Below are 72,089 nucleotides of genomic sequence, written 5' to 3' on the forward strand. Positions count from 1 at the left end.
TTGCATGTCCACACGTACTCCGTGTGTGTGTGGCCACATCTCCTGTGGTGAAGTATGGTCTAAAAAAAAACCACGACCCGCATGGAGTAGGGGAGGAATTCATCCAGCAGTGGATTGACCAAGGTCCACAGACGAGAGGGGGGACATTATGGTGGCGTTTGGCACGCCACCATAATAAGATTTCGTGCTGAAATTAACGCATTTCTCTCGCTTAAACACAACATAGACCACACACGCTGCTGTAAATGTTTACTCTGTGCCTTGGTAACATTTGTCCACGGACGTGTACGTTAAAAAAGGTCTTTTTAAGACAATAAAAAATGAAAATATGGGAAAAACGTTGCTGCATTTTTCTGTTTGTAGGTAATGGGGAAGGAGGAGGGGGGGGGGTAAATATGACCCAATATCAACTAAACTTTAGTGTAAATTTATGTTACCATGACAGATTTACCTCAGGGAATAAAAAAAACCCAATTAACGCGGATCAAACACTCAACGCTGAAACAAAAAACTGCGTTAAAACGACCGCGGGTCGGCGTCCCGGCTCTGCCCGCCGATGCGCGCCCTCCCCGGGCGGAGCTTCTATCCGAGCCCCGTGGTCTCTCGCGCGGCCTAGGTCCGCGGCCGCTTCCACCGTCGATTTAAATCACTCCGCACCCCGCCGACAGACCCCGTGTCAATGTGCTCGCTTCTTCTTCCTCGTGGGTTTGGTGTGGCGAAGTTTTATAAACCACCGCTGATGTGAGCCGTGGTCAAGTGATGGAATTCGCGGCTGGGCAAGTGCGCTCAGTCGCGCATCCTCAATGGCCGTCGATGTTGTTGTTTGTTGTTGTTTGTACGCCACGTTAACAAGACAAAGATCCTCTTCCCTCCCCTCCCCAACCACTCCGCGTGTAGTCTGCACAGACCGGCAGGTTTCAGCGAGCGGCACCTGTGAAGGCCGGGGGGGTGGGTGGACAAACACCACGCCCGGCCGCCTTTGTCTCTCCCCTTTCCCCCCCTTTCCCACCAGTGGCGATGTTCCTACAACACGAGCCCCCCCCCCCCCCCCCCCCACGTAGCCATGGAGTCAACTTTGGGGGGGGACCAAATCTTCTTGGGGGTCCCCCCCCCCAGAAAAAAAAAATCTAAATTTTAAAACGAATTTCCTGACATTTCTTGCCTGAAATATAAAAAAAATTCACTAACACATGGGATGGACTTTTTATTATTATTTTTTACAATAATGTCTAATAGTGTATTGTATTACATCGCTGTTTTTTTTTCTTTTTTACCTTTTCTTGTTTCATTGTATGTAATGGCAGAGATTATGGATTAATAAAGTACAACCATAACCACAATCTATTTTATAGATTTTATAGAAAGAAAAAAAAAGAGCAATGTAATACAATACACTATTAGACATTATTGTAAAAAAAAAGTCTATCCTGTTAGTTAATTTTAAAAATATTTTAAGCAGTAAATGTCTGGAAATTAGTTTTCAAATTTCGATTTTTTTTTCTGGGGGGGGGGGGACGGACCCCCAGACCCCCTGGAAGATTTGGTCTCCCCCCAAAGTTGATTCCATGGCTACGGCCTTGATCTGAGCCCTGGGAGGAGAGGGTTTGGTGGCGGGGGAGAGGTCTCTTCTCCCGCTAGACCGACACGGACCCTTGAGCGAGTGTCCCAGTTGCAAGTCTGTGGCCACGTGGAGCCCTCCTCGTGCGCGCTGCACAACTTGATGGGTGCTGCTCGCTGACAATTGTCGGCTTGTGTCGCGATAGTCGGCTTGTGTCGCCTCCCAAGGTGTGTGTGTGTTTTTTTAAAGCCACGTATTCTTTTCAGTATAAGTGCACGCATATTGTTGGCACATTAAGAAAGAAATATACGTTTTAAAATTGTAGATATTTATTCGATTGTTTGTAAAATCATATTCGGACGTCTGCGGTTTTTTCTTCTTCGACTTCTTCTTCCTCCAAATCACGTTTGCTGAACAAAAGGCCCAAAAGGCGAAAGGGAGTCAGTAACAAGTAGCACGTTTAACGTTGTGAGGTTACTACCCGAAGGGTTTGACATACTTGGGAGGGCGGAAAGGGCGATTGGAGGGAAATTGCAGAGTCCAGTCGTGCGAGGGAAGGAGCCAGAATGAGACGATTTGTGATCTGCAATGTTGATGAGTGGGTGAGTGTGTGGGTGAGTGTGTGGGTGGGTGAGTGAGTGTGTGTGAGTGAGTGTGTGGGTGAGTGAGTGGGTGAGTGTGTGGGTGAGTGAGTGTGTGGGTTAGTGAATGGGTGAGTGTGAGGGTGAGTGAGTGGGTGAGTATGTGGGTGAGTGAGTGTGTGGGTGAGTGAGTGTGTGGGTTAGTGAATGGGTGAGTGTGTAGGTGAGTGGGTGAGTGTGTAGGTGAGTGAGTGGGTGAGTGTGTGGGTGAGTGTGTAGGTGAGTGGGTGAGTGTGTGGGTGAGTGTGTGGGTGAGTGAGTGTGTGGGTTAGTTAATGGGTGAGTGTGTAGGTGAGTGAGTGGGTGGGTGAGTGTGTAGGTGAGTGGGTGAGTGTGTGGGTGAGTGTGTAGGTCAGTGTGTAGGTGAGTGAGTGTGTGGGTCAGTGTGTGGGTGAGTGTGTAGGTGAGTGTGTAGGTGAGTGAGTGGGTGAGTGTGTGGGTGAGTGTGTAGGTGAGTGGGTGAGTGTGTGGGTCAGTGTGTGGGTGAGTGTGTAGGTGAGTGGGTGAGTGTGTAGGTGAGTGTGTAAGTGTGTGGGTCAGTGTGTGGGTGAGTGTGTAGGTGAGTGGGTGAGTATGTGAGTGAGTGTGTAGGTGAGTGTGTAGGTGAGTGAGTGTGTGGGTCAGTGTGTGGGTGAGTGTGAAGGTGAGTGGGTGACTAGTGGGTGAATGAGTGTGTGTGTAATTGTGTTATGACCTGCAGCGTGGTGGTTGAACACAACACCTGTAAGGTTGAGACGAAACATTCTTGGTAGACCTCAACCTCAACCAATATGGGTGGAGGCATCAATGGGTGAAGTTCACGGGGGACAGGTTTCAGGTTAGCATCGATAAAGGAGCGATACAGAGGCGACTGACCGCCAGTGTGCGAGTGACTGGAGCAATTAGTGCTGGGTCATCAATCGACCTCTGGCCTTACTATTGCGCCTATTGGCAATTAACGTTTAGTATTCCTACAAACCATATACACACGGCATGGGCACACGTGTGTGTGTGTGTGTTGCGTGTGATGAGTGGTGTGCAGCGAGTGCATGGGGAGCGGTGGCGCAGTGGTTAGCGCACTGCGCTACGACACCCAGCGGGCCGACTTTGTTTCGTGCTCAGGACCAATAACAGTGGTGATGTCTGGGTCGACTCAGCCTTAAATGAGTCCCAGCTGCGGTATGTAAACAGCACTGGGGAGTTTCGATTTAAAGCTTTCGTGACTGCAGGGATTCATCTTCTTGGTTCTTTCGGTAAAGTCACGTAGAAGGGAAGTAATACAAAAATAAAAATAATAAAGAATTATGTTTTATTTGTATTATTTAAATAAAACATAATAAATAATTATTATGTTTTATTTGTATTATTTAAATAAAACATAATAAAGAATTATTATTATGTTTTATTTTTATTATTTAAATGAAACATAATAAAGAATTATGTTTTATTTGTATTATTTTATTACTTCCCTTCTACGTGACTTTACCGAAAGAACCAAGAAGATGAAGCACTGGGGAGACAAAGGCGGCCCTTCGTGGCGTTGGCCACCCAGCACTTGCCCCAAAGGTCTGTTAGAGCTATGCGGGGAATCTTTGTTCTTGTAGTGAATGTACATCTGATGTACGCCAATGATGTGCAGTTGTGTGTGTATACTGTACTCTATATGATCAGATACAAAGGCCCCCCGTGTAACCTTTAACAGATTGTTGAAGGCAGCGATGGTTGTGGCCTATTTCCACTCCCGGTTTGCATTTACCTCCCTGGGGTTTAACTGAAGGCTGAGTGGACCTAGTGGAGTCCCAGGACCAGTTCAGATATTCGTCGCTGTTAAGTTTTCCGGGAGCGGGAATCTTAACTTGGGTCGCCGGGCTCGCAGTGCACATACAAACACATATACACACAAAGACAAAGATCCCCCGTATAGCCTGTAACAGACTGTTGGGGCAAGTGCTGTTAGCGAGCAGCACCTATGAAGGCCGGTACGGCACACGAGGGAGTGGGTGGCCAGCACCACGCCCCACCGCCTTTGTCTCCCCAGTGGCGATGTTTACACGGCGCACCAAGTACTCATTTGAGGCTGAGTCGACCTAGGGGAGGCCCATCACCGGTTAGGATAATTGTCACCGGTGTTGGCCGTGAGCGGGAATCGAACTCGGGTCGCCGGGTTTGCAGCGTGGCGCGCTAACCGCTCCACCACCACTCCCCATTTCCATTGCACTACATATACACACACAAAGACAAACACACATACACACACACAAAGACAAACACATACACACAACAAACTTTTGACACATTGACACACACACATGTTCACACGTAAATCATTGTAAGATAAACTCAGCACATCGCTTACACACACAGATATAGCGTTTGTGTGTTGGCTTGTTTTGAGTGCAGATGTTAAACAATATTAGTTTGTGAAATGTTCGGTGCATAGTGAAATTCGTGGCGTTATGAGTATAAATAGTGTCGTGTTAATTACAACGTAATTATTAAACATAAGCAAACACACAAATCTTAAATCAACACTGGCTCAAAAAAGAAACCCATACATTTCCAGATCAAACACAGCACACCGCTTATCATGAACCGGTATTAATATCAATGATAATAACGATACAGTCATACATGAGACAGTCTTGCCCGTTTTTCTATGTTTTAAAAAGCACGTACAACATATATAACGAATCGTATTCAATCAATTCTTCAGTAAAACCTTTACAAAATATTACACAAGTGTTCCTCTCGTGTGTGGAGGTGCGGTTTCACTTTTGTTACGTCCGAGACGTCATCATGTTGCGAGACTGTGTGAGTGTTGTGTTTTTATCAGTCCCGATACACAATCGATAATAATCACATAACGATTGTGCCTCGTTGCTCAAATACCTTCCGATTACCAACTCTGATCCAGCGGTGGAAGTTCCACATTCGCACGGCGAGTGCTTGGATAGGACAACCTCGAGTTGACATCCCACAAAGTGGTACTTATTTTATCGACCCCATTCGGAGTGGTGGTGGTGATGCTGACGATGAGTCGACCGGGATTTGAACTCGAAACCAACGTGACACGCGCCTCTCAGTTGTTCACGACAGTCTATAGATACCTCGCTATCGGATTTAGGCGTCACACCGCACGGGAGGCGAATTACTCGGTCCACCGACGATTGCCGGGGGGTGGGTGGGGGAGGGGGCTCACCCCACGTTCGATCCGTGAGATTTTCCACTGGTGACACATTTCAACTCTCTGGAAAACGTCGAGAAGATCCCGAGGAACTGACCTCACAAATGCCCCCCTCCCCCCACCCAGCTCGTCTGTCCCGGATAGTTCACGACGGTCGGACGCGCGTGCCATTTAAATCACAAATCGGATCTTGCAACGCACGCGCATTAACCAAAAGCTTCTGGCGAGGAATGGGACGACGCCTCCGATCCGAGAAGAAATCCGCCAACGGGGAGGAGATGGATCGACGAAAATGAGCAACTTGAGAGACGGCGGCGGTGGCTTTGGGGAGGCCTCGAGCCAGCAGTGGATAGACCATGGCTGGCGATGAATCGACGCTTCATAATGGGGGATGTCGCGTGCGCATAATTCACGTGAATAACGCTCGTATAATAATTTACTTTAAATAATATCACAGTGTTAATTATCACCAAAGGTGGAGCGGTGGGGCAGTGGTTTGCGTGCCGTGCAAATGAACCCTGTGAGCCGAGTTCGACTCCCGGTCACGGCTAACATCAGTGGCGAGTGATACCCAAACAGCTCCTGGGCCCTCCCCGCACTTCAACAATCCGCACTGACCAGCGTGGTGAAGTATGGTAAAAAAATAGGTAAACAACTGAAACGTTAAATTTTGATTTAAAGCTTTCGTGACTGCAGGGATTCATCTTCTTGGTTCTTTCGGCAAAGTCACGTAGAAGGGAAGTAATAAAATAATAAAAATAAAACAATTAAAAAATTCCCTTCTACGTGACTTTACCGAAAGAACCAAGAAAATTGAAACTTTGTGAGTTGGGTGGGTGGGGGTGTCATCCATCCAGCAGTGGATTGGCAAAGGGCTGTACATGAATTATCATCCCAATCAGAATCCTTTTGAAAATGAGTTCCAATTAATCACCGCCTCGTGAACTGTGCTGAAATTTAACAGATGCTGGCAAGAAGCGCCTTGCATCACCATCAGTCTCAACGTATCAACACGTGCTGTACTGTATTATTATTCTATAACCATGGCCGACATACATTTCTGGGGCAAGTGCTATCTGAATCTGTCTTGTGCATCCCACGTGGTCGATCCCGCCTAAAATTGACATCAAAAACGTCAGCGCTAGGAAGACAAAAGCGGTCAGGCATGTGTTATTGCTGGTGTTCATCATGGTACCCCTTCACGTGAAACGTGTGTGTCATGCCGACCGTAATAGGTGCTCGCTAACAGCTCTTGCTTCTCCTGCAGTCTGTGTGCTTCTTAAACGGCGATGTTATCTGTGTACGTGTGTTTATGTATGTCTGCTTCTACTTGCATGTGCGCGTACACAATGTGTTTGTGTGTGTGTATATACGTCTGTGTACACGCATGCGTATCTTTGTCTTTGTGTATTTGTTGCGTACGTACGTACAGAATATATATTGCGTGTGCGTGAATGTGTATGTTTGTCCGTGTGTATGTATGCGCGTGCTTGTTTTCATGTGCACGGTTGTTATGTACAGGATGCAGTGAGCGGTGGCGCAGCAGTTAGCGCACTGCTCTATCAACACGCGGTGGCCTGCGTTCAAGTTCAATGCTCGGCAACAGATAAACGTCAGTGGCGTTCTGGGCCTTCCCTTTCACCAACCCGCAAAGACCAGTGTGGTGAAGTATGGTTAACACCCCCCCTCCCGATTTAAAGCTTTCGTGACTGCAGGGATTCATCTTCTTGGTTCTTTCGGTAAAGTCACGTAGAAGGGAAGTGATAAAAAAACATAATAAAACAATTAAATGTTTTATTTTGATTCTATTATGTTTTATTTTTATTATTTTATTACCTCCCTTCTACGTGACTTTACCGAAAGAACCAAGAAGATGAACCCCCCTCCCCTCCCACTACCCACCACTGACACAGATTAACATAGGCAGTGTTAAGATGTCAGGAATTTTCACAGTGCTAACAACAGTGGTTGGTGTCATGGCGAGCCAACTATGCTTTGCAATCCAGAGGTTTGATTCGACCTCCTGGCGCGGCAGTTGAAACAACAATATCCCCCCCTCCCGTCCCCACCTCTGTCTACCCAGGATGCGTATGGTGGGGTACCCCCACGTCTTCCAAGATGTCTGGCCAATGTGGAAGAGTAGACCAATTACATTGCAGATGGGGCGTCTCTAGAGCTGCCTCGAGTCGAGGCCCTTTTGCACAGCAAATGGTGGGCAGTTGCAGGGCTGCTCCTTTATCTGTTCACGTAAGTGGTTGAGACCGCACGAGGGCAGGCAATGTTGCTTGTGTCAGCAGCAGCAGCAGCAGATTGAAACTCATATTTAATTCAGAGCAAGCATCCTGCCGCACGTGAGCAGGGAGCGAGAATAGCACAGAGGATAAAGCAGCAGTGGGAGGAGGAGGAGAGGGAAACCGAGTGTGAGATATGAGAGGCGATGCTAAGCAGTGGGCACACCACACACACACGGCTCGCAGCGTCAAACTAAACTGCGAGTCCTATTTTTATTTGACCAGGTAAGGACCCCCCCCCCCCCCCCATCGAGCTGCATAGCTCTTTGTCAGAAGCGACCTGGCCACAAATGATAGCTCAACGAAGTGGCTTATCATCACGTGGACATTCATAGCAGCCAAACGCTCTAAACGCACGTTTATGCATATCCACAGTAGGAGATATACAAAGATCCCCCGTGTAGCCTGAACAGACTTTTGGGGAAAGTGCCGCTAGCGAACACCTATGAAGGCTATATATTCTTAGGTTTTTTTCGGTAAAGTCACGTAGGTAAAAAAATTCAAATTAATCAAAGTTAAATAAAAATAAAATAAAAATCACGACGTTTCGGAGGCAACACACGCCTCCGTCTTCAGGTGGAACAGTCACAGCACGATAGCTGTATCAAGTCACCTACGTGACTTTACCGAAAAAAACTAAGAATATGAATCCTTGCAGTCACGAAAGCTTCAAATCTAGAACCTATGAAGGCTGGTAGGGCACACGAGGGGGTGGGTGGCCAGCACCACGCCCGGCAGGCAGCCTTTGTCTCCTTTGTGGTGATGCTTACACACACACACCACACCAGATACTAATTTGACTCTGAGTCGACCTAGGGGAGGCCCAGGACCAGTTCAGATAATCACCACCGATGTTGGCCGTGAGCGGGAATCTAACTCGGATCACCAGCGTGCTAACCGCTACACCGCCGCTCCCCACGTTATTAGATAAAGTATACATCTGCGAACATACGTAACGGATTGCTGGTCAATTCATAACAAGCATAATAAACAGCGGCAAAAACAGCTGGACTTTAACAAAGTGGCTCTAACAAAAGATCCTAGCCTTTGAGGAGTACAGGGTGCGTTCAGAGGAAGCTGGGCATTTCATTGGGTAAGCGACTTGGAGGTTCGTAACACAGAGCGGTGGCAGGAGAGTGCTGTAGATGTCACCAGGAGGTGTTCGTGATGGGTGGGGATACGTGGTGCAAGGTGGTGGAGGGCAGGTCACCCAGACAGGTGGATTGGCAACCAGGGGCCGGCGATCCGAGTTGAAGACCTAAAGTCACGTGGAGGTGGTGGTGGTTGTGGTGGTGGTGAGGTCGTATGAAACATCTCGGCGGTCGGATGTCTACTTTGCAACAGCTGTTATGTTCTGGCAGAAGGAAGGAAGCGATGGCGCAGTGTGGCAGCGTCAGCAGCACTGGCAGTGAAGACCTCTTCGTTTATTTGCGTTGTTTCCCCATCACTGCGAGTCAAGGACGATCTCAGCCATTTTGAGCGATTTTTGCCTCTTTCCTGACAAAGGCCGGTCATCCGAAACGTTGAAACCTTCGTTTCATCTCAGCGACAGTAAAGACAAAACAAAAACCGCAAATGCTTCCATCTGCTGCGTTTTTTCGGGCTGCACCGCGCGTTGTTCGGCACGATGTCCAACGTTCCGCGCCACGCGCCGGGAGATTTAGATCTTCCGCTCCTGAAGAAGCCTCCGGCCATGTGGAAGGAAACGTCGGGCGTGGTGCCGAGCAAGAAGCGCTACAACTCGAACGCCACATCGGACAGCCTCACGGCACAATCGCGTGGCGAGCCGCTGCAGTAGGTAAAACAAAGACCTGCGATGATTTTAAAATGAACGTCTTAATCACGAGCCACCCTGCCTCGTCCTTCCACGCGAAAATGAGAAATCTCAGCAGACACAAATAATAACGCTCACACGCGCGGCGACGTACAATTTTAAAAAGTTCTAACAATTTCCCTCCCCCGTCAAGGTTATATGCACACACACGCATAATGTTAATCACCGTCTCTGTGTAGTGTGCGCACGTTTCATTCGTGTGCCCGTTGTCTTTCAGCGTTCGCCCCGTTCACGTAATATTTCTGCAGGGCGACACGATCCACACCCGGCCGCCCGCCAACACGCGTGCAGCGGGCAGGCAGCTCTAGAGAGACCGACTTCCATTGGGCTTCATGACTGCGAGTTCATTGCCATGCGTACGTACATTGTCAGTGTCCTCGGCTTGCGTGCGATCACGACATCACTTCGAATGTTCACTCCCGAGTAGTTCCGTTTACGGGTCGCTCGCCTCTCGTCTTTGCGGACAAGTCAACGTGGACGCTTGGAGTGGCAGCGGCGGCGGTGGTGGTGGTTGCTTCACGATGTTCATGCCATCGACCGAGATTCGCGTCGTTTAAAATGTATACTCTGGGGTCGTGGGCACACACCGCCCCCACTCTTCTGCAGCTACGCCACAGAGTTATTTTAGCGTCCGCTGTGAAGCTGACGGGCGTGCTTTGCTCAGTGGTGACGATGGTGGTGATGGTGATGGTGGTGGTCATGGGACATCACATGCGAGAAAATGCACGCCGAGGAAATGCGGAGAGTGAATCGATCCGTAGATCGAGACATTGTGGTGGCTTCGGGAAGCCTTTACCCAGCAGTGGATTGCCCACGGCTGATGTTCATGATGACATCGGTGTTACTGCTGCTGATAAATAAATGATGATGTAATGCCGTTGGTCCTGCTGATGAACATATGATCATGATGTAGTGGTTAGATACAGAGATTATGATTTGATAATTATAATTATTATTATGGCAATGCTGCTGCTGATGATGATGATGGAAAGTGCATATTGCTACAGCTACTGCAGCTACTAATCATGCCAACAATGGCCACAACCAACTCAACACATCACTCCCCGACCGTCACCACCATCATCATCACCGTGCATCGTACACCACTCCCCATGAATCACCACCACCACCACCACCACCGCACTTTGCATCCTCCTCCGCTGCTCTCGCCCAGTGCCAGGGATTCATTTCAGCCGGCGTCCACCCGGCTTTGCAACCCGACTCCCGCTCTAGGGCAAGCACCGCATCCTTCTCTCCCACGGTGGCCACGGCTACTCCAAGGACGCGTCAACCGCTCCGATCGACGCAGCGACCCGGCAAGCATTCCCCGCACCCGGCAACTCCAAATCCATCGTACTTCTCGCTCCGGGCGGGTGGGGGAAATGAAATCCGCACCCCGCGTCGCCGCGACCACCGTCACCGTCACTGTATGGACATGTATGGCCAGTTGAAGCTGCTTCCCGACAGCAGCATGTCGCGAATGAGCGTCTCGATGGGCGTCTTGCCGACGAGCCGTACGAAGAAGAGCTGCTCGATGACTGCGGAGGAGACGGTGCGCAGCGAGGGCAGGCGCAGCAGCAGCTTGCCGAAGCGCGTGGGCTGGCTGGGGTACTGCGTGCGCACGTACTCCTCGAGCGCGCACTGAGACTTCTCCTGCAGAGACTCGACGTGCGCCGGGTCCGAGAGGCCGCACGCGTCTGACGGGACCGGGGGGGGGGGGGGGGGGACGGACGGACAGAGAGAGATTGAATTCTAGATTTGAAGCTTTCGTGACTGCAAGGATTCATATTCTTAGGTTTGTTTTCGGTAAAGTCACGTGGGTAAAAAATTTAAATTGATAAAAGTAAAATAAAAATTATTTTTATTTTACTTTTATGAATTTTAATTTTAAATTAATAAAAGTAAAATAAAAATAAAATGTATTTTTATTTTACTTTTATGAATTTTTATTTTAAATTAATAAAAGTAAAATAAAAATAAAAATTATTTTTATTTTACTTTTATGAATTTTAATTTTTTACCTACGTGACTTTACCGAAAAAACCTAAGAATATAGAGATTTTATCGTAACTGTTCTAACACGTAGGCTTTCGCGGCCCATGTCATCCATTTGACAGCGTTTTTTTGGGGGGGTTAGAGCGTGTAAATGTATCACCTTACTAATTGTCTTTGTCGGGTGGTGGCGGGTTTAAAGACACACGCAGAACGGCCCGCGGAAGGAGACATTAGAGAGCTCCCGCCGAGATCCCCTCAAGTGACCTCAGCTCCACGCGCAGCAAGGAGCAACGCGGGAGCTGGTCACCATCGATTTTTACCCAGACGCCAGACACACAGAGAACTGTGCGGAGGCCGATAGACTACGCCGAGACCTAGAGACCCACAGACCAACTTAGAGACCCATAGCCTCAGACAGAGTTGTGATCAGAGATCGCAACCGGGTACCCGATACCCGTACCCTACCCGATACCCAGCTACCCGTACCCGGCCGGGTACAGGTACGGGTACCCGTTTGCGACCCTGGTGCGGCCGGGTACGGGTAGACCGTGAGTCACTGGTGAGTAACTGTTTGTCACTCATTTCCCAACGTCTTGTCTCTACTCACAATTCAAGTTCCTAGAATCAACCCACCCGCACCTGCAACATGGCCTCATCCCAGAGGTTGCAATCAGGTACCCGATACCCGGCCGGGTACGGGTACGGCCGGGTATGGGTACGGGTACCCGTTTGCGACCCTGGTGCGGCCGGGTACGGGTAGACCGTGAGTCACTGGTGAGTAACTGTTTGTCACTCATTTCCCAACGTCTTGTCTCTTCTAACAATTCAAGTTCCTAGAATCAACCCACCCGCGCCTGCAACATGGCTTCATCCCAGAGGTCGCAATCAGGTACCCAATACCCGTACCCTACCTGTACCCGGCCGGGTACGGATAGGGTACGGGTACGGACGGGTACGGGTACGGGTACCCGTTTGCGACCCTGGTGCGGCCGGGTACGGGTAAGCAATCAAAACCCGTTTGCGACCTCTGGTTGTGATTAATACCGGGTTCTCCAGCGTAGCCACCTTTGTCTCTCCAGTGCTGACGTTTACACGTCGAACAAGATGCATTTTTAAGGCTGAGTCAACCTACAGATGGCCCGGGACCAGTTCTGAAATCGCTTGCCCACTGGTGGTAGCCGTTGCCGGGAATCAAACTCAATTATAACGCGGTGCGCTAACCGCTGCGCCACCGCTCCTCACATACGTACACGCATTCTCCCTCTCACAAACACACGTGCAGTCTCTCTCTCTCTAACGTTCTCGCTCTCACACATGCACTGTCTCCCACAGCCAAAGACAAAGATCCCCCCGTATAGCCTTAACAGGCTGTTGGGGCAAGTGCTGTTAGCGAACACCTATGAAGGCCGGCACGGCGCACGAGGGGGGTGGGTGACCAGCACCCGCTACTCATTTTGAGGCTGAGTCGACCTAGCCGAGGCCCATGACCGGTTCAGATAATCGCCACTGGTGTTGGCCGTGAGCGTGTCGCTGGGGTACGCGGCCCAGGGCACTAACCACCGCCCCCCCCTACACTCTGTCCCACGCACACACGCACGCAGATGCATCTTTCTCTCTCTCTCACACACACACAGAGGATCCATTCTCTCGCACACAAACACAATAAAGCACCCTTTGCACGTTCAAGCCGGTCAATAGAATCTCCCCCCCCCCACCACCAACACAACCACCACCGCCGTTTAGTCGTCGCTGTTCCACAGCTCCGATCCATCGATCGTTTAAGCGACCGCCCACACTCGTTGTGTGTTCACTGTGTTCATTCATCCGACTGCCTGTCCGCGCCACTCCCAATCCACAAGCACGTCAGCACTTGGCTCACGCCGCTTGTAAACTCACACCACCACCACAAATACACTCATACCAACACCACCAATACACTCACACCAACACCACCACAAATACACTCACACCAACACCACCACCAACACCAATACACTAACAACACCACCACCACCACAAATACACTCACACCAACACCACCACCAACACCAATACACTAACAACACCACCACCACCAATACACTCACACCACCACCACCACAAATACACTCACACCAACACCACCACCAACACCAATACACTAACAACACCACCACCACCAATACACTCACACCACCACCACCACAAATACACTCACACCACCACCACCACCAATACACTCACACCACCACCACAAATACACTCACACCACCACCACCACAAATACACTCACACCAACACCACCACAAATACACTCACACCACCACCACAAATACACTCACACCAACACCACCACCACAAATACACTCACACCAACACCACCACCACAAATACACTCACACCACCACCACCAATACACTCACACCAACACCTCCACCAATACACTCACACCAACACCGCCACCAATACACTCATACCAACACCACCACCAATACACTCACACCAACACCACCACCCATACACTCACACCACCACCACCAATACACTCACACCACCACCAATACACTCACACCACCACCACAAATACACTCACACCAACACCACCACAAATACACTCACACCAACACCACCAATACACTCACACCACCACCACAAATACACTCACACCAACACCACCACCAATACACTCACACCAACACCACCACCAATACACTCACACCACCACCACCACAGGGACAAGTGTTGTTAGCAAGCACCTACGAAGGCTGACACGGTACATGTGGTGGGTAGTCAGCACTACACCCGGCCGCCTTTGTCTCCCCTGTGCTGAAGCACCACAACAGGTACTCGTTTAGGGCCAAGACTGAAACAGACATCACTCGTCACCGAGTTCACAGCTGAGTGTGCTCACCATTGCGGCAACCACTTCCCACGCAGAGACATAAACAAAGCCAAAGCACCACAGAAATATATAATCTTATAGACCATCGAGACAAGTGCTGTCAGCGAGCGCCTATTAAGTACGACCTGTACAATAAACAAACTAAATAAAAGATAAAATAAATCCTAAAAATTATTGAAATAATAATAGAAAAATAAAAATTATTTTACGCTGCCAAGCTTGTTGGTGCTCATTCGGACGCTGTCTTTCCGACAGCCCTGTTCTCCACCAGAGGACGGCTGCTTGCGTTGTGGCCGAAACGTCGTGAGAATTGTATTTTATTATGTTTTATTTTGATTATTTCCCTACTACGTGACTTTACCGAAAGAACCAAGAAGAGGCGTATCGAGCAGCCCCCCCGGCGCGAGCTCACCGGACGTGAAGAGCACGATGGCTTTGAGGCAGCTGTACTCGGCCGAGTCGACGTGCAGCGCCTTGAGCTTCTCCACCTGCTCCTGGAAGATGCGGATGTGGTCCATGAAGGCCACCACGCGCTCGGCGGACATGGGCGACGCGTGGAGCCCAGCGGCGGCGAGCAGCGGCGCCACGTGTAGCGGCATGGCGCACTGCGCCGCGTTCAGCACGAACAGCTCGCTCCACACGAGCCGTAGCAGCGCCACCTGGTCCCCTACCTGACGGCCGGGGTCACGCGCGGGGGGAGAGGGGGGGCAGTGGGGTCAGGGCCAGGCGAAGTGGGGAGCGGGTGGCAGGGACGCAGATGACCTGGACACCATCTCATTAATTTGGAGTCTATAGAACTGGTTCCCAGCCTGATGGAGAACTCTAATTCTCAACCTGTGGCACGGTGGGCCGTTGGGGTCCCGCGAGGCCGTGGGAAGTGCTCCGTGGAAACGCGGCAGATACGAATGTTGTTCAAAGATTACCGTAATTTTTGTTACTGCCCATCACACAGCTATTTGGGTTCGTCGATAATATTCGTGAAAAAGCATTATTTTTGCGCCTGGTGCAGAGTTGTTTTGATTGTGAATCAAAGATGTTACAGGTGCGTGGTGATCCGCTAACAATTGTTGGGGGTTGACATTGGCCCGCGAGTGCAGAAAGGTCGGGAACCACTGCCCTAGAGACCATGAGTTATCTCGGTACGCCATTACAATCTGGAGAATTCAATGTGGTATCGAGGCACTTTGTGGAGAGGCTGGAGACCCCTCCCCCCTGGCAATCGATGCGGAGACCCCCGTGAACAACCTCCCGAAAACTCCGTCGGGCGTGACCCGATCCGCACAAACTCTAAACTAAACTATAAACTATTTACATTTTTGACTGAAAGCTTTCGTGACTGCAGGAATTCATATTCTTTGGGTCTTTCGGTAAAGCCATGTAGATAGAAAAAAAAAATTATCACGATGTTTCGAGGCAGCTTTCTTGCTATATTTTGTCACCTGATGACGATTGTTTGTGTTGCGATCGAAATGTCGTGATAATTTTATTATAATTTTTTCTATCTACGTGGCTTTACCAAAAGACCCAAAGAATATGAACTATTTTTTATTTGTACCAGGTAAGGGCCCACTGAGCTATGTAGCTCTTTTTCAGAAGTGACCTGGCCACAAATGATAGCTCAACAAAGTGACTCATCACGTCGAAATGTCCATCAGCAGCTGATTACTTTAAACGCATGTCTCTAAACGTGGAGGGAAAACCGGAGGACTTGAATAAAAATCCACGCGACCACGGCGAGACAAGAGAAGCACGCAAACTCCAAATATACAGGATGCGTCGGGGGGGGGGTCGGGATCGAAGCCACGACCTCCTGTACACCAGGCGAGGCAGTTAACATCTCTAGATTTGAAGCTTTCGTGACTGCAATGATTCATACTCTTAGTTCTTTCGGTAAAGTCACGTAGGTAAAAAATTACATTTAAATTAATTTAAAAAAAAATTAGTCTTTTATTTTTTATTAATTTTAATTTCATTTTTTACCTACGTGACTTTACCGAAAGAACTAAGAGTATACTAATAGGGGTTTTCCCCTTTTTTTCTGGCAACAAAACTGACACCTTTTGCAAGGAATCATGCTTACATTAACCACAATAGTTGCAGTCAAATGCAAACAAAAAACAATACTCTGATAATTTATGCATTGTCCTTGAAACTGATTGGTCCACACCAGAGACAGCTTTCTTTGGAGCCTAGTCTCATATGGCGTTCGACCAGATGACGCCAAAAGGCGCACAGTTTAAAGACAACGCACTACCAGAGTAATGAGAGCTCGGGGTGAGCAGCATTGTCAAAGACAATGCATAAATTATCAGATTATTGTTTTTTGTTTGCATTTGACTGCAAGTATTGTGGTTAATGTAAGCGTGATTCCTTGCAAAAAGTATCAGTTTTGTTGCCAGAAAAAAGGGGAAAACCCCTATTAGTATATTTTGGTACTGGCAAAGGAGATCCCATGATGATGAACTAAGAGTATAGTTAACGTGTCGCCCCCACGATGGCGATATCGAAGCCCCCGCCCCCGCTGACCTGTAGTTCGGGGAAGAAGGGAATGTTCCGGGCCCACTCGACGGCGCTGAAGAGGAGCCGTGCGGCGAGCTCGCAGATGTTCTCGATGCCCATCAGGTTGTTGGGCTGCATGCACTGGCTGCCGTAGCGCGACGTGGGGTAGGGCTCGGCGCGCAGCAGCAGCGACACGTAGCCCGACAGGTACGAGGCGGCGTGGCCCCCGCCGCCGTTCAGCAGGGGGTCCCCGCCGTTGGGCTGCAGCGCGTACGCACCGCCCGGAGCCGCCGGGTGCTGCATCGACGAAGGCATGCGTCCCCGTTGCACCGCTGCGTTGGGAGATTTTTGGGGGGGTGAGAAGAGAGGGGGTCAGAGGTGGAAACGCGTGTAAGAGCAGTGTCCTTCACTCAGAGGAAGAGAGTCACTTTCGCCGAAGAGACATCGTCAGCGTGATGGCCATCACGCCGTTTGAAAGCATTGAGGTTTGACAGCCACGATGATGGGGGGGTGGGTGGGTGGGGGGCGGGTTGTTTTCACGTTCGCGTATTGTCAGGGGCTGCACGTCAGGGGGCCGTAGTGAAGGCCGCCAGTGGCCGGCGGGCCTTGCGGCGAGGGACACCGGTGTGCTGTAGTTACCCCGGTGTGCAGTAGTTACCCCGGGTGCAGTAGTTACCCCGGTGTGCAGAAGTTACCCCGGTGTGCTGTAGTTACCCCGGTTCACGTCGGGGATGCGTTCGTGAAAGGCACAAAGACGAACGTCGAAACGACGTAGACACCGAAGCGATTTGCCGGCGAGGCGGCAGAGGTCGCAAACGGGTTTTGATTCCTTACCCGTACGTGTACCCGGCCGCACCAGGGTCGCAAACGGGTACCCGTACCCGTATCCGGCCGGGTACGGGTACGGGTATCTGGTACCTGATTGCGACCTCTGGGATGAAGCCATGTTGCAGGCGTAGGTGGGTTGATTCTAGGAACTTGAATTGTGAGAAGAAACAAGACGTTGGGAAATGAGTGACAAACGGTGACTCACCAGTGACTCACGGTCTACCCGTACCCGTACCCGGCCGTACCAGGGTCGCAAACGGGTACCCGTACCCGGCCGGGTACGGGTAGCCGGGTATCGGGTAGGGTACGGGTATCGGGTACCCGGTTGCGACCTCTGCTAGGCGGTGTTTGGGGACGAAGGCTGAGAGGTGATGGATAACGAGAGACGAACGGACGACGCCGTCGATGATGTCAAGCGTTGGGGCCTTGAGGCGACGCCTCAATTAAGTGGCGACGTGTTTGCGAAACGACGTGAATTGGGGAGGGAGATGTCAATCGGGGTATTACTGAACCACAGACAAAGTCACTCATCGTGACAAATGTACCGTGCCACCCCTGTCTGGGTTTGACAGTCCAGAAATGGGCACCTGAGTCCTGGTGGCAGGAATTTTTACCGAGATCTTCTCGACAGACCTGTTCTTCACCTGAGGACGGCTGCTTGCGTTGTGGCCGAAACGTCGTGAGAATTGTTTTATTATGTTTTATTTGTATTATTTTATTATTTCCATTTTACGTGACTTTACCGAAAGAACCAAGAAGACGAGATCTGTGGTTGAACTTTATTACGTGTCGGTAAAGCTGCAGTTTATATTTGGATATAGACTGAGAAACATCGCCGGCTAAAAAAAGTCTGGGTTTTGGCTGTGCAAAAATGTGAAACGGGGGGGGGGGGGGGGGCATTCTCATGTAAATGTCTTCACTAATTGCGGTAAAAGACTGAATGTCGAGTTTGCAAGCCAGAATATCCCAGGTGTCCAATGACGGCAAATACATAACGACCACGTACACAGTTTAACATCTATAACTTAATATGTGCACGCATTTATATAGCTGTCAACCCATACAATTTACCCGTTTTCTTTTACAGGGAAATTGAGTTTTCAGGTCCATACGGCGTACAGCCGTTTTCAATACGGGCAATTTTTTTTCCTATTTGTTTGCGTTTCTCCCTTGTGGTGGGACTTTGTCGGATGAACGTTGATATTTCTAAGGGGCACGGGTTGATCAATAAAGGTCTGAATTGGTCCGTGATAAGATACGCACTGATAAGGGGTTGACGGGTATGAATACATAACGACCTGGTACACAGTTCAACATCTATAACTTAATATGTGCACGCATTTATAAGACGAACATGGCAACCAGTGGACCGACACACATTGTCAAATTACCCCGTTCATTGTCCTATCAGTGTTGTGTTCCTTCTCAGTAACTTCATCTAGGCGTGCGTTGCGTTGATCGATTTTAATTATCGACTGTTATCTTCCCGTCGCCGTGTTTTTATTAATTCAGCTTCGTGTTCTTGATTTTTCGGTAAAGTCATGTAGAATGGAAATAATAAAATAATAAAAATAAAACATAATAATACAATTCTCACGACGTTTCGGCCACAACGCAAGCAGCCATCCTCAGGTGGAGAACAGGTCTGTCGGGAAGACTTCTTCACCTGAGGATGGCTGCTTGCGTTGTGGCCGAAACGTCGTGAGAATTATTTTATTATGTTATATTTTTATTATTTTATTATTTCCATTCTACGTGACTTTACCGAAAGAACCAAGCAGATGAATCCCTGCAGTCACGAAAGCTTCAAATCGAAATTCAGCTTCGTGTTGTTGCACTTTAGCAATCATGCACCGTCGTACACTCAGCTTAAGTTACATTGCGTTCTGTTGCGCCACAAACGAATAACATTATACGACGGTACAATCAGTTTGGTCACAGGCACCCCCCACCCCTCCCGAGCATGGAACCTCCCCGTTTACCCCGGGGGGGGTCCAAGCCGGCCTTGGTTGTGCCCGGGTCGCCGAGGCGAGAGAAGGGAGCCCCGAATGGGCTGGTGGGAGAGGGATGGGTCTGGTCTCCCAGCTGTCTCATAATTAAGATTTTTAATAGCTCGCTAACGAGCAACTATGTTTGCAACAACAACAAACCACGCGCAACAGAGTGGCTTTGTTTTAAGAACGGGAAGTCGCGCAACGTTGGAGTGTTCACTCACAAGCTGTGTAGTGCCTCTGTGTGTGTATCAAGGTGCCCATCAATGAGTGGAAGGAAACATTTTACAGATGTTGATGAGCAGTTTTGATTAGTTTAAAACGTAGGCTTTCGCGACCAATATTATTCATAATCAACGTTGTTGGGTTTAGATCGCGTTATTTATAAATGTGTCGTAACCCTCCACCACCCGACACGGCCAATCAGCAAAAAAGTGTCACGTTGACAAAAGACAAATAGTTCACTGCTTTAGCCCACCGGTGTGTTGAAGCGTGAAACCACAACATTTATTAATTGGCTTTGCAGGGTTTGTCACGATATATCGACGCGACCATATCTCGTGCGAAATAAGATCATCGGTATTCCTTCACATTGACCGTTTCGCAAGTTGTCATGATTTCGTGATAACGTAACATATTTCTTCAGTGTTTTATTTCCTGACAATAAAACAGCTTTCACTGAAACAAACTCTATAATTCTAGTTGTAAATCAATCACTAGTTTCCATTCAATGTATCCTTTGGCAAAATGGTTTGGCAGAAGTAATTGACGGGCATTGTGGTTACGTTTGATCCTCGCTCCGCGTAATCCCGACTGGATGATTTCCAGGTTAATTTTTTTGTTGAACTAAAAAAAAACTTAAACCATGACTTCTAGATTTGAAGCTTTCGTGACTGCAAGGATTCATATTCTTAGGTTTTTTTTCAGTAAAGTCACGTAGGTAAAAAATGTAAATTAATAAAAGTAAAATAAAATAAAAATCGCGACGTTTCGGAGGCAACACAAGCTTCCGTCTTCAGGTGGAACAGTCACAGCACGATAGCTGTATCAAGTGAATACAGCTATTGATACAGCTATCGTGCTGTGACTGTTCCACCTGAAGACGGAAGCTTGTGTTGCCTCCGAAACGTCGTGATTTTTATTTTATATTTATTTTTTATTTTACTTTTTATTAATTTAATTTTTTTTACCTACGTGACTTTACCGAAGAAAACCTAAGAATATGAATCATTGCAGTCACGAAAGCTTCAAATCTAGAAGTCATGGTTTAAGTTTTTTTTAGTTCAACAAAAAAAAACCTAAGAATATTTAAACCATGACGCCAGCACACATTAATGGCAAACTCTTGCGCCATCGCGTCACGGGATCTTTAACATCCACTTGTGAAGCAGCAGCAGCGGCAGCAGCAGCAGCAGCAGCAGGCGCGTGTCCACGATGTTAATGCCCACGAGTGGCGAGTGCGACCGACCAAGAGGCATCTCAGCTGCCGACGTCCAGAGCCTGAAGATTTCCAGCAGCCCCCTGGCAGTTGACGTATCGGCCCGGAAAGGAAACCGCATTGAAGCATTGAAAGACCCCCCCCCCCCCGCCCCATTCACCATTACTCATGATGACCTAACGGCGAAAATGAGTGTGAGCACGCCCGACCTTGTCACATCTCATGGGGCTAAGCAGGCCTGGAGCCTGGTTGGTAGTCAGACGGATGACCTCCAGTGTGTTGTATGTGTGGGGTGAGATGTTAACTACCTCGCCTGGTACGTAGAAGGTCGTGGTTTCGATCCTGACCCTGACGCCTGCTGTATATTTGGAGTGTGCGTGTCTCTCTCCCTCTCTCTCTCTCTCCACGTGGTCGCGTGGATGTTTCTCAGGGTTTCCCCCTCCACATTTAGAATCAACATTCATTTCGAGTATTTGGCTGATGTGAATTTCCACGTGATTTGTTGAACTATCATTTGTGGCCAGGTCGCTTCTAAGAAAAAAAAAAACGATTATAGCTTACCTGCTAAAATAAAAAGTTTAGTTTAGAGAAGTGGTCACGAAATGTCAGTGATCCTGAATGCGACCTCGTCACATCTCATGGGGCTAAGCAGGTGGTCTGGAGCGTCGTCGTATGGATGACCACCAGCGTGTTTGTAGGTGTCTTGAGGTGTGGTCTGTTGACATCAGTGCCGAGTGTCAGCCCCTCGTGTAGAGAGAACAGCGCGGTGGTGGGGTCGTCTCCGGGTCCGCTCTGGTCCCCTCTGCCATGTGAAGCCAACAAAACTCTCAATAATGGTTCTCAATAATGGTATTGACCCAACTGGCAGGACCCTATTGTATCTGATCAAATGGAGTACAGTATACACACACAACTGCACATCATTGGCGTACATCAGATGTACATTCACTACAAGAACAAAGATTCCCGCATAGCTCTAACAGACGTTTGGGGCAAGTGCTGGGTGGCCAACGCCACGAAGGGCCGCCTTTGTCTCCCCAGGGATTCATCTTCTTGGTTCTTTCGGTAAAGTCACGTAGAAGGGAAATAATAAAATAATTAAAACAGTTCATTGAACAGTTCATTCAACAGTTCATTGAACAGTTCATTCAGACGCTGTCTTTCCGACAGCCCTGTTTTTCACCTGAGGACGGCTGCTTGCATTGTGGCCGAAACGTCGTGAGAATTGTATTTTATTATGTTTTATTTTTATTATTTTATTATTTCCCTTCTCTTCGTGACTTTACCGAAAGAACCAAGAAGATGAATCCCTGCAGTCACGAAAGCTTTAAATCGAAATGGCAGGGCCCTCTTGCCAAATAGCTTTGAGACTCGATGAGGCCTTCAAACACAAGTAAGGCCTTATCCACTAACCTTTTTTGACCCTACTGGACATCTGTAAAAAATAAAAAGAACTTCATAGCTCATCGGATTCCTCCAGTATAAAGATGCTGATGATCCTGAGCTGTCAATATGATGTCTCTATATTGCTTCTGCTCTCTGACCCACGTGTCCCGTTCCCTCCTCAAGCCCGTCTCTCGGTGAAATTCCCAGTGTGCATCTATCTCTCTCTCTCTCTCTTGGTGATTTTTTTATTTGACGATTTCATTTTTATTTCGTGCTGGAAGAGAACCTTCTTTGGTAGATGTATTTATTATTGATTATTATTCACAACGCGCCAAAGCGGCGTGTGATGAATTATGTAGGGAGCGCTCTCTTGCAAAAAGGGACACGTGCCTGGTGCCTGGGCTGTACGTGGTGAGTTAAAGCAGCCGGTCACGTTATATAATTGTACTTTTAAATCAGTTCATTCCTTCTGTATATATATATTTTATTTTTGCTACTCAATGCCTATGAACGCTGCCGTAAGCACCTAATTGGACCTGTGACCCAGAGGGCACCAGTTCAATTCCACCTCTCGGCTCGGGAGCTAAGCAATGGGGGGTTTAAAAAAATTATCTGTCCACCCAACACTTTAAAAAGAGTACAGCCACAGTTAGACTACGATCAACAACAGCCTCAGCAGCACACCACGCTTTCCCACCTGATGACGGACGCTTGTGTTGCGCCCGAAACGTCGTCATTTATTTGATTTTCTACCCACGTGACTGTACCGAAAGAACCAAAGAGTATGGATTCCTGCAGTCACGAAAGCTTCAAATCAAGATGTGGTCAACAGGTTGCGTGTGGCGGGGAACAGTGTGGGTCACTCCCACTTCTTCCAAGACGTGTCAATTGGCCAAACTGCCCTCTGGAGTTCGCTCGAGATGGATGGAAGACCCTTCTGCCAGCAGTGGCACGAGAATTCAATTGCATCGCTGTGCCTTTGCCTTGACGACGTGTTCTCAGTGTTCATGACTAACAATTACAGGACTCCACTCACTCGTCACATTCCTTAGGCGACGAAGCTTCGCAGTGTGTCAAAAGTGCAATTTTTCAACTACAATTACCGTATAAAATTTCGATTTCAATCTTTTGTGACTGCAGGGATTCATCTTCTTGGTTCTTTCGGTAAAGTCACGTAGAATGGAAATAATAAAATAAAAATAATAAACTATTTAAATAGTCGCTCCAAGCCTGGGGTTTGTCATTCAGACTCTGTCTTCTCGACAGACCTGTTCTTCACCGGAGGACGGCTGCTTGCGTTGTGGCCGAAACGTCGTGAGAATTATTTTATTATGTTTTATTTTTATTATTTTATTATTTCCCTTCTACGTGACTTTACCGAAAGAACCAAGAAGATGAATTACCGTATTCTCCACATTATGGGACGCATTTTTTCCCTTCGGTATTTTCATGAATTTATACATTTAAAGACGATATGAGATTTATATTAATTATGTACACTACGCGACACCCTTACACACGTTACTTATGCAATGAACTCATAAATAAAAGACACGTGTAAAAACGTATTTATATAAAGCGTATTCTCCTGATTGTAAGACGCACTTTTCCCAACACGTACAGTATTTGAAAACAAGATTTGGTGGCGCGTCACATAATCCGATGCACGTGTGCGTTATACTCATTAATATACCTTTATTGACATTGGGCACAATGTTTTGGGTGCCTTTTTACTTTTTCAAATGGGGTTTATGCTCCTGAGAATACGGTAGAAAGCCAGTCAACATCGCCATACTCTTCCTCTGCTCTGACGAAGGACCATTGCCCGAAACGTCAACCTATTGTGTGCGTTGCAAGGTGAGTTTAACGAGGAAGGGACGTGTTTCGCTTATGCAAATAAACAGTCGACTAAATACATAACTTGAGTTTATCAAGCCACTGCTGGATTGATTAAGAGACACTTCGTGCCGTTTTCGGCCACAGGAGTTGTTTGACCATACTTCCCCACCGGGCTCGTAGCGTAGTGCGCTAACCACTGCACCACCCCTCCATGCCTCGCACGTGTGTATACGACGTGATTTACATTCACTGCAAACGTGCACACACACACATGCATGGCGTACATCCAAAACACAACAATCCCGTGTACAACCACGCTCGACCGTCTTTGTCTCCCCAGTGCTGATAATTATCGCTCGCCACTGATGGTAGCCGTGGTCGGGAATCGAACTCGTGTGGCCGGGTTCGCGGCGCATTGCGCTAACCACTGCATCCCCCGCTCCCCACGTACACACACAACACATACACACCACGTACACACACATACACACACACCACGTACACACACACCACGTACACATCACACACCACGTACACAACACACACACACAACGTACACAACACATACACACCACGTACACAACACACACACACCACGTACACACACACCACGTACACAGCACAAACACACCACGTACACACACCACACCACGTGCGTATACAGCACACACGCCACGTACACAACACACACCACGTACACAACACACACCACGTACACAACACACACACACCACGTACACAACACACACCACGTACACAACACACACACACCACGTACACAACACACACACACCACGTACACAACACACACACACCACGTACACAACACACACACACCACGTACACAACACACACACCACGTACACACACCACGTACACAACACACACACACCACGTACACACACACACACCACGTACACAACACACACCACGTACACAACACACACACACCACGTACACACACACACACACTACACACACACACACCACGTACACAACACACACACACCACGTACACAACACACACACACCACGTATACAACACACACACTACGTACACACACACACACCACGTACACACACACCACGTGCTATACAGCACACACACCACGTACACAACACACACACCACGTACACAACACACACACAGAACGTACACAACACACACACCACGTGCGTACACACACACACCACGTACACAACACACACCACGTACACAACACACACCACGTACACACACACACCACGTACACACACACACCACGTACACACACACACACCACGTACACACACACACCACGTACACAACACACACCACGTACACAACACACACACACCACGTACACAACACACACACACACCACGTACACAACACACACACACACCACGTACACAAACACACACACACCACGTACACAACACACACACCACGTACACAACACACACACCACGTACACAACACACACACACCACGTACACAACACACACACACCACGTACACAACACACACACACCACGTACACACACACACACCACGTACACACACACACACACACCACGTACACACACACACCACGTACACAACACACACACCACGTACACAACACACACACCGCGTACACACACACACTCCACGTACACAGCACACACCCCACGTACACACCACGTACACAGCACACACACCACGTACACACACACACCACGTACACACACACACACCACGTACACACACACCACGTACACAACACACCACGTACACAACACACACACACCACGTACACACACACACACCACGTACACACACACACACCACGTCCACAACACACACACCACGTACGTACACACACACACCACGTACACACACACACCACGTAGATACACAAACATACTGTACACATGGATTCCGTATGAACAAATCCGCACAAGCGCGCATATAAACACCTACAAAGACAAAGATCCCCCGTGTAGCCTTTAACAGACTGCTTGGGCAAGTGCTGTTAGCGAGCAGTACCTATGAAGGCCGGCACGGCACACGAGGGGGTGGGTGGCCAGCACCACGCCCGACCGCCTTTGTCTCACTAAGTGGCGATTTTTACACGCCGCACCAGCTACTCATTTGGGGCTGAGTCGACCTAGGGGTGAACCAGGATCGGTTCAGAAAATCGTCACCGTGATCGGGAATAGAACTCGGGTGGCCGGGGTCGTAGAGCAGCGTAGCGCTAACCGCTCCACCACCGCTCCCCATATACACGTATGCACCACCAAACACACACATACACGCATGTACTCACACGTACAAATACATAGTCTAGTACTGTACATGAAATAAACAGTATATACACAACTATATAAAATATAACACCCACCAAACCCCACGCATTTACTATGCAGCACAAATACAAAGATCACCCGCACAGCCTCAACAGACATTTGGTCAAGTGCTCTCAACGATCACCTACGACGGCGAACACGGCACTCAACTCCCGGCCGCCTTTGTCTCCCCACCGAACCGGGCACTCATTTTAAAGGCTCAGGACCGATTGGAATAATCGCCACTCATATCGGTCGCGAGTGGGATTCGAACTCGTAGCGCGGTGCGCTAACCGCAGCGCCACCGCTCCCCGCACCCATGCAACAAAAGCGCACCCTCATTGCGTCTGTATGTTATATGTATACACACGACACACATGCATGCATATAACACACGTGTAATTTAAATGCATGTTCATGTCATTGTGTATACGAGTACGTGTTGCGTAGTATACGTAACAATATATTGTGATATGAATGTACGTACAGCCCTTTGTTGATGAAGGCTTCCCAATTGCTCGGTCAGGTTAAGGGGGTTTGTTTGACCATACTTCACCACTTCTGGTTCGTGCGGTTTTAGTGAAATTTGGGTTGGTTGGTGATGGGATACAACTCGCCACTGACGTTAGCCGTGACCGGCAATCGAATCAAGTCTCTGGATTCCCGGCTCACGACTACGTATGCACGTGCCGTATATATGTACGAAACGCAGTATATTGAGTGCAATCAATACTTTTTAAACAGCAGTAATAACACGCAAGCGGACTGGTGGAAATTCCACATTCGCACGGCGAGCGAAAACCGACAGATCCACCGCCGTTGACTTCCCGCAAAAGTAGTACCTATTTTATCGACCCCATTTGGAGTGACGACGATGATGGGCTGAGTCAACCGGCATTTCACGACGAGCGAGCGAGTCTTGAGTTTTTGTTCACGACAGTCTATATAGATACTGTCACGAGTAACCGGCATATAAGGTGTGTGATGTTCGCTTTCTATTGGCTCTAACGTCATCACAACTCCGCACGGGTTGGAGAATTACTCGGTCCGCCGTCGATGGCCGGTGGTGGTAGGGGGGGGGATGGAGCCTCGGTGGCGTTTGTTGGACGCGGCATCAGTGAGGCTCCGGGCTGAGGCTGCCCGCTCCGTAACGCGCCCAGCCCCCCACGTGGTTCCACGCGCACACACGGGGGTCGTGGTGGGGGTGGTGTTGGTGGTGGGGGGGCTCTCACCACCACGTTCCACATCAGTGGAGACGTCTCAGACCTCCACTCGCGACAAACGCCGTCAACTCTCCACTCGAATTCTAGATTTGAAGCTTTCGTGACCGCAAAGATTCATATACTCTTAGGTTTTTGATGCAGTAATTTTAGCTGTGACGGTCCCACCCGATGACGGAGACTTGTGTTGCCTCCGAAACGTCGTGATTTATTATTTTATTTTATTTCCATTATTACTTTGATTAACTTTTAATTTTATTTTTCTCCACTCAAAACTTGTGGAGCGTCTCGCGAGAAAGCGACGTCGCGCTCTGTCTGGACCGTATTCGTTGGGCGCGTTTAGATCTTCGAGGACATCGTGAGATGTGACGTTACTCGGTCAGTCACTATCGTCTGTATGCATTAATAAGACGCGTCTAAGCCCTTCTAAAACGTCATTCTAATTTACATAATTGTATTAAAGTGCACGTGTGTGTTCGTCTGTTAAGTCTCTTTCAATACACAATCTGCATGTGCTGCGAAGGGCCATCGCCCGAAACGTCGCCTGTTTTAGTTGTTTATTTGAAGGCCACGAATGTGTTTTGTTTTTAATATACATGCACAATGCTCTACAGTGTAACAATGGAGCAGTGGTTAGAACACCGCGCAACGGTTCCTGCAACCTGAGTTCGGCTCCCGATCACGGTTCACATCAAACGAGAGTGACAGACACGTCAACCGGTCCTGGTGAAATGTGGCCAAATAGAACTAAATGTGAACTCAGTGCGCTAACCACTGCGCCACCGCTCCCCACACACACACACATGCACACACACGCGCGCGCGCGTCTATTTAAATGCGTTTAGTATTTGTAAATTATTTTAATTACTGCGGTTAAGGAACTACCAATTAATTGCGTGAGCGAGTATTTACAAACTTTGTAAAATATATTTTTAAAACATGGATTTAAAAATGTAGTGTAATTTATTTTGAAGACGGTTACATATTATGTGCATACATATATTGTATGTTGAACTTTTTCGCGCCGTACGTGGCCAGCCGTGCTAATCGGAGGTGCAGGAGGATAACAAACTTAACACAGAATATGTGGTGTACAGTGAGGATTATGCCATTGCGTTTCAACTTATAGGATAAACATATAGGATATGCCTTATTGACAAATGCATTTAGTAAAAGTCACGTGGTATTTTCTTGACTATAAGACGCTCCAGAAAGTAAGACGCACCCCAAACAATGTGGCCGGAATCAATAAAGTTATACAATTACGAACACTCAAACACACAATCCGATACACCTACGGGATCGGATTATAAGACGCACCACAAACTCTTGCTGGGGGTAAATTGCGTCTTATAATGTGCACAAACGGTATTTGTGCTCGTATCGCTATAGAATTAGTTTTCTTAAAGTAGATATCGAATGCTATTTTGCTGTTAAATAAAATATTTATAATTATTTTACTCAACATTTTTTTTTATATGTAAGAGATGCACTTCTATAATGCTATGAACTTGTTAAAATCCCTGTATTTAAAATAAAACAAATTATTTAGCGACGCTAATTGGTTTGCACAAGCAAATTAACTAAATGTATCAACACATTTGTGAATAAGACTGCTCTTAAAACGGAAATAAATTTGATAAGCGTCGTTTCGGACAATGGACAATATTATTATTTATTATTTTTGTTATTATTATTTTCTATCTACGTGGCTTTACCGACCCAAAGAATATGAATTCATGCAGTCACGAAAGCTTTAAGTCACGATGTATCATATACATACTCTCTCCATAATACTATACTATATACACTCATTACATATACATAAATACAAGCTCATACATATATACAGATACTAAGTCAAAGATTCCCCGTATAGCCTTGAACAGACATTTGGGGTGCCACCTTTGTCTCGCTCGTGGCGATGTTTACACACCGCACCAGACACAGTGCCCATTTAAGGCTGAGTCGACTTAGGGGAGGCCCAGGGCCGGCTCAAATAATAATCGTCCCTGGTGTTGGCCACAAGCGGGAATCGAACTTGGATCGCCGGCTTTGTAGCACAGCGCGCTAACCGCTGCACCACCGCTCCCCAAATGCACATACAGTATATATACACTCGCACAGATACACAATACATCCATCCAGTACAGATATTTGGTTGTTTAAGGCTTTAAGCGATAACCGATAAAAACCGGTAACCTTTTCATCATCTCTGACCGGTTCCGAATATCTACTACTTTTTTTTATTTTACCAGGTCAGGCCCACTGCGCTCCGTTGCTCTTCTTCAGACGCTGTCTTCTCGACAGACCTGTTCTTCACCTGAGGACGGCTGCTTGCGTTGTGGCCGAAACGTCGTGAGAATTATGTTATTATGTTTAATTTTTATTATTTTATTATTTCCCTTCTACGTGACTTTACCGAAAGAACCAAGAAGATGAATCCCTGCAGTCACGAAAGCTTTAAATCGAAATTTACATTGCTCTTGTTTCAGAAGTGACCTGGTCACAAACCACAGCTCAACGAAGTGGCTCATCACGTGGACATTTATAGTAGCAGCAGCCACACACTCCAAACGCGTGGTGTCGATCCACGTGATGAGAGAGAGAGAGACACGCAAACTCCAAATATACAGCAGGCGTCAGGGTCGGGATCGAACCCACGACCTCTTGTATACCAGGCGAGGTAGTCAACATCTCCTAGCCACCGTGATGATGATGAGAAAGAGAGACACGTAAACTCCAAATATACAGCAGGCGTCAGGGTCGGGATCGAACCCACGACCTCCTGTATTCCAGGCGAGGTAGTTAACATCTCCTAGCCACCGTGATGATGATGAGAGAGGGAGACACGCAAACTCCAAATAGACAGCAGCAGGCGTCAGGGTCGGGATCGAACCCACGACCTCCTGTATACCAGGCGAGGTAGTCGACATCTCGCGGCCCCCCCAAGAATCGGTGACCGGGTTCCAGTGGAGATGTTCGTAACGAATGCGCCGATTGCGACGCGAGACGGTTCCCAACCGCACGGCGGCCCAAGTCACCGCATGGTAACGTCAAATTGCCCATCGCTTCTCGGGCAAAGGTGCAGCCTTGCAATTGCTTGGCACACGCAACTACTGGCGGAAGGACTTACGAACCTCTTGAGTGTATTTGGCCTACTCTTCCATGGTGACCAGAAGTATTGCAAGATGCGGGCGTACCCACACGTTACCAGGACCACCGCACGCGACCTATGGTGGACGCATATCCTGATAAGTCATTTATATTTACGCGATCTAACGCCCAAAAAAAACCTTTGGATGATATTGGTCGCGAAAGCCTATAGTACGTGTTAAACCAACATATAAGTGAAGAATCGTGCCCATTCATTGTTTCAACTGTGCGCTGACCGCCGTACACCACCACACGGCAGCGTGGACCGCACCGACTACAAACACAAACATCTCAGTGTCTCAGCCTCCACAGGCGCATGGAACACGCTGCTGTTAGCGAGCAGCACCTACGAAGGCACGAGGTGAGTGGTTGGTGGTGGTGATGGTGTGGACAGGAACACGCCCGACCGACCGCCTTTGTCTCCCCTGTGCTGGAGTTTACACGCGGCAGCAGGTACTAATTTCTAGGCTGAGTCACACACACAAAGACAAAGATCTCCCGTATAGCCTTAACAGACTGTATGGGCAAGTGCTGTTAGCGAGCACCTATGAAGGCCGGAACGGCACACGAGGGGTGGGTGGCCACCACCACGCCCGACCGCCTTTGTCTCCCTAGTGACAATGTTCACACACCGCACCAGGTACTCATTTGAGGCTGAGTCGACCTAGCGGAGGCCCGGTTCAGATAATCGTCACTGGTGTTGGCCGTGAGCGAGAATCGAACCCGTGTCGTCGGGTTCATAGCGCAGCGCGCTAACTGCTACACCACCGCGCTCCCAAACACACGCACACACGCGCCCTTGACACAACATTGCCATCGTTTCAAAGCGCTCCTTATCGTAACTACACGAAACCCACTTTAGAGACGTTGCACGAAGTCAACGTTCGTAAGTTAAACCTGGTTATTACAATTCCCTTTGTTCCACATCTCGAATAACGCAACCGTGAAAAAACAATATTCGTTGGGTCTTTCGCAAACAATGTGCGGCCCCTTTTCAATCAACTGCTGGATGAAAGCCTCTACATACTACAACATTAACAACATTACACGTCGGTCATTACTTGAACCACGGCGGTCAGTGCGGTCCCAAAACCGGTTCAGATGTCCCCCGTCACCGGCGTTAGCCGTGGCCTCGAATCGAACTCAGGTCAGTGCGCTAACCACTGCGCCACCGCTCCCTTCTCCGATCATTCATCACCCCTGGCGAAACCTCGCAGAGCGTGGAGGCGGATAGCAGGGAGGTAGCAGCTACGTGTGTTGTAAGCACGCTGAACTTCTTTCGCACCGTACCTAGCCAACCGTGCTAATCGGAGGTGCGGCCTTTATATGAATATAGGTATTGTAAGCAGGTGTATGTGTGAGTGAATACGTTGGGTGTGGTACTGGCCACCCAAGCCCCTCTTGTGCCGTGCCGGCCTTCATAGGTGCTACTCGCGACCAGCACTTGCCCCAACAGTCTGTTATCGCTATACGGGGGGGTCGTGGTCTTTGTGTGAGCACGTCGGTAAGTAGGTAAGTGTGTAAATCGGTAGATCGGCGAATAAGTGAGAAGGAAAGCACGCAAGTCGGTGCCAGGTAGCTAAGAGTACTCACACGGACAGGGACGGCACACGAGGGGGTGGGATGTGAATCGAACCACACTAAAGATCCCCCGTGTAGCCTTAACAGGCTGTAGGGGCAAGTGCTATTAGCGAGTAGCACCTATGAAGGCCGGTACGGCACACGAGGGGGTTTGGGTGGCCAGCACCACGCCCGACCGCCTTTGTCTCCCCAGTGGCGATGTTTACACACCGCACACCGGGTCACTCATTTGATGCCCAAATCGACTTAGAGGAGGCCCGGCACCGCTTCGGATAATCGTCGCCGGTGGGAATCAAACTCGTGTCGCCGTGTTTGTAGCGCAGCGCGCTAACCCTCTGCAGTTACAGCTGCCCCACACGATACGCGACACACAGACTCCTTGCAAACACAACGATTCCCCCGTGTAGCCTTTCACAGATTGTTGGGGCGCCTATGAAGGTCGGCAAAGCACTCGCGCGGGTTGGGTGGCAAGGACGGAAACACCGGTGTAGTCCTCGTTTAAGGCTGAGTCGACCTAGGAGAGGGGCCCAGGACAGGTTCAGCGTACACATTCGCCATTGGGAATCTAACTCGGGGTGGCCACCGCTCCAATTTATCACAACAAAGGCAAAAGATCCCTGTATAAGCTTAACAGACTGTAGGGGCAAGTGCGATTAGGGAGCACCTATTAAGGCCGGCACGGCACACGAATATACCACGAACATACACATCAACAACACAAAGACAAAGATCCCCCGTATAGCCTTAACAGACTGTAGGGGCAAGTGCTATTAGGGAGCACCTATTAAGGCCGGCACGGCACACGAATAGACCACGAACATACACATCAACAATCACAAAGACAAAGATCCCCCGTATAGCCTTAACAGACTGTAGGGGCAAGTGCTGTCAGCGAGCAACAACACAGTACATGACAACAACAACAACACACACACAGTACAATATCATTCATCAAAGACAAAAGATTTGTGGCCAGAGCCACACCCGGCCGCCTTTGTCTCCCCGGTGCTGTTATTTACTTGGTGTTGACCGTGGCCGCGAAAAGAGTTGGGGCGGTACGCTTTGCGCGAACCGCTGAGCCGGGCGACATCGTAAAACGTACGCACACCCAATGCACCCTGAACTCATTAAATAGCACACCATACACGCTCATGCATGGGACCACACACACACCACAACACACGATGCACCGTGCTTTCATGCGCGGTATATTACACCACACAATACACCATATACTCGTACACACCACACACCCTAACACGCAACATCCTACACGTCGTGCATTAGCGCTCACAAACACTACACCACACAATACACAGTACACTCATACATACACCATACATTCATACATACACCATACACTACACTACATACACCACACAATACACAGTACACTCATACATACACCATACATTCATACATACACCATACATTCATACATACACCACACAATACACATTACACTCAAACATACACCATACATTCATACATACACCATACATTACACTCGAACATACACCACACGATACACTCGAACATACACCATACATTCATACATACACTATACATTACACATACACCATACATTACATTGCATACACCACACAATACACAGTACACTCATACATACACCACACATTCATACATACACCATATAGTACACCATACCCCCACACAATGGCATCATGCTTTCATACACCATACATTACACATACACCACACATTACACCACACCCCCACACACAATGCACCAACATACGCCGTTCGCTGCTAATTGGCGGTGATGTCACCACGGCGCTTGTGCCAGGCTAGGTGCACATCGAGGCCACGTAAAGTGTCATATGCCATCACGTTACACCACAAAGACAAAGATCCACCGTATAGCCTTGAACATACTTTGGGGGCAAGTGCTGTTAGCGAGCACCTACGAAGGCCGGAACGGCACGCGAGGGGGTGGTGTGTCTGGAAGCCACACCCGGCCGCCTTTGTCTCCCCAACTGGTGATGTTTACACACCGCAGCAGCTACAGGCACTCGTTTAACGGTGAGTCGACCTAGGGGAGGCCTAGGACTGGTTGCGATATCAGTCACTGATGTTGGCCGTGAGCGAGAATCGAAATTGTGCCACCACTGCGCCACCGTTCCTCGCTGCATCACACATGCACAATACACACAACATGCCACAGGCTATCATCCCATGCACAACATCACTCATGCACAACATCACACATGCACAATACACATCAACATGCTACACGCTAGCATCCCATGCACGACATCACTCATGCACAATACACATCAACATGCCACACGCTAGCATCCCATGCACAACATCACACATGCACAATACACATCAACATGCCACACGCTATCATCCCATGCACAACATAACACATGCACACTACACACAACATGCTACACGCTATCATCCCACGCACAACATCACACATGCACACTACACACAACATGCTACACGCTATCATCCCATGCACAACATAACACATGCACACTACACACAACATGCTACACGCTATCATCCCATGCACAACATAACACATGCACACTACACACAACATGCTACACGCTATCATCCCATGCACAACATAACACATGCACACTACACACACCATGCTACACGCTAGCATCCCATGCACGACATCACACATGCACACTACACACAACATGCTACACGCTAGCATCCCATGCACAACATCACACATGCACAATACACATCAACATGCCACACGCTATCATCCCATGCACAACATCACACATGCACACTACACACAACATGCTACACGCAAGCATCCCATGCACATCACACATGCACAATACACATAAACATGCCACACGCTATCATCCCATGCACAACATCATACATGCACACTACACACAACATGCTACACGCTAGCATCCCATGCACAACATCACACATGCACAATACACATCAACATGCTACACGCAAGCATCCCATGCACAACATCACACATGCACAATACACATCAACATGCCACATGCTATCATCCCATGCACAACATCACACATGCACACTACACACAACATGCTACACGCTAGCATCCCATGCACGACATCACTCATGCACAATACACATCAACATGCTACACACTAGCATCCCATGCACAACATCACTCATGCACACTACACACAACATGCTACACGCTAGCATCCCATGCACGACATCACTCATGCACAATACACATCAACATGCTACACACTAGCATCCCACGCACAACATCACACATGCACACTACACACAACATGCTACACGCTAGCATCCCATGCACAACATCACTCATGCACAATACACACAACATACCACACGCTAGCATCCCATGCACAACATAACACATGCACAATACACACAACATGCTACACGCTAGCATCCCATGCACAACATAACACATGCACAATACACACAACATGCTACACGCTAGCATCCCATGCACAACATCACTCATGCACAATACACACAACATGCTACACGCTAGCATCCCATGCACAACATCACACATGCACAATACACATCAACATGCTACACGCTAGCATCCCATGCACAACATCACACATGCACAATACACACAACATGCTACACGCAAGCATCCCATGCACAACATCACACATGCACAATACACATCAACATGCTACACGCTAGCATCCCATGCACAACATCACACATGCACAATACACACAACATGCTACACGCTAGCATCCCATGCACAACATCACTCATGCACAATACACACAACATGCTACGCACTATCATCCCATGCACAACATCACACATGCACAATACACATCAACACGCTACACGCTATCATCCCATGCACAACATCACTCATGCACAATACACACAACATGCCACATGCTAGCATCCCATGCACAACATCACTCATGCACAATACACACAACATGCCACATGCTAGCATCCCATGCACAACATCACACATGCACAATACACATCAACATGCTACACACGACCAATACACATCAACATGCTACACGCTAGCATCCCATCCACAATGGAATAAGACAAAGATCTCCCACATTGCCTTTAAAAACGCTTTTGGGGCAAGTGCTGTTAGCCAGGACCTATGAAGGCCGGCACGGCACACACAGGGGTGGGTGGTTGGGTGGGTGGCCATCACCATGTCCGTCCGCCTTTGTCTCCCCAGTGATGATGTTTACACATCACACCAGATACTAAATGAATGCACAACACAATACTGTATAGCACATATGCCGCGCGCAGCAGGATACACAAGTAATAACACACAAACACCAAAATAACACGGACCATACACAGCACAATTCATAATACATGACACACACAATGCAATGTAGTAATGGCCACACACGCAAACACAAAATACACAAAAACCCACTTAGATGCACACATAAACAAATGCATACACACATATACACGCACAATAGACGTAAAACCGCAGCCGCGACTTCGTGCCAGGCTAGGTGCACGTGCTGCACGGGACATACACAAGTGTTATAGGTGAACTGATTTGCATATTACACGTATACACACACAGGTACACAATTATATAGACACATAAGCGAAGCTAAATGCGCCGTTTAGCCTCCAAAGACTGTTGGGTCAAGTGCTTTGAAGGCCAGAACGGCACACGAGGCGGGGGGCGGCCAGCTCCACCACCACGCCCGGCCGCCTTTGTCTCCCCGGTGCTGATGTTTGCATACCGCAGCATGTACTCATTTAAGGCTGTGTCGACTTAGGGGAGGCCCAGTGCCCATTCAGATAGCACTCGACACTGATGTCAGCCTTGGACGGGAAGGGAATCGAACTCGGGTCGCTGGGTTCGTAGCGCAGTGTGCTAACCACTGCGCCACCGCTCTATATAATGCATAGGGACACACACACACATAGATACACATAACAGAGACAACACGTAACACATTGCGTCCATTCGTACACACATACAAACACAAGCGTGCGTGCAAATGGGCATACACATAAAGACACCGATAAACACATCGTAAGAATAATCGACAGACCTCCATCCATCTTCTGCTGTACATAAATACACACGTAGATACATATACATATGTGAAATTACGTACAGATATAAAAAAAAAACAGCGAATATACGCTTAAACACTTATAAACACACACACACATGTAGAGATACGTGTAGACACAAAGACAAAGGTCCCCCGTATAGCCTGTAACAGACTGCTGGGGCAAGTGCTGTTAGCGAGCATCTATGAAGGCCGGCACGGCACACGAGGGGGTGGGTGGCCAGCACCACGCCCGACCGCCTTTGTCTCCACAGTTACACGATACACACAGCACTCAACACAACACTCAACACACGACACACACAATGGATAAACACACACTCATTATGTTTATCCCCACTTCGTTAAGTTCTTCAATAATTCCCTGAAGCTCATTACCATGTGCTGCTATGATGATTATGTCATCAGCGAATCTTAATGATTAATGAATACTTTATACATATTTACCACACACCGTAATACACACACACTGCACTAAACACACCACATTACACTATACACACCACACTACACACACCACACTAAACGCACTAGACGACACACAACACACTACGCACACTACACACACTACACACACTACACACCCCAAACTACACACACCGCAATAAACACACTGTACTCTATAGCAAACACTATAATACACAACACAACACACAACACGATACATGCACAGCACACATAACGTAGTCAACTACTGCGTACACAATGACTCCACAATCACCACATACACACACACACACCGCACACACACCCCACACACACACACAATCTCCCACTAAACTAATACACAATATTACACCACAATATTCACTTCATACGCCACAATATACACCCCCTACACGCTACCCACACGGCACCACACAATCACCACATTACACACACACATCACCCTCCACGAGACGTGACAATCAGTAGGACACACACACCCTTATCCGCTTGCCGCAGTCGAGCCGTATTCCTCTACCTCGACACACACACACCTTGACACATACACACCTTGACACATACACACCTTGACACACACACACACCTTGACACACACACACTGACACATACACACCTTGACACACACACACACCTCGACACACCCACACCTTGACACACACACCCTGACACACACACACCATGACACACACACCTTAACACACACACCCTGACACACACACCTTGACACACACACCTTGACATACACACACACACACACACCTTGACACATACAAACCTTGACACACACACACACACACCTCGACACACACACACCTTGACACACACACCCTGACACATACACACCTTGACACACACACACACACCCTGACACACACACACACCTCGACACACCCACACCTTGACACACACACCCTGACACACACACACCATGACACACACACCTTAACACACACACCCTGACACACACACCTTGACACACACACCTTGACATACACACACACACACACACCTTGACACATACAAACCTTGACACACACACACCTCGACACACACACACCTTGACACACACACCCTGACACATACACACCTCGACACACCCACACCTTGACACACACACCCTGACACACACACTCCATGACACACACCTTAACACACACACACACCCTGACACACACACACCTTGACACACACACCTTGACATACACACACCCTGACACAAACATACCTCGACACACACACACCCTGACACACACCCCCACACACACACACCCCGACACACACCCTGACACACACACACCTTGACACACACACACACCTCGACACACACACATCCTGACACACACACACCTCGACACACACACATCCTAACACACACTTCTTGACACACACACGCACACCTTGACACACACACACACCTCGACACACACACATCCTGACACACACACACCTTGACACACACACAAAGACAAAGCTCCCCGTGTAGCCTGGAACAGACTGTTGGGGCAAGTGCATGTAAGCGAGCACCTATGAAGGCCGGAACGGTACACGAGGGGGTGGGTGGCCAGCACCACGCCTGACACACACACACACACCAAACTACACACATGACACACACCAAACTACACACACACACACCAACCTACACACACACACCACACACCAAACTACACACACACACCAAACTACACACACACACCAAACTACACACACACACCAAACTACACACACACACACATCACACAAACCAAACTACACACACCAACCTCCACACACACACACACCACACACCAAACTGCACACACACATCACACACACACAAACTGCACACACACATCACACACACACCAAACTGCACACACACACATCACACACACCAAACTACACACACACATCACACACACACCAAACTACACACACACATCACACACACACCAAACTACACACACACATCACACACACACCAAACTACACACACACACACACATCACCCACACACCATCCAACACAACCTCCCCGGGCTCCAACATTTTCGCCGCATGCCCAACCTTGACCCAGACACACACCGTGTCTGTGTGTGTGTGTAAATATATACACACACACAGACACCACGCAGACACCACACACACACGCACCCCTATCGCACACACCAAAAACACCGCACCTCTCACGGGCACACCTGGAGTACAAAGACAAAGATCCCCCCCTTCCAGTATAGCCTCAACAGACGTTTTGGGGCAAGTGCTGATAGCGATTGACACCTATGAAGGACAAAGACCCCCCGTATAGCCTCAACAGACTGTTGGGGCAAGTGCTATTCGCGTGTAGCACCCGCTATGAAGGCCGGCACGGTAAACGAGGTGGGTGGTGTGGCCGCAACCACGCCGGACCGCCTTTGTCTCCCTCGTGGCGATGTTTACACACGACCGCGCGAGGTACTCATTTGAGGCTGAGTTGGCCTTGAGACGCACATCCCTCCACATCACACACAAAAAAAGATCCCTCGTGTAGCCTTTAACAGAGTGTTAGGGCAAGTGCTGTGAGCGAGTAGCACCTATGAAGGCCGCACAATAACAACACAACACACAAGAAGACAAAGACCCCCCCTCCCCATAGCCTTAACATCACCAAATACCGAACACGACAGAACCACTCACAATAGCACCACACACACCACATACACCACACACACCAAAGACAAAGATCCCCCGGATTGACTCAACACAGTTTTGGGGCAAGTCCTGTTGGTGTGCACATATGAAGGTTGGCACGGCACACGAGGGGATGGGTTGCAAGAACCACGGACCCCACACAACACACACCCCACACAAATAACACCACACAATACCTCCACACAATAATACCACGCACAATAACACCACATACGCACACCAAAGACAAAATCACAACACACAATAGCACCACACACACCACATCCCACACATCACGCTCACAATAACTCCACACACACAATAACTCCACACACACAATAACTCCACACACACAATAACACCACACGTACAATAGCATACCACATACATACACGGACATACCACACAAAATAACACCACACACAATAACACCACACACCACTCCCCACATAATAACACCACACTCCCACACACAATAACTCTACACACAATAACACCACACCCCACACAATAACTCCACACACAATAACACCACACAACACACCCCACACAATAACACCACACAGAATAACTCCACCCACACAATAACACCACACGTACAATAACACACCATATACATACACGGATGTACCACACAAAATAACACCACACACCACATCCCACACAATTACACCACACACAATAACACCACACACCACATCCCACACAATAACATCACACCCCACTCCCCACACAATAACACCACACACCACATCCCACCCCACTCCCCACACAATACACACACAATAACCTCACACCCCACACAATAACATCACACCCCACTCCCCACACAATAACACCACACAATGACTCTACACCCCACACAATAACACCACACACAATCACACCACACCCCCCACACAATAACACCACACACAATAACACCACACACAATAACACCACACACAATAACACCACACCCCACTCCCCACACAATCACTCCACACACCACATCCTACACAATAACTCCACTCCCTACACAATAACACCACATTCCACTCCCCACACACCACACCCCACACAATAACTCCACTCCCTACACAATAACCTCACACCACACACAATAACTCCACACCCCACACAATCACTCCATACCCCACACAATAACACACCACACAATCACCCCACACAATAACCTCACACCCCACACGCATCATCACCACCACCCACACCGTGGCCACACACCTCTCGCAGGCCCACCTTCTCTCCGCATGCCCACTTTGAGGCACTTCTTGAGGCGGCAGTACTGGCACTGGTTGCGGTGGTGCTGGTCGATGGGGCAGGCGCGCGCCGCGCGACACGCGTAGTTGAGATTGCGACGAACGCTGCGCTTAAAGAAGCTCTTGCAGCCCTCGCAAGTCAGCTGCCCGTAGTGCTTGCCGCTCGACTTGTCTCCACAAACCACGCACTCCGCGTTCTGTTGCTGCTGCTGCTGTTGTTGTTGTTGCTGCTGGTGTTGTTGATGTTGTTGCTGTTGTTGTTGCTGCTGCTGATGTTGTTGTTGTTGATGATGATGATGGGAGGCGGACGTGGACTTTGACGACGAGGACGACGAGGAGGAGGAGGATGATGATGATGAGGATGATAACGAGGAGGAGGAGGATAATGAATCGACGCTGCTCACGTTTCCGGCAACCGTGATAGCTGCCTGCAGACTTGAGGCTTGCTGCTGCTGCTGCCCCAGTAATAGCGAGGCACTTCCAGACACGGCTGCTGATGATGCTGCTGCTGCTGCTGATGAAGATGATGATGACGAGGATGAGGTCTGCGTGCCGTTACCGCTCGCGATAGGAGTTCCGTTCGGAGGTTCTCGCCATGGATTTCCCACCACCATTGCCATAGCGAGTGCGGGAACGCAAAACTTCTCCTTATTATTCTTCTTCTCCTCCTTGCTCAAGATCGGCCCCCCTCTGTGCGTGTGTGTGTGTTTGTGTGTACGTGTGTGTGTGTAGGTCTGTGGGTGGGTGGGTGAGTGGTTGAGCGGTGGGTGAGTGGGTGAGCGGGTGGGCCTGTTGGCGATGTTTTTGGAAGAGAGACTTTGAAAATGAGAAAAGAGTCAAAAGAAGATATGGAGGTGGAGCGGACACAAAAGATGACCTTTACCGGAATTAATTAAATATATTTCACGCGAAGAAGAAGAAGAAATCCACACAACCCACCCACCCCCCTCGCCGCACTTCCAGAAGCGAGAGACCGGGATGAGATGGATTCTTCACGAGCAGAGATGGCCTTCAAGTTGGAGGAGGACTTTTTAACGCACGCGTATTGACAAGCTGACATATTTGCTCGGCTCCGGACACAACAACCACCACTTAATAACACCGCCACCATCACCGCCGTCGCCAAGCAAGCAAGCGAGCGAACTACGTGGTGAAACTCGCTCGCGGCTGTAGCAGGAACAGATGAAGAACGTCAGTCGGAGACGGAGCCCGGTGCGTGAACGCCATTTACGAAGGAAATAAATAAGTACTGTTATATACTGCCGTGATGCGCACGTGTGTGTGTGTGTGTACTGTTGGGATGCCGTGTGTGTGTGTGTGACGGCGCGTGTTTGATCACGGATCGCATCCAGGACGAGATGCCGCAACGCGCAGCTTTCGTGGAGCTTGTCCGATCACCAAACAGTGAGGGGGGTTGGGGGTTAGGGTCGGGGTTAGGGTTGGGGTTAGGGGTGCGGGAAGGGTGGTGGGATGCGGTGGGTGGGATTAACAACAAAAACGACCCCCCACCGCACACACGCACGGACGCATCACGCGCCAACCACCCCCACCACTCTGCTCACTCCTCCTCCTCCACTACCACCACCATCATCATCACCCATACCTCCCGCCTCTCTCTCTCTCTCATGCACACACCACCACCACCATCGCCTCTCTCTTCCACCACCATCATCGCCTGTTCTCTCTCTCTCTCCATCATCATCATCATCATCACCAGCCATGCCTCCCACTTCTGTCTTGCACACATCACCATCATCACCTCTCCTCCACCACCACCATCACCTCTCTTCCACCACCACCACCATCACCTCTCATCCACCACCATCACCTCTCTTCCACCACCACCATCACCTCTCATCCACCACCACCATCACCTCTCATCCTCCACCACCATCACTACCTCTCATCCACCACCACCATCACCTCTCATCCACCACCACCATCACCTCTCATCCACCACCACCATCACCTCTCATCCACCACCATCACCTCTCTTCCACCACCACCATCACCTCTCATCCACCACCACCATCACCTCTCCTCCACCACCACCATCACCTCTCATCCACCACCACCATCACCTCTCATCCACCACCATCACCTCTCCTCCACCACTACCACCTCTCATCCACCAACACCATCACCTCTCCTCCACCACCACCATCACCTCTCATCCACCACCACCATCACCTCTCCTCCATCACCACCATCACCTCTCATCCACCACCATCACCTCTCATCCACCACCATCACCTCTCCTCCACCACCACCACCACCTCTCATCCACCACCACCATCACCTCTCCTCCACCACCACCATCACCACCATCACCTCTCCTCCACCACCACCACCTCTCATCCACCACCACCATCACCTCTCCTCCACCACCATCACCTCTCATCCACCACCACCATCACCTCTCATCCACCACCACCATCACCTCTCCTCCACCACCACCACCACCTCTCATCCACCACCACCATCACCTCTCCTCCACCACCACCATCACCTCTAATCCACCACCACCATCACCTCTCCTCCATCACCACCATCACCTCTCATCCACCACCATCACCTCTCATCCACCACCATCACCTCTCATCCACCACCATCACCTCTCATCCACCACCATCACCTCTCATCCTCCACCACCACCACCACCACCTCTCATCTATAACCACCATCACCTCTCATCCACCACCATCACCTCTCATCCACCACCATCACCTCTCATCTATAACCACCATCACCTCTCATCCACCACCATCACCTCTCCTCCATCACCACCATGACCTCTCATCCACCACCATCACCTCTCATCCTCCACCACCACCACCACCACCTCTCATCTATAACCACCATCACCTCTCTACCACCACCATCACCTCTCTTCCACCACCACCATCACCTCTGATCCACCATCGCTCCTTCTATCTCGCCACCACCATCACCACCATCCCTCCTCCAACCTCTCTCACACACATCGATGGCTAGCGCACGCACACACACACGTAGCCTAACACGCACATATATAAATCTAAAGACCTACCGTGTAGCCTATCTAAACTGCTGGGGCAAGTGATGTTAGCGAGCACTTATTAACTGCGCACGAGGAGGTGGCGTTGCTAGGATTTCGCCCAGCCGCCTTTGTCTCCCCAGTGCTTATGTTTACACACACACATATACATACACGCGCACATACATGTACACACACACGCGCGCGGGTCTTTGACAACCGAGAGGTATAGGTTGTATGAAGGAGGTTTGTGTGGTCTGGGGACTATTTTCTTCTTAAAGGGCACGGGGCAAGTATGCTGACGCGTCTCTCTGTGCCTACTGAGCCCATACTATAACAGCGTTGTTTTCACGTGTGTCCGTGTGTCTCTCTCTTGCTCAGATGTCTATGTGTGTGTGTGTCTGTGTGTGTGTCTTTCTGTGTGTGTGGGGAGCGGTTGTGTAGCGGTCAGCGCGCTGCGCTATGAACCCGGCGACACGGGTTCGATTCCCACTCACGGACAACACCAGTGACGATTATCTGAACCGGTCCCGGGCCTTCCCTAGGTCGACTCAGCCTCAAATGAGTACCTGGTGCGGTGTGTAAACATTGCCACTAGGGAGACAAAGGCGGTCGGGCGTGGTGCTGGCCACCCACCCCCTCGTGTACCGTTCCGGCCTTCATATGTGCTCGCTAACAGCACTTGCCCCAACAGTCTGTTAAAGTCTATACGGGGGATCTTTGTCTTTGTGGGGAGCGGTAGTGTAGCGGTCAGCGCGCTGCGCCACGAACCCAGCGAACCGAGTTCGATTCCCGATCACGGCCAACACCCAGTGACGATTATCTGAACCGGTCTTGGGCCTCCCCTAGGTCGGCTCAGCCTCAGATGAGAACCTGGTGCGGTGTGTAAAATATTCCGCATTGGGGAGACAAAGGCGGCCGGGCGTGGTGTTGGCCACCCACCCCCCTCGTGTACCGTTCCGGCCTTCATAGGTGCTCGCTAACAGCACTTGCCCCAACAGTCTCGTAAGGCTATCTTGGGGATATTTATATTTGTGTCTATATGTGTGTCTGTGTAATTGTGTGTCTATCGGTGTGTGTGTCTTTCTCTGCGTGTATTGCTTCGTAAGTGCTCTCTGCGTGTATTGCTTCGTAAGTGCTCGCTAACAGCACTTGCCCCAACAGTCTGGTAAGGCTATCCTGGGGATCTTTGTCTGTTGTGTGTCGCTTCTCTAAGCTGTGGTTTCTTCCTGTTTCTCGGCTCTGTGTATCTGTCTCCCTCTCTCCGTCTTTGTCTCTCTTTCTCTCTGTGTGTACTTCGATGGTGTCTAAATACACGTTGACCTCTTGCTATGCGGTCGTTCTGTTCGTCTTTCTCGCCCTTGTGTCTCCGCTGTCTTTCCGTCTCTCGCTTCGCTGCTTTATCTGCACCTTCGTTGTTACCACCAATACCCCGGTTTACGTCCAGGATGCGTTCCTGGATGTTGCGACGGCGAATATCGAAGCGACGTAAAACATCGAAGCGATGTACAGGGTAGCAGGAGGTGGTTGGTTGGTGGTGGTGGTGGAGGCTGAGAGGCGACGGATATCGAGAGAGGAACGGACGACGCTGTCAGCGATGTAAGTGTGGGGCTTGGGTCGACGCAAATCAGGTCGCCGTGTTAATTAAGTGGCGACGTGATTGCGAAACGACGTGAAAGGGGTGGGGGGGGGAGACGTAACTCTGTATCTGCTGTCACTCAATTGAGATAATCGTCCGGCAGACGAATATCCCAGGTCAGTATTCTTAGGTTTTTTCGGTAAAGTCACGTAAGTAAAAAATTAAAATTAATAAAAGTAAAAAAATATACAAAAAAATCACGACGTTTCGGAGGCAACACAAGCTTCCGTCTTCAGGTGGAACGTCGTGATTTTTTATTTTTATTTTATTTTACTTTTATTAATTTTATTTTTTTATTTTTTACCTACGTGATTTTACCGAAAAAACCTAAGAATATGAATCATTGCAGCCACGAAAGCTTCAAATCTAGAATCCCAGGTCAGTCTTCAGATGAAACTCACCCTGGCATCTTGAGTTCTTACCTCGTTAAAAAGAATCAACTTGGAACGTATCTCTCTCACACACACACACACACTCTCTGGATATATTCCTCGGGGTTTTTTGCCGATATTTTGTGGATACGAACATTTAAATTGTGTTTTCACTGTTACAGGCCATTGTCAATCTCACCGCTGGACAGATGACTTCACGTGCCGTACTGTTTGACCACTCTTCAGTTGGAACTCGCCACTGATGTTAGCCGTGGCCGGGAAACGAACTCAAGCAGCCGGGGTTAAGAACAGTGCGCTCACCGCTGCGCCACCGCTCCTCGCCTTTCTTGGCCCAGTAGAATCGCGTCTCTTTCTCGCTTAAGGGCTGTGGATGTATTCTAATAACGGGGACTTGTAGATTGTGTAACGCGTTACATTGCTGGCTTTCTGAAAGGTCACTTACTCGTTTTGTTAGCCCTGAAGAAAAGAGGATGATGATGATGATGGTGGTGGCGATGGTGATGACGATCGTAGTCACGATAATGAATGAAACTAAAAATGGTAGTGATAGTAATGATGATGGTGATGATGATGGTGGTGATGATGGTGCTTATGATGGTGGTGGTGATGATAGTAATGATGGTGGTGATGATGGTGATTATGATGGTGGTGGTGGTGATGATGATGATGGTGGTGATTCTGGTGATGATGGTGATCGTAGTCACAATAATTGTTGAAGCTAAAAATGTCAGTGATAGTAATGATGATGGTGATGTTGGTGGTGGTTGTAGTATTGATGGTGGCGTTGGTAGCAACGCGTGGAGCGGTGGCGCTGTGGTTAGCACGCTGTGTTCTGAACCCAGCTGTCTGAGTTCTATTCATCCTGCACGACCAGCGTGGTGAAGTATGGTCAAACAACCGCCCTCCCCACACGAGCACTGGGAAGGCCTTCGCCGACCAGTGGATTATTTTTCACTATTTGGAAACGAGGTCTTAAAGAGTTTCTATAATACACAACAACAAAAAGTAGTCTCTCTCTCTCTGCCCATTTGTCTTCTAATCTCCATCTCGCTTTCACGTATCTCCTCTCATCCACTTTTTTGGGTTCCCCGTCTCCGCTTTGTTCACCCCTCCACCCAGGCCCCTGCTCTATTCTCCATTCACGCTCTCTCTCTCTCCCCCCGTGTCTCTGCGTCTTAACGAGTCTATGGGTTCTCAGAGGCACTGACACACACGCACACCACGCACACACTGATCAAACCGGACAAAGACAAAGCGAGTAGCAACCTATGAAGGCCGGCACGGCACACGAGTGGGGTGGGTGGCCAGGACCACGCCCGGCCGCCTTTGTCTCCCTCGTGGCGATGTTTACACACCGCACCGGGTACTCATTTGAGGCTGAGCCGACCTAGGCGAGACACAGGAACGATTCAGAGAGCCGTAACTTGTGTTGACTGGCCGTGAGAGGGAATCAAACTGGGGTCGCCAGGTTTGTAGCGCGTACACACTAACAACAACAACAAAGATCCCCCGTGTAGCCTTAACAGATTGTTGGGGTAATTGATGTCAACGAGCACCTATGAAGGCCGGCACGGCACACGAGGGTGTGGGTGGCCAACACCACGCCCGGCCGCCTTTGTCTCCTTCGTGGCGATGTTTACACACCGCACCGGGTACTCATTTGAGGCTGAGTCGATCTAGGGGTGACCCAGGGCCGCTACGCCACCGCTCCCCCCACACACACACACATACGGATGCACGATATCACACACGAACTTTGACACAAAGCAAATGATGTACACACGCACACCCACAGTGACAAATCCACAGGAGATCGTTATGACGCCCGCGATTAAATGCGCGTAAATTAAGCTTCAGGACCGATACCGATCGATTAATCAGTGAATCGTTCTACCCCCCCACCCCGTCTCTCCCCACTAAATGAACATGCACACACGTACTTACCGTACGTGTTCACGCGTTCACTTCGTGTACACAGCTCTTGTCGAACGGGTGGGCTCAAGCGTCAGAACGCAGAGCCGACAACGCTGGATCAGCTCGGATCGAATCCACCTCTCATCCGCCAATGACTGCACACAACAACAACAATACAAAAATAAAACAAACCCTCCATTAAATTTGGCTTTTGAATTCTAGATTTGAAGCTTTCGTGACTGCAAGGATTCATATTCTTCGTTTTTTCGGTAAAGTCACGTAGGTAAAAAATTAAAATTAATAAAAGTTAAATAAAAATAAAATAAAAATCACGACGTTTCAAGTGAGATACAGCTATCGTGCTGTGACGGTTCCACCTGAAGACGGAAGCTTGTGTTGCCTCCGAAACGTCGTGATTTTTATTTTACTTTTATTATTTAAAATTTTTTTACCTGCGTGACTTTACCGAAAAAAACTAAGAATTTGGCTTCTGAACTTGGACTTCCAGCTCTATCGGTTTTGCTGTCGAGTGGCAATGCGAGTGGTAAAGTGGTCACTGTGTGGAACCAGAGTTCAGTTGAAGGAGCAGGAGAGATCTCAGCGGTGGCTCTGTGATGCACGCTTCCGCGGGCTCGTTCCCACACACGAAGTGGGCCGCCGAATAGCCCAGTCAGGGAACATTTTGGGGGAAAACAATCGATTTAAAAAAGAGGATTAAATGTGATAATTGGTTCTTTACCCTTCTATCTGGCAACAAAACTGACACCTTTTTGGTGTCAGTTTTGTTGCCAGATAGAAGGGTAAAGAACCAATTATCATATTTTTACTGGCAAATGAGGTCCCCATAGTGTAGAGGATTAAATGTCCCGAAACTTTTAACAGTCGTCGCCATTACTAACGAACTCACACGGTTCAAACCATGCCCATCTCCTGAGCCAGATGTGGGAATTCCACATTAGCATGACGGGGCCCAGTATTGCCACGTGGCACCAATTGTTGATTTGTATATTGCAGTTGTCAATATGCAGTAACTCCTCAATCCACTGCTGGATGAAGGTTCTCCCTGCGCCGCGTCGGACCGGCAAGTTGTTTGACCATACTTCACCACGCTGGTTAATGCCGGATTGACATCACCACTGGCCACTGATGTTAGCCGTGGCCGAGAATCGAATTCAAGTGGCCGTGCTCACAGTGCGGTGTGCTAACCGCTGCGCCACCACTCCCCTGATTGATTCTCGATTCAGCCCATCATCATTTAACATCCCGTCAGGGGCGGATAAAATTAGCTACCGCATTGTGGGAGGTCAACAATGGGTGTGTTTTTTTGTTGTTGCCACATTAGCCCCCGTCATGTGAATGTGCTATTTCCACCGCAGGATTTTTGTTGACGTTTCTTGGAGCGCTAATTAAAGCTCACCTACCCCAATCCTCACCGCACCCTCTCACCCCTAACCCTCGACGCCTCCGCGCGTCCCATTGGCTCGCGCTGCGAGGCACTGCGCGTGCGGGAGCCGCATCACCGAGCGGCTGAATGGATATCACTCCGCGGCCGCGGTGGCGGCGGCGCGCGAGACGGGGGCCGTAGCGCGTGGGATCAGTGCGCGAAGCGGCGAACAGGACTGATGGGCGCGCGTGTGTGTACATGTGTGTATGTACGTGTGTGTAGGTGTGTGTGTGTGTACGTGTGTGTAGGTGTGTGTGTGTACGTGTGTGTACGTGTGTGTACATGTGTGTGTACGTGTGTGTGTACGTGTGTGTATGTGTGTACATGTGTGTGTGTATGTCTGTGTGGAGCTGAGTGGACTTGCCGATGACTGGTACCAGCGGTGTCAAGATCGGCCTCAGTGGAGGAGGCTCGTGAAGGACGCTACTGGGCAGTTGGAGGCAGTCGCCCTCCAACAACAACGGAGGGCGGAGGAGCGACGCTCACAACAACGAGCGGAGCGCCGGGTGGCTAAAGCACAGCAAGTTGGCACAGTAGGGGGCACAGGTGGTGCATCAGCCAGTCATCTCGGTCATCTCGGTCAGTCGACCAGTGGCACCTGGGTCTGCCCCGTGACCTCCTGCCAGCGGGCTTTCGACACTTCACGTGGCCTCAAGGTGCACTTGGCCTGGCACAAGCATCGTGGTGACGTCACTGCCACTTAGTGGCGAATGGCGGTTGTTGTTGTTGTTGTATGTGTGTGTACGTGTTTGTGTGTACGTGTGTGTATGTCTGTGTAGTGGGGAGCGGTAGTGTAGCGGTTAGCGCGCTGCGCTATGAACCTGGCGACCCGGGTTCGATTCCCGCTCACGGCTAACACCAGTGACGATTATCTGAACCGGTCCTGGGCCTCCCCTAGGTCGACTCAGCCTTAAATGAGTACCTGGTGCGGTGTGTAAACATCGCCACTGGGGAGACAAAGGCGGTCGGGCGTGGTGCTGGCCACCCACCCCCTCGTGTACCGTTCCGGCCTTCATAGGTGCTCGCTAACAGCACTTGCCCCAACAGCCTGTCAAGGCTACACGGGGGATCTTTGTTGTGTGCACTTGCCACGTGTATGAAAGTAGGTGGGGAGCGGTGGCGTAGTGGTTAGCGCATTCAGCTACCCGGCTAACATCAGTGGCGAGTGATATTTGAGCCGGTCTTGGTTGCCCCCCGACCCCACCCGCACCTTTTCACCAACCCGCATTGACCAGCGTGGTGAAGTATGGTCAGACCACCGCCATCCACTCTGACAAACACGCTTGTGGTAGATGACCGAATGGTTGGAACTTATATAACTTGATGAATTAATCGTAATTCTAAAACGTTTTCGTTTTGTTTGGCCACATCATTATCTGGTGCAATTTGTTTTTGGCGTGTTACCCTCCACCACCCGACGACGGCCAAGCAAATGAATCGAGATGGCACGCGTACAACCTAGGAACAATTCCCGAAGCCAACATCCAGCGAACGAGACGTCTCATTGCATCTAAATTGCAACGAGCACATTAGAGACACGGTGTTAGACTGGGTATCTTTGTTTATGTTTCTGTATATGTATCATGCCTTGTTTGTGTGAGTGCATGATATATGGCCTATGGAAATGTACACTTATTTTTGTAAGTATGGCTATAATTACTCGAATATATAATTACAAATAATGATATCGTTCAATTTCGTTTGAAAGCTTTCGTGACTGCAGGGATTCATCGTCTTGGTTGTTTCGGTAAAGTCAAGTAGAAAGGAAATAATAAAAATAAAACAATAAAATAATTCTCACGACGTTTCGACCGTCCTCAGGTGGAGAACAGGTCTGTCGAGGAGACAGCGTCATTCAGGACTGCTGCTTGCGTTGTGGCCGAAACGTCGTGAGAATTATTTTATTATGTTTTATTCTTATTATTTTATTATTTCCTTCCTACGTGACTTTACCGAAAGAACCAAGAAAATGATATCGTTAATCCACTGCTGGATGAACGCTGTGTCTGTCGGTCATGGGCAATGTTTGACCATACTTCACCGCGCTGGTCACAGTGCGGGTCGGTCAAAAGGGTTGAGACGCCAGAGATTGGTGCAGACATCACTCGCCACTGATGTTAGCCGTGACCGATAATCGAACTCAGGTTGCCTGTGTTCATCACGCTGTGTGCTAACCACCGCGCCACCGCTCCCAGGTATAGCATGTACTATACGTCGAGTACGACGGTATATGGATTTCGCGTGTGTAACGGGGCCTTCTTCATAGCACGTAAACCAAGACGGGTCATTGCCCGAACCGTCGATTGTTGTTTTTTTGTTTATTTTAAGGCCAACACACTCGTGATATTGATGAGTGTTGAGTTATTTGTTCATTCTACACCACTGCCGACGTAGCAGCAGCATCACCATCGACAGAACGTCATGTGTACGCGTGTATGAATGTTTACACAGCACATGATTGATCCGCTTTATCTAGTGCAGTGCGACTATTAAACATAATCCACGCCTCGAGTTTCCTGGCTGGCTGCTGGCTGGGCTACTCTACACCCGCACGAGAACTATTTTGTTCGTGGCTGCTGCGGGCGGTTGCCACCGAAGCTAGCTGGGTAACTGGCTACACGGGAGTTTTCAACGTAACAAATACACATTGGGATGAAGTGAAAGGGCAGAATGAGTTCGGGAGATGTATAATATAGATTATTATGATAGATATAAGTAATAGATATACATTTAATAGATGGCTACACTGAAGAGGTGGGAGTAATGAATACAGAAGACAAAACCACGCGGTTCATTTAAAATTCGCTCCAACTTTTCAATCCGTGCTCCTATTAATGCGATTCTTCCGCCAGAATATTATTTAAATCCTTGGGAATATAAAAAAAACATTTAAAAAGCGGATTACCTTCAGCGCTATACAAGTACAGGCGGATCGTGAAATGGCAGATGTCTCTAAGTTTCCGTTACAGAGCAACAAAGGGCCAGTCTTACTCGTAACAACAATACTCATTATATTAATAAGCAGACAATATGCCCCCTTGGAATAAATATTGCAAAAAAAAAATTACACATCACATCAGTCACGTGGTCATCAGCGCGCGTCATCTCGGCGGCATTGTTGGTTCAACACTGCAATGAAGAATCCTGGGACATGTTTTGACAATCGGCGTCTCTTCTTGGTTCTTTCGGTAAAGTCACGTATAAGGGAAGTAATAAAATAATAAAAATAAAACATAATAAAATAATATAATATAAAATAATATAATAATATATTACTTCCCTTCTACGTGACTTTACCGAAAGAACCAAGAAGATGAATCCCTGCAGTCACGAAAGCTTTAAATCGAAAAAAATCGGTGTCTCATCAAGCAGCAGCAGCAGCAGTCAGGCTTTGCTTGAAGCAATGCTGGTGAACTGCCCAGATGATTATAGGCAAGGACATCTCTCTCTCGCTCTTTGATATGGGTCGGATTTCGACGAAAATTTATTTCGTACAGACGACAACCACGCACTTAAATCATTAGCCTCGCCGTGGAAAAAATAAATAGCAAAATAAATCAGCGGACAATTTTTACCACCTTCCAACATTTTTGTTTCCATGTAAAGCGTCGCGTGTGTGTGTGTGTGCACACGTCTGTGAATCTTGAATGAATCGTGCACCGCAATGGCAGCGCATAGGAGACTACAAGCCACGTGGGTGCCGTATTTGTTTTTTTTCTTGCTCTGGTTTGTTTTAGTTTGAGACAAGAGCCGGACGGTTTTGTGATGGGAGTGCTCTCACCAATAACAGACATCCTTGTGATCGAGACCCAGAAGGTCGAAACGGGTCCAGAGTGTGCTCGCTTAACCAAATGCTGCTGAATTACCCCTATTTAAAGCCACATAGGCCGATGTATTAATATGATATAAATGTTATTTGCATGTGAATAGAGAATTGAGTTCTGTTTCGATTTAAAGCTTTCGTGACTACAGGGATTAATTTTCTTGGTTCTTTCGGTAAAGTCACGTAGAAGGGAAATAATAAAATAATACAAAATAAAACATAAAATACAATTCTCACGACGTTTCGGCCACAACGCAAGCAGCCGTCCTCAGGTGAAGAAGAATTGAGTTCTGCTTATATATTATTTACCTATTAATTGTCTCGTATTATAAACTATATTTATTTATGTTTGGAGAGTACGCATCAGAGACTGGGATCTTTTTTCTGCTAGTATAAGTGAAATTGAGCTAAGCAGCTATTTTGTATGGACGATTGCATGCCAAGACCACTGTATAATTCCCTCTCTATATATACACACACACATATATGTTACTGTTTACGACGTATGTAAGTAATACATCAGTTACGTGAACAAAAAACGTGAACATTACGTAAGAGCATTGCGGTGCATGCGTTGGCATGCCGCGGACCCTTAATAGGTGCTCGCAAACAGCACTTGCCCTCCTTGTGCTGCTACACGACTGAAGCCTGGGAAACTTTGTCAGTACTTTGTCTCGCGTGTTTGTTCGAGAACGATTGATAAAATTGCGCGGAAATTGTGAATTTAGTCTGACGTGTAGTGGAAGTCTATGCTTTGTCGTCGTCATCATCGTTGTTACAACGCGACTACCGTATTGTCCGGATTATAAGACGCTCCGGAAAGTAAGACGCCTGGTGTCAACAAAGAGACAAACTTTTGCTCTCTCACACTCACACGAACGCAACTACCGGATTATAAGACGCAGCCCTTCCACCCAACTTTTTTTCCGTAAAATTCTGTACAACGGTTAAAAGGTGCGTCTTTTTTTTATCCGGACAATACGGTAATTGCTTTGGATAAGTATATTTGTAGATCTTCTTGGTTCTTTCGGTAAAGTCACGTAGAAGGGAAATAATAAAATAATAAAAATTTAACATAATAAAATACAATTCTCACGACGTTTCGGCCACAACGCAAGCAGACGTCCTCAGGTGAAGAACAGGTCTGTCGGAAAGACAGCGTCTGAACCTATTATTTTATTATTTCCCTTCTACGTGACTTTACCGAAAGAACCAAGAAGATGAATCCCTGCAACCACGAAAGCTTTAAATCGAAATTTATATTTGTAGGTCTTTACGATGTTAAACCTTTCATGTAAGTACGTTTATAATATACTGCGAATATGCGCACGTACCCAGAATTGGCATGCGCTCGCTAACAGCACTTGCCCCATCAGCCTACCAAGGCCGATACTGTAGACTTTGTATTTGTGTTTGGGTAGGAATGTGAACTCTCTACCAATATCGTGAGGAATGGTGGCGGAGCGATTAGCGCACTGCACTACCAGACCAGCGGATCGGAGCCAAAACCCCGTTCACGACCAATAACAGTGGTGAATATTTCAACCGGTCCTGGGCCTCCCCTACGTCGACTCAGCCTTAAATTAATACTTGGAGCGGTGGGTAAACAGAGAGACAAAGGCGGCCGGGCGTGGTTTTGCCCACCTATCCCTTCGTGCACCGTGCCAGCCTTTATAGGTGCTCGCTAACAACCCTTGCCCAAACAATCCGTTAAAGGCTATACGGGGGTTTATTTCCCTTTGTCATTGTATATTGATATCGCACGGTGCTGCCAAAAAGTTAAAATCCTTCACGGCCAACACCAGTGACGATTATCTGAACCGGTCCTGGGCCTCCCCTAGGTCGACTCAGCCTCAAAATGAGTACCTGGTACGATGATCGTCCTTGGGGAGACAAAGGCGGCCGGACGTGGTGCTGGTCACCCACCCACCTCGTGAGCCGTTCCGGCCTTCATAGGTTGCTGCTCGCTAACACCACTTGCCCCAACAGTCTGTCAAACACTTTGCCTGTGAAACCGCGTGTACGATTCACGTTTCGTGCAGCTCACGGATCGTTCTAACTCTTCATCGGCAGCCGCCCAACTCTGCTCGCTTGCTACCGGCGTCAGCGTCACACTCCGCACGGGTTGGCAAATTACTCGGTCCACCCGCGATGTTCCTGTGCGGCGGTGGGGGGATGGGCGTTGTCGGACGCGAGGCTTATGCGCAGCAGCCGCATCAGTGAGGCTCCGGGTTGAGGCTGCCCGCTCCGTGACGCGTCCAGCCCCCCCACGTGGTTCCACGCGCACGCACGGGGGTCGTGGTGGGGGTGGTGGTGGTGGGGGGGCTCTCACCGCCACGTTCCACATCAGTGGAGACGTCTCAGACCTCCACTCGCGACAAACGCCGTCAACTCTCGACTCAAATTCTAGATTTGAAGCTTTCGTGACTGCAAGGATTCATACTCTTAGGTTTTTGATGCAGTAATTTTAGCTGTGACGGTCCCACCTGATGACGGAGACTTGTGTTGCCTCCGAAACGTCGTGATTTATTATTTTATTGTATTTCCATTATTACTTTTGTTAACTTTTAATTTTATTTTTCTCCACTCAAAACTTGTGGAGCGTCTTCGCGAGAAGCGACGTCGCCCACGGCGCTCGCCGTCGTCCCTGGTTTCGAGGCGTCATCATCCACCTTCTAGGACGCCGTGGGAATTGTGTGCGTGTTGGACTTCTTTCGCACCGTACGTAGCCAGCCGTGCTAGTCGGAGGTGCGCGGGAAAGGAGAACAAACTAAAACACGATCAGCAGTCGTACGAAGAAACGAGTTTTAAATCGAGATTTAAAAGTGCATATGTCCGGTGGAATTGACGTCACTGTAGTCTGTCTGTATGCGTGAGTTCGATTACGTCTCCCCCTTCGAGAACATCTTGAACATTTACCGACGAGAACTAACGAATCCGAATCTTGCAGGGTCGGGCGTCTATCCAGCCCACCATTTCTATCGGGTCGATAAAGCGAGTACTAGTTAGCGGGGAGTCAACATTCATAGAGGGATGGACTATTTACCGGCCGCAGGAAATGCGGAATATCCACCACTCCAGACGAACCACCACCACCACATTACCTGCATTCTCTGGATTATAAGACGCACTTTCATCCCTGTAGTTTAAAGCAACATTTGCAGGTGCGTCTTATAATCGGGGTAGACATACGTGTGTGTCTGTGTGTGTGAGGCGGAGCCGTAGTGTAGCGCTCACGGCCACCATCAGTGACGATTATCTGAACCGGTCCTGGGCCTCTCTCTCCTACGTCGACTCAGCCTCAATGAGTAGCTGGTGCGGTGTGTAAACATCGCCACTGGGGAGAGAAAGGCGGCCGGGCGTGGTGTTGGCCACCAACTCTCTAATGCGCCGTGCTGGCCTTCATAGGTGCTCGCTAACAGCACTTGCCCCAACAGTCCATACGGGGGATCTTTGTCTTTGTGTGGGCGACTAGATTTGTATAACTGCATTGACAGATGCGATTCACTCTGATTCACTCTGTAATTCACTATGTGATCCGCTCTGTGATCCACTCTGTGATCCACTCAGTGATTCACTCAGTGATTCACTCTCTGATTCACTCTGTAATTCACTCTGTGATCCACTCTGTAATTCACTCTGTAATTCACTCTGTGATTCACTCTGTGATTTGCTCTGTAATTCACTTTGTGATTCACTCTGTAATTTACTCTGTAATTCGCTCTGCGATCCACTCGCTCCGTGAAGCGGCGAACACGAGAATTCCGTCACGAATAGAAATCGGAATTACGCGCGCACCCGGGGGAAGCGTTTTCCATCCTTTGCCTGCGACTCCGTCCTCACCCTCGACCCTCGTCCACCCGCGGACGATGGAGCGACGAATGATTGCTCGAGCCCCGTGATGAAAAGTGCGCACAGAAGCATGGGGTGGGGAGAGGGAGAGTGAGGGGTGGGGAGAGTGAGGGGAGGGGAAGGGAACAGTGAGGGGAGGGGAGGGAGGAGGGAGCGAGGTGGAACCTCGATGAAATGAAACCGAGAGACAGAGGAATAGGAGCACGTGGATGTAGAGAGACCACGCACGTAGATGTAGAGAGAGTGAGCGAGAGAGTGGGCGAGAGAGCGAGCGAGAGAGTGAGCGAGAGAGCGAGCGAGCGAGAGAGCGAGCGAGGGCTACATAAAGCCCCGTTTAAAAAAAACATTTACGAAATGATGAACGAAACAAAGTGCCGAATACACCGAGCATCTTCTTGTTTCCACTGATCGTAAAAAAAAAAGAGGGTGAGTGAGAGAGTGAGCGAGAGAGTGACCGAGAGAGTGACCGAGAGAGTGAGCGAGAGAGTGACCGAGAGAGTGACCGAGAGAGTGACCGAGAGAGTGAGCGAGAGAGTGACCGAGAGAGTGAGCGAGAGAGTGACCGAGAGAGTGACCGAGAGAGTGAGCGAGAGAGTGACCGAGAGAGTGACCGAGAGAGTGAGCGAGAGAGTGACCGAGAGAGTGAGCGAGAGAGTGACCGAGAGAGTGACCGAGAGAGTGAGCGAGAGAGTGACCGAGAGAGTGAGCGAGAGAGTGAGCGAGAGGAGAGGGGGGGTTACATAAAGCAAAGTGAAAAAAAATTACGAAATGATGAACGAAGCAAAGTGCCGACTACACGAGCATCTTCTTGTTTCCACTGATCGTAATAAAAAGGAAACCTCGCACGTGGATGTAGAGAGACCACGCGCGTGGATGTAGAGAGGTCGTATTGACTGTCGCGAGAAGGAGCGAGACTGGTGACGGAGCTGCAGGCAAAGCAGGGAAACACCTCCAACCATAGAGATGGGAGCGGCCAGATCGGATCAGAATCGGAGTCTGTATTTAGACTGGAGAAATCCGATGAGCTGTGAAGCTCTTTTACACGATGCTCAGTAGGGGCGAGTCATCAATCGAACTGACGATGAGCAAATAAATAATCCTCGTTGCGTGTTTGTCCGAGCCCATCATCCCCTCGGAGTGTATAAAATTACTCAGGCGAGTATCACTTTGTCAGGGTGTCAACAACAGTGATTGCGCTATGGATATACACGCGCCCGTCATGGGGAATGTGGAATTTCCACCACGGGTACGCAGGGGATGAGCACCAACGCCTCAGCGTGGCTCATTTGAGCAGGAACTCACTTTGGCTTTGACTTTATAGATGATTGTCACTGATGTATGTGACGAGGCGCTGTGTGTTTGTGTGTTCTGCTGGATAGAGAGGGCTAACCGGGCGTGGCACGGGCTAGAGAAGAGATGGGGATTTAAAGCTTTCGTGACTGCAGGGATTCATCTTCTTGGTTCTTTCGGTAAAGTCACGTAGAAGGGAAGTAATAAAATAATAAAAATAAAACATAATAAAACAATTCTGACTTTACCGAAAGAACCAAGAAGAAGAAGAGATGGGGAGTTGATTAATATGACTTTAAACCCCTCGCCAAACCTCCTACGCATTTCACAAGTAGTACTAATCGCATATCTGCATTTCCCATAAATATGCTAAATTCCTCTTGATATGCTAATTCTTTTGTCAAGGCGCTCTTCTCTCCTCCATCCCAGCTTAAATAGACGCTCCAAGCCTGGGGTGTGTCATTCAGACGCTGTCTTCTCGACAGACCTGTTCTCCACCTGAGGACGGCTGCTTGCGTTGTGGCCGAAACGTCGTGAGAATTATTTTATTATGTTTCATTTTTATTATTTTATTATTTCCATTCTACGTGACTTTACCAAAAGAACCAAGAAGAAGCTGATTGGATTTGCCGATGACCGGTGCCAGCGGTGTCAAGATCGGCCTCTGTGGCGGAGGAGGCTCGTGAATGACGCTGCTACTGGGCAGTTGGAGGCAGTCGCCCTCCAACAACAACGGAGGGCGGAGGAGCGACGCTCACAACAACGAGCGGAGCGACGGGCGGATAAAACGCAGTCGATTTTGCACTGTGGCCCAACGCAGGCGGTGCATCTGCCAGTCATCTCAGTCGGTCAACCCTTTTGCCGGCGAGCATTCGACGCTTCACGCGGCCTCAGGGTGCACCTAGCCTGGCACGCGCGTCGTGGTGACATCACCGCCACGTGGTGTCTGGTGTCTTCGCCTGCCATGTGCACGATGCCCCCCACCTCCCTGTTTTTGGTGATTTGGAAAAGTTTTTTGGCTTGGCCATGTTTTGTTTGTTGTAGTACGGAGTTAGATTGATGGCTTTAATCTAAGTTGTCTTGTGGTTGTTGTTGTTTGACTTGCATCCCACTGGGATTTTTGCACAGCGTTGGTGTACGGTGCTTTTTCTTGAAGACTTTGCAGTTTTTTCCTGGATGTTTCTGTTTGCGCATAGTCACTTTAAGATGTTTTCTTGTTCATGTTTTAGTTTTTGTTTTGTTGCGGTTGCACCCGATTCAAGAGCCGAATGGCTCACGGGGCTACGCCAAATAAACTGAGAAATAAATAAAACCGAGAGAAATTGCTCACAACCGCCCCTGTGAAGTGATTGCGATGAAAGTAGCCAAGTAACGCGGAAGCGACGTCCGATATTCTCGCCCGTATTCTTTTTGACGATTTACACCGCTCGTAATTTCACGAGCTAATTCTTGTGTTTTAATTAAAAATCGTCACGTATCGAATTACGCCGCTATTACTCTGCACACCCCCCCCCCCAACACGCGCACTATATTGACCCAGGAAAAGCACACCACAGTCTCAAGACCGTGTTTCAAGAAGCTGCTGCGATGGGGATGTTTGACCAATATCTGTTCACATTAAGCTGGCTTATACTTTCAAAATGTAATTTTATTGCGGAATATCAATACAGTATATATAGTGGAAACTCTTTCATCGGCTGCGGTGTGAGCAAGCAATTGCAGGACTGCGCTCTTGTCTTTTATATCTACTGGACATCTGTGAAAAGAGCTTCATAGCTCATCGGATTCCCCCAGTAGAAATCAATATTCTGATCAAGAAGCGAGTGGTATCTGAAACGGCCCGGGACCTCCCTCATCATGAACCCGCATTGACCAGCGTGGTGAAGTATCGTGAAAGTAAAATAATAAAAACCCTACAACCAACACGGCGTGTGAAACCTTTCATCCAGAAGTGGATGAACTAATGGGAGTAAATGATTGTTATCACCGTATTCTCTGGATGAACTGGACTCACTTTCCTACCCCGCATTTAAAGGGAGAAAAAGTTGGTGGTGCGTCTTATAATCCGGTAGTTGTGCGCGTGTGAGTGTGTGATCAGATATGTACGACTTTATACTGGTAGGAACCTCCTGGTTACACCAGCCCACAGGGGATTATTGTGTCCGTCCGTCGTGCATCCAAAAATGGGAGGGGTGTGGCTGGGTGGAGAGGGTGGGGAGGGGCTAGGTGGGGAAGGGAGGGTGGGGAGAGGCTGGGTGAGGGGTGGGAGGGGTGGGAGGGGTGGGGCTGGGTGGGGAGGGGCTGGTCACCCCGTGGTGCCCTTATAAAACTCAACGTTTAACCTACTCACGCCGGCTTGTGCCCGCCCTCACAGTCGGCCATATTTGCGGAATACACCACGCCGCCGTTGACCCTGGCCATTGACCGAGCAACCCAACGTTCCTACCAGCTCCCTCCGCAGGACAATGTGTTTGACACCTGGGGGCAGGCTACAAGTTGGGGTGTGCGTCTTACTTTCCGTAGCGTCTTATAATCGGGGGAATGCGGTGTTAGCGAGATGCGCTGTTGCATGCCGACGGACTGGGGAGGCCTTCGTCCAGCAGTGGATTGATGACGACCGGTGAATTATGTTAATGTTTGTTTTTGGCATGGCCTTAGATGCTCGTTAGATATTACGTTGAATGACTTTTTTTAACTGTTATTGAATTGCAATCGTCGTCAGCCATGGTCAATCAGCTGCTGGATGAATCCGTCCATAAGTCTCTTCCATCAGCATTATCATCATCATCAGCCATGCTCAATCCACCGTGGGATGGATTCTTCCATGAGGCTCCTCCATAATCGCCAGCCATGGTCAATCCACTCTTGGACGGATGCCTCCCTAATTTCCCTACATCACAATCATCATCAGCCATGGCCACTCCACTGCTGGATGAATTTCTCGCCGAGCTGCCTGCCACCACCTCTCACGATCCTTTGATGCAACGGCCCAACACCAACACTCGCTCGCTCTGCACCAGCGGATTTCATTGCTCCATCTCCACGTCGCGTTCCCATTCCTCGGTTGCTACTCCGTTATTAGTAAAACTGCAATCTTACGCGATTGAGTAATGCAAATTTTAATTTCTAGTGATGATGTCGCTGCTGCTGCTGCTGCGTTGGCATTGTTGCTCAATTAAATACAACAACTATTCAACACATTCATCAATAATAGGCGACGTTTCAGGTAGTGGTCCATCATCACAGCACGTAAAACTGAAGAAGGGCCATTGCGTAAAACGTCGCCTGTTGAATATTTTGCCTTTGAAGGGCACCGTGTTATTGGCAGTTGATTCATGAATATATACTGCATAAGTATCAATGCATGTGTGCACCATAGTGGTGCTCGTGTTTACAGAGCGACACTGCTGTTTTGATGAAATTTGTGGTGACGTTGAAAACAAAAGACTACAAAGATAAAGATACCCGCCCCCCCGTATAGCACCTACAGACTCTGGCATGGGGCAAGTGCAGTTAGCGGAGTACCGATTAAGGCCGGCACACACACACACAGTCACACACAACAAAGACAAAGATCCCCCGTGTAGCTTTTACAGACCGTCGGGGCAAGTGCTGTTAGCGAGTAGCACCTATGAAGGCCGGCACGGCACACGAGGGGGTGGGTGGCCAACACCACCCCGGCCGCCTTTGTCTCCCTCGTGGCGACATTTACATGTACTCATTTAAGGCTGAGCTGACCTAGGGAAAGCCCACGATCCGATTCAGATAATCGTCATCGTTGTTGGCCGTGAACGGGAATCGAACTCGGGTCGCCGGGTTCGTAGCGCGACGCGCTAACCGTTGCACCACCGCTCCACACAGACACATTTACACACAGATACACACAGACACAAAGACACACACAGACAAGCACACACACACGCACACACACACACTCTCTGTGCTGAAATTCCTCCATTGTTTGTACTCGCTGAGCCATCAAATAACTTCCCAGGGAAACTCCCGCACGCCTCGCACGCAGTGAAAGCGATGGGTAGCGATGGGAGTGGGTGATCGCAGTGTTGAGGGTGGGTGATGGGAGCTCGTGATGGCTCTGGGTGATGGTTGCGATGATAGGAGCGGGTGATGGGATCGTGCAAAATGGGTGATGGGTCTCTCTGTATGATGGGTGGTGGATCTGTGTGATGATGCGAGTGATTGATGGGTGACTGGCCTGTGTGTGGTGATGGTTGCGTACGTACGTGCGTGTACAATATACAATGTACAGGCCTTTGTCAATCCCCTGCTGGATGAAGGACGGCTCACTGCGCGTTGATCATGGGGGGGGGGGGGGTTCTTTGATCATAATTCATCACGCTGGTCCGTGCGGATTGGAGAAGTTAGAGGGAACCCGGCACGGCTTAGATATCACCCGCCACTGATGTTAGCCGTGTGCCGTGCGCTAACCACTGCGCCACCGCTCCGTCCACATAGAACAAAGAACCCGGCGACCCGAGTTCGATTCCCGCTCGCTGCCTTGACACACTGTAGGGGCAAGTGCTGTTAGCGAGCAGCACCTATGAAGGCCGGCACGGCACACGAGGGGGTGGGTGGCCAGCACCACGCCCGACCGCCTTTGTCTCCCCGGTGGCGATGTTTAGACACACCAGGTCCTCATTTGACGCTGAGTCGACCTAGGGGAGGCCCAGCACCGGTTCAGATAATCGTCACTGGTGTTGGCCGTGAGCCGGAATCGAACTCGTGCCGCCTGGTTCGTAGCGCAGCGCGCTAACCGCTGCACCACCACTCACTGCCGTGAAAATCCACTCCAGCAGCTACACGCGAACTGATTCCAGCACTCCATCTCCTAATTGGACGAAAGGCTCCATTCGTCGGCTTAGCTATGCACACATATGTATGCCTATCTGCATGTACTGTACATTATCATCATCACATGTACACAGTACGTATGTCATTGTTGTAGAAGGGCTTTGTTCGTATGCGTGCGTGCATGTGCGTATGTGTGTATAGATAAATAGATTAACATTGCATGGATTTTATTTTCCGTAGCTCAGCACCGGGCAGCTCCCGCTCGATGTACGTCCTGCATGTACGTATGAGTGTGTCTATGTGTATGTGTGAGTGTGTGTATATGTATGTGTATGTGCATCAGCCAGTCATCTCGGTCATCTCGGTCAGTCGACCCGTGGCACCTGGGTCTGCCCCGTGACCTCCTGCCAGCGGGCGTTCGACACTTCACGTGGCCTCAAGGTGCACTTGGCCTGGCACAAGCATCGTGGTGACGTCACCGCCACTTAGTGGCGAATGGCGGTTGTTGTTGTTGTATATGTATGTGTGAGTGTGTATGTATGTATGAGTGTGTATGTATGTGTGAGTGTGTATGTATGTATGAGTGTGTATGTATGAGTGTGTATGTATGTGTGAGTGTGTATGTATGAGTGTGTGTATATGTATGTGTGAGTGTGTATGTATGTGTGAGTGTGTATGTATGTGTGAGTGTGTATGTATGTATGAGTGTGTAAGTATGTATGAGTGTGTATGTATGTGTGAGTGTGTATGTATGTGTGAGTGTGTATGTATGTATGAGTGTGTATGTATGTATGAGTGTGTATGTATGTGTGAGTGTGTATGTATGTGTGAGTGTGTATGTATGTATGAGTGTGTAAGTATGTATGAGTGTGTATGTATGTGTGAGTGTGTATGTATGTGTGAGTGTGTATGTATGTGTGAGTGTGTATGTATGTGTGAGTGTGTATGTATGTGTGAGTGTGTATGTATGTGTGAGTGTGTGTATATGAATGTGTGAGTGTGTATGTATGTGTGAGTGTGTATGTATGTGTGAGTGTGTATGTATGTGTGAGTGTGTATGTATGTGTGAGTGTGTGTATATGAATGTGTGAGTGTGTATGTATGTGTGAGTGTGTATGTATGTGTGAGTGTGTATGTATGTATGAGTGTGTATGTATGTGTGAGTGTGTACGTATGTATGAGTGTGTATGTATGTATGAGTGTGTGTATATGTATGTGTGAGTGTGTATGTATGTATGAGTGTGTATGTATGTATGAGTGTGTATGTATGTATGTATGAGTGTGTATGTATGTGTGAGTGTGTATGTATGTGTGAGTGTGTACGTATGTATGAGTGTGTATGTATGTATGAGTGTGTGTATATGTATGTGTGAGTGTGTATGTATGTGTGAGTGTGTATGTATGTGTGAGTGTGTATGTATGTGTGAGTGTGTATGTATGTATGAGTGTGTATGTATGTGTGAGTGTGTAGTATGTGAGTGTGTAGTAGTGTGTATGTATGTGTGAGTGTGTATGTATGTGTGAGTGTGTATGTATGTATGAGTGTGTATGTATGTGTGAGTGTGTACGTATGTATGAGTGTGTATGTATGTATGAGTGTGTGTATATGTATGTGTGAGTGTGTATGTATGTATGAGTGTGTATGTATGTGTGAGTGTGTATGTATGTATGTGTGAGCCGTGCCGAACCTCTGAGCTACCAACCAGGCGAGCCGAGTTCGATTCCCGCTCACGGCCAACACCCAGTGACGATTATCTGAACCGGTCAAATGAGTACCTGGTGCGGTATGTAATCATCGTCACAAGGGGAGACAAAGGCGGCCGGGCGTAGTGTTGACCACCCACCCCCTCGTGTACCGTTCCGGCCTTCATAGGTGCTGCTCGCTAACAGCACTTGCCCCAGCAGTCTGTTGAGGCTATACGGGGGATCTTTGTCGTTGTATTTGTATCATTTGTATAGTACGCACACGTGTGTGTGTGTTTGATGCGAGCGTGAGGTTGATGGATTTACTGCGAGACTCCGAGCTGTAAGCGTGTAATGCGCGCACAATATGATTATGAATGTTACGTGATTGATATGAATGTGTGTGTGTGTGTAAGGAGGTAACACAAGCTTGATTTATATGTGTCGAGTGTTTTGTGTCTGACTTTGTGTGTGCGCGTCTGTGAGCTTGCAGCGGCGAGCGGTGGCGCAGTGGTTAGCGCACTGCGCTGCGAACCCAGCCGCACGAGTTCAACACCCCACCCCGCTCGCCACCAACAACAGCAGTGGCGAATATTTGAACCGTTGCTGGGCCTCTCCTAGGTCGACTCGGCCTTAAATGAGTACCCGGTGCGGTGTGTAACCATCGGCGCTGGGAAGACAAAGGCGGCGAGGGGCTGGTTGATGTCACGCCACCCCACAATAGTCCGCTCAAGGCAATGAGAGAGATGCTCGTGTCTGTGTGTACGTGTTTGTCTGTATGTATGTCTTTCTTTGTACGTGCATGTTTGTATGTACGTGTATGGAGGAGTGGTGCAGCGGTTAGCACGCTGCGCAACGAACCTGGCGACCCGGGTTCGATTCCCGCGTCACACGGCAAACACCGGTGATGATTATCTGAACCGGTCCCGAGCCTCCCCTAAGTCGGCTCAGCCTCAAATGAGTACATGATGCGGCGCGCGCTTTCGTGAATTGAGTCATGCAAATTCGAGTGATGTTCGACTAGGACTAGAGGGGTACATTTTGTACAGATATCGCTCCACGCTCAACACTCGCGCAAACACGAGCAGCGTCATCAGCATCATCATCATCATCTGTGGACCGAGTAATTCGCCTCCCGAGGAGTGTGACGCTAAAGGCGATCGACAACAACAGGCAGCACGTGCGGGTGTTACCGTCTTCTCCCGATGTATACAAGACGCAAATCTGCGTGCGCGTCTTCTTATGATCCGATTTGTGTATGTGCAGTACGTGTGTAGGGTGCCGGATTAAGCTCAGTGCGGTTATAAGGGGGCCCTAAATAAATAAATAAACACAAATATTAAAACGCATTTTTTTCTTAACTTGCAAAGTAAAGTAATTGTATTTTTCATTTGCTACACAGCCAGATAATACGACAAATCGCTAACCTAAACACCCAGTCGTTGGCAAAAAATTGAAGGCGGTATAGTACTATAGTAATAGAGCAAGTGCAGAATCACTGAAGCGGAATTCATAGCTTGAAAGCATTCAGCGTGGGGCCCTTGAAAGTGCGGGCTACGTAGCTACCACACGTGTAGTAGCTACTACACATGTAGTAGCTACCACACGTGTTGTAGCTACTACACGTGCAGTAGCTACGCGTGTAGTAGCTACTACACGTGTTGTAGCTACTACACGTGTTATAGCTACACGTGTACGTGGGGGTGCGTGTGGGGGTGTGTGTGGGGGTGTGTGTGGGGGTGCGTGTGGGGGTGTGTGTGTACGTGGGGGTGTGTGTAGGGGTGTGTGTGGGGGTGTGTGTGTACGTGGGGGGGTGTGTGTGGGGGTGGGTGTGGGGGTGTGTGTGGGGGTGTGTGTGGGGGTGTGTGTACGTGGGGGTGTGTGTGTGTACGTGTAGTAGCTACTACACGTGTAGTTGTAGCTACGCGTGTAGTAGCTACACGTGTAGTAGCTACTACACGTGTATCTACTACACGTGTAGCTGCTTGTGCTACTGGGATAATCCGCCACTGCCGTGTGTGATGTCGTTGACACCGGGCGCAAGTTCTGGTGTGCGTCTTACTTTCTGGAGCGTCTTTACAATCTCGTCAATGCGGCAGGCGTACGTGGGTGACCAGCGTCGCGGTGATTTCTAGTTCGCTGTCCTTCCCTCGCACCTCCTATTAACAAGGTGGCTACGTGCGGTGCGAAAGAAGTTCAACGTACGTACATCTCTAGACGCAGCGACGACAAAAACACACAAATGTGTTCACTTATTGATTATACACTGGTCAACACACTTTTTCTGGCATAAGGTATTCCAACGGTTTATAAGGTAATTTTGGGGTGCTGATTCCAAATCTGGCATCAGTTTTTGTCTATCACATCAGGTTTTTGAGATATTAAATATAGCATTTTCAATAAAAAAAACTGCAGAAGAAAAATATTAAATAAATGTGGATATCTACATAAAATTATATTATAAACACACTATCCTAAAAATGCAGCACCATATTTTAACACTAAAGCAGTCACTGACTCGCAACAACTTGCAATCATAAGTGACGGAGTTAATTTCGGGTAAAATCAATGAAAATGGGGTATGCCGATAGCATAAAAATGAGATGTGATAGAGCAAATATGAGATCAGATGTGGAATCAGCACCCTGAAATTAGTCTAAAACAGCTGCAAAAGTCCAGGCCAGAATTTTTTGTTGTTGACCAGTGTTATTGATTATAACTCGTGAGCCTTGGCCCGAGCCTCACGGCGCTCCCAACAGGAGTGACCTGCCATGGAACGTTTGGCCAAATGTGTTTAGCGTCTCGTTCTATTGCTTTGTCATCATCAGGCCACGAGCGATCCACTGCTGGATGATAGACCTCCGGCCTCCCCACCCCCAAATCCGTGCATGTGCTCTGGGTGAACGAGACTGGGGTGAAATCATCTCGTCCCCGTTCGTTTTTAAATCCTTTATATTAAGTTCACTTGCTTGCTTGCTTGGGCGCTTACGACCGTGCAAATCTTTCGGTCGTTTTTTAACCTACTTCCCGTGATCCAATCGAGCTGACATTTTGCACACAGACTCGTTGTGCGTGACAATTGATTTTCGTGAAATTTTTTTTCCATAACTTTACACTTTTTAGGAATTTTTTTATTATATTTAATTACCAATTGCTTAATGGTGGCAGGCAATCATCTGACCCATAGGTGGCAGCCATCTCAAGCCAGAGGACGAGAGGACTCTAGCCGCCACGCATATCAAGGATTTATAGTGAAAAACTTTGTTTTTACGGGTTAATTTTTTCCCATTTGGGTTGCCACCAGCCTCGTCCTGCCTCGCGCCGCGTTACACTCTTCTCCAATGTGTTGTTGTTGTCGTTGTTGTTGTTGTCGTTGTTGTTGTCGTTGTTGTTGTCGTCTGTTCTCTGCTCCCAAGCGTTCCTCTTCCTCTGTCTCTCTCGATGCAATTCCAAACGGGGCACCTCTAAATGCTTCTCTGCGCACTTCTCAAAACCTCTGTTCGATCTTTTGTTTTGTTAAATCGCAACTGATTGAAAACGTTCCTCTTCGGACGCACTGGTATAATAACTGTGTTGCTTCCCACGGTCAAGCTTGTACCAAAATGACTCCAGTTTATTGATGTTTTGGTATGCCCGGTGAAAGTCCACTCTTCCGATCAAGAGGTCAGGAGATCACTTCACAGCCGCCGACGTCGTTGATGTCATCACACATCGACTGTCTTTCCCTTCCTTCTGCCAGATTGCGCGGCTGCGTTGCACAATCGACGCAGAAACATCCAGTCTCACGCATCACCACGACGATCTGGATGATCTATGTCGGTCTTCAGTCTTTCTTGCACAGGCCGCTCATACCACCACCATCACCACCAACTCACCACCACCACCTCACTACTACTACCAACTCACCATCACCTGACCACCACCACCAACTCACCACCACCTCACCACCACCTCACTACTACTACCAACTCACCATCACCTGACCACCACCACCAACTCACCACCACCTCACCACCACCTCACTACTACTACCAACTCACCATCACCTGACCACCACCACCAACTCACCACCACCTCACCATCATCACCAACTAACCACCACCTGACCACCACCAACTCACCACCACCTCACCACCACCACCAAACTCACATCCGCCACCACCACCTCTATCATCATTATCACCACCACCACCATCACCATCTGGGTTCAGATCTTAATTCAAGTATGCAATAGAGATCTGAATTCACCAAACAATTTAACGCATGCGTCCATAACATTGTGTGTCCCTTAAAGGAAAAAATATATATAATAGACGTTTCGGGCAATGGTCCTTTATTGCACGTAGAATATATTTTGTTCAATGTTAATTTGTTTAATATGAATCGCTCGATCCTGTCGCTGGAATTACATCTCATAAGTGTAATAATGCGACTCACGTACCGTATATCTACTATTTAATAATGTGCATTTCATTGCTCAAATACAGCATATAGCGGTGGAGCGGTGGGTGCAGTGGTTAGCGCATTGCGCTATGAGATTGGCGACCTGAAACCTCGAGATAACTTGTGAATCTCCAGGCTCTGGAGCGGAGAATTTAGAGCGAGATGTCGTTCGACACTGGACATCTGTAAAACAAACTTAAAAAGAGCTTCATAGCTTATCGGATTTCTCCAGGATTCATAAATATTCTAAATGTTGCCACTGGTTTGAGCCGTGGCCGGGAATTGTACTCATAGCGCAGTGCGCTAACCACTGCGCCACCGCTCCACCCTGTATATATACTTCTGTACTGTATTAACCAAGGCGCTCTATAAATAAACAACTAAGCTAGGATACACTCAAATTAGTGTCAGTAACCTATAATAACATTATAGCCTAGTGAGATTTGCACTGTTCATGTAGAGTTAACACACAATCGTGTACAGCCCTTCGTCAATCCACTGCTGGATGGAACTCATCTTATTGGTTCTTTCGGTAAAGTCACGTAGAATGGAAATAATAAAATAATAAAAAGAAAACATAATAATTGTATTATATTATTTTATTATGTTTAATTTTTATTATTTTATTACTTCCATTCTACGTGACTTTACCGAAAGAAACAAGAAGATGAATTCCTGCAGTCACGAAAGCTTTAATTCGAAATTTGGATGGAACTCGTTCGAGGCGTGTTTGACCATACTTCACCACGACGGTCAGCGGGGGGGTTGGTGAACCCAGGAATTGGTGCAAACATCACTCGCCACTGATGGTAGCCTGGGTCCGCAATTGGAACTCAGACACAGACCAGGTTGCTGACGCGTAGGCCGACCAGCAAAAAAACTAAACCCCCACGTCATTTAGTTACTTAACACGAGAATCATTTATTGCAGAACATTTCAACGCAATTAAAGCGCGACTTCGTAGAACAGTTACATATCACTCTGCACCTCGGCGTAACGTAGAATTACGTTGACAATTGTGTGAGCCTACATTTACACATATGCGCGTGTGCTTTACATGTAGATTTCAAACGTAACACCACAACTGATGTCGTGTTCACACGAACGCAATGTTTCATATGCAGCAAAAGCACGTGCATCAATACGGCATTGTAATATTAAGTATTATGTACAATGAGCTGTGAGTAATTATTACATTAATTGCAGTATATTATGCACTGGATAAGCCGATATGGGGAAAAATACGGAATGTGCCATCAATGAGAAGTTAAAATGCGTGACTTTCGTGGCCGAGATACATTTACATCACTTCAGGATGCAGAGAGCAGTGGATGGTACCTGGCTGACGACGATTATAAGAATCGTTATTATATACATGACTTAAGCGACGTTAATTTGTGTTTGCAATATCTACTTATACAGTCTATATATGTGTGCGTTGGAGAGCGAGTGTCTGATGTGAATGACCATGATGTTATAAGAAAAGGTGTTATACCCATTCTGTTGTGTTAGGATGTTAAAACACCAAACATAAACCTTTTGCAAGGAATCACGTCCGCGTTAACCACACGTACTTGTGGTGAACATGAAGGTGTTAGACACATCTAACTCATACATACAGATGATAGTCACCGAGTCACATCTAATTCACGCATACAGACAGACTACTGAGACGTCAATTCCACCGTAGATATGCACTTTTAAATCTCGATTGAAAACTCGTTTCTTCGTACAACTGCTGATCGTGCTTTAG

The 72,089-nt window shown here is 48.6% G+C and overlaps 1 protein-coding gene across 3 annotated transcripts; it reads right to left on the reverse strand.

The window, feature by feature from the left end:
• Positions 1 to 7,290: 7,290 nt before the first annotated feature.
• LOC133354984 (nuclear receptor subfamily 2 group F member 1-A-like) lies at positions 7,291 to 56,184 on the reverse strand. 3 transcript variants are annotated; one of them, XM_061572224.1, is made up of 5 exons: positions 56,126 to 56,184; positions 49,023 to 49,147; positions 16,890 to 17,194; positions 14,776 to 15,034; positions 7,291 to 11,184 (listed from the first exon to the last, which is right to left on the reverse strand). In XM_061572224.1, exons 3-5 carry the CDS (start codon positions 17,175 to 17,177, stop codon positions 10,910 to 10,912), a joined length of 822 nt encoding a protein of 273 aa, XP_061428208.1. In that variant the 5' UTR covers positions 17,178 to 17,194; positions 49,023 to 49,147; positions 56,126 to 56,184; the 3' UTR covers positions 7,291 to 10,909. The 3 variants fall into 3 exon arrangements, with proteins under 3 accessions (XP_061428208.1, XP_061428207.1, XP_061428206.1); XM_061572223.1 differs by lacking the exons at positions 49,023 to 49,147; positions 56,126 to 56,184 and adding an exon at positions 42,012 to 43,428; XM_061572222.1 differs by lacking the exons at positions 49,023 to 49,147; positions 56,126 to 56,184 and adding an exon at positions 41,997 to 43,428.
• Positions 56,185 to 72,089: the final 15,905 nt, after the last annotated feature.

This window comes from Lethenteron reissneri, chromosome 50 (genome assembly GCF_015708825.2).
Source record: "Lethenteron reissneri isolate LAM-NWPU_2019-01 chromosome 50, ASM1570882v1, whole genome shotgun sequence".
Lineage (NCBI taxonomy): Eukaryota > Metazoa > Chordata > Hyperoartia > Petromyzontiformes > Petromyzontidae > Lethenteron > Lethenteron reissneri.

Coding starts and splice junctions, on each gene's coding strand:
- LOC133354984 (XM_061572222.1), bottom strand. CDS start 42,651: ATGGCAATGGTGGTGGGAAATCCATGGCGAGAACCTCCGAACGGAACT. Junction 17,195..41,996: donor AGAAGGTGGGCCTGCGAGAG/GTGTGTGGCCAC, acceptor CTCCCAACGCAG/CGGTGCAACGGGGACGCATG. Junction 15,035..16,889: donor CCTTCTTCCCCGAACTACAG/GTCAGCGGGGGC, acceptor CCCGGCCGTCAG/GTAGGGGACCAGGTGGCGCT.